A 71,829-nucleotide genomic window follows, 5' to 3' on the forward strand; every position below is an offset into this window, starting at 1 on the left:
TAGATAATCACATTTCATTTCAAACAAACAAGTACTCTTAATACTTGGAATGATAGTCGATGTTAAACTGTCATTGATAACGCACTATTCCCTGTGGAGACGATACAAAAATACTTACCTCGTTTGATGCGAAAATATACTTTCATCAAAATGGCGCCGTTGCCGGGGAATGGTGTTTAGTTATCATAGATAGTACGATTGATTTATCGTTTTAAGTATTTGTATATAATCCGTAAATAGTTTTCTTTATTTGATCGTTGTTTGTGCTAACCCCTTGTTGATAAACAAAGAAAAGTTTCTTGTTAGTTGTTTCCGTTTTAGGATCACCACCTAGCCAAAATCATGGCTGATCATGGTTACTTCAACTTCTATACTCCACCCGAGTATGAATCCTATCCTCAGTATCAGCAACATTCTTATGAAGATGAGAGATACAAGGTGATTGAAAATACTTTGAATGTCTTCATGCAACAATCCATGATAAACATGCAAGATACCAACCAAAGATTGAAGACTTTATCACTTCAAATTGGGTTGATTCAAGCACAAATCATGGATAATCAAGCCAACAATCAATCCACTCTTAGAGAACAAGAAAATAATCCAAACATGTTAGAGAGAGTCGGAGAGATTGTTGAAGAAATTGTTGTTCACAATGAGGTAGTTACAGCTGTTGATATTGAAGAAGCAATGGTGGTTGAGAAAAAGGAACGGTTACTAATCAAGGAAGATTTAATGGTAACAAGAGGGAAGAAGATGAACAAGGTTGAAATCGATCGAATCATTGATGAAATTAACGCCTTGTTCAAACCAAAGCTAGGGAGGTCATGGACTCCAAATCATTTGTTCCTAAAGTTCATGGAATTCCTACCAAAACGTAGGGTGTCGAAAGATGATGTGCTATCCGTTTCATTTTGGCCACCCTAACGAAAAAGGCGTCGAGCTAACGACGTTAAACAAGCGCTTGTTGGGAGGCAACCCAATTTTGTAAGTCCATTTAGTGTTTTAATGCATAATTAGATATTAGAGTCATGTGCATGCATTACACCATCCAAAAACAGAATTCAAACAGAGAGCAAAAGTTTGAACCAAAAGCACTCGCAACTGCGAGTAAATAGCTCGCAACTGCGAGCTAATGGCCTTTGACCATGTTGACTGCCAATTCACTCGCATCTGCGAGTAAGGCTGCTCGCATCTGCGAGTAGCAGCAGTTTTTGGGCAGTTACGAAAATCAATGCCACTAACTCTCCTCACCCACTCATTATCTCCTTCATTTTTCGGTTTTGTTTCTCTCACCACAAAAAAAAAAAAAAAAATTCCAAAACTTTCTTCTCTCATCATACACCTTTGGCAACACAAACCCTAAATCATTCAAAGTTTCATTCAAGTCAAAGCAAGTCACATTGTTCTTTTTATTCTTTCTGCACTTGCATCTCAGGTTTGTGATCCATGTTATTCATTGTTCTTAAAGCTTTATGATATGATTTTTGAATGCATGTGAAACCCTAGGGTAGTTGATTGTTCTATTGATTTTTAATCTGTAAAATTGATACCCACATGAAGGAGAGGAACAAAAATCATGCACAGAATCATTATACTTTCAGTTGCATCCACAATTTTTGATTACCCATTTTGTAAAAATTTTCAAATAAAATTAGGGTTTGTGGACCAATTCGAATTACAAGCTTAATGCATGATTTTTCGCATCTCTCTATCAATTCAAGGGTTGAAAATGCTTTGTTAATGATTAGAACACATTGGTACTGAGAAGAGTTGAAAAAGATGCGTTTTTGCCAAATTCTGGGCAACTCGCATCTGCGAGTAAACCAACTCGCATCTGCGAGTATCTTCATATAGCTCGCAACTGCGAGTGCTTCTGCTCGCATCTGCGAGTTGCAGCAGAACTTGCTGCATGTTTATGTGATTCAACCTGTAATTTGTGTAATTTTATTCCATACTGGTATTAATTGTATATTCCATTGTGGTGTGGTATTTTTCTGGTTGTTTTGCAGGCATGGCATCTAAGAGAGTTAACTCCGGTAAACGAAAGCAAGGTGAAACATCCGTACCCCAACCCCCACTTAGAAACCAGTCTTATGATCAAGAGAGATTTAGGACTAGGTACCACCAAAATAGGTACAACACCTTGCTTAAACAGTCCTTATGGACTGAAAGAGTTGTTCAAATAAAACCCGAGGGACCTTATGGCCACTTTCACAAACTTTTCCTTGACCAAGGGTGGACTAGACTCCTAAACCCCATAACCAAAATCAACGAAGAGTTGGTTCGTGAGTTCTATGCCAATGCTCTTCCTCAAAACCCCCAAACCGATCCATTCACTTTTCAAACTTTTGTGAGGGGTAGGACAATCAAGTTTGACCGTGATGCCATTAACACATTCCTAGGAAATCCTTTTGACCTAGATGTGGAAACTGAGAATGGGATTGATGACTTTCACAACAAGCAAAACCTAGGTCATTTTCTCCTTGACGAGCAACACGAAGAAATTAAAAAGTTCATTATGCTAGAGGGGGAAAACTATGACAAGAGTGGTGCGGGTAGAGAACACATTGCCCAATATAAAAAGATGACACCGCCAGCCAAACTGATGTTTAGATTTATCCTCCATAATGTCAAGCCTAATAGTCATATGCTTGATTGCACCATTGATGTCTGCCCTTTAATCTTTTACATTCTTAAAGGCATCAAGGTGGATATAGCACGCACTATTGCTTGGCAGCTGAGAAAGGTGGTACTCCAAGGCCATGGGGAACCAAAAACCCGTCTATCATTTCCGGGGTTAATCATGGGGTTGATCAAAGACACCCACATGCGGATGCCCACTGATTATCATGAAATCATAAAAAACCCCATTGATGATGCCTTTATTACCCGTTACATCATGGGTGAATCGAAAAAGGGTAAGGGTAAGAAAGGTACGGGAGCTTCCTCATCATCACACCAACCTCAAGCTCCAACATCAGCTGATGATTTCTCACGCATGGACCCAGCCCAGAGGCAGTGCTTTACTTACACATGGGACTACCTCGATGCTAACAAGAGGGCGATGACTTCATTGCATGATTCTTTGTACCGGATGCAGCTACATGCCGGTTACCCGCAGTTAGCAGACCATCAGGTTCCTTTGCCAGAGACTTTTCAGGCTTATTGTGCTTGGCCTGGGGACAGGCCATTTGTCTATGGAGGGGGTGGTTCTTCAGATATGCATGTTGATGATCTAGGTGGTGATAATGAGCAGGATGATCCAGAGATGGTCCACAGTGCTACTTCAACCCCCCATGGGTCTGATGATGATGGCATGCAGTCTTGAGGAGGAAGAAAAGACTTGAAAGCTAGTTCTTTTTGAATGTTTTTTTTTATATATCAAGCTTTCAGTCAATTCTTGCTGTCTTCCTTAGTTGTTATTTCTTTTCTCTTTTGCTACTTTGTGAACAATATTCTGTTGGTTTTTATTTTAGCACATGTACTCGTATTTTGCTACTTTGTTAAGTATTTCGGTTATTGATGTTTGGTAACTTTTATTTCGTTTTAATTAGTATTATTAAGTTCGTATTTATATTAGTATGGTTTAATTTTATTTTGTAGAATAATAATGTGTTAGCATGTTTCGAGTACTTCATTTGGTTTTAATTTAAAAATTGTGGAAGTTTCTTGCGTATCACTCTTGCTTAATTTCAAATCTCAGATGATTGATAACAATTCATAGTTGTGATTAAAGCGCAAAGCCAAGGTACAAGTTTCCAGTTTTTCTAGGTTTTTACTCGAATATGGAACGAGTACTTTGCACAAATTTCATTTCATTTAGTTCTTTACAATAATTTTTTTTGTTTGTGAACCACGTAGTACTAGCCTAAAGTGAGGAAACCTCAAATATTTGTACATATGCAAGGAGACCGGCTTTCATTGTTTAACTCGGTTGTTTTATGTTAAATCCAATAATTGTTTTAAATTGTGTGAAGGCATGGAAGTGATCAAGGCACATTTTTTGTTATTGAGTGAAACTTACTTGACCACAAATAGCCTACCTTGTGAGAAGAGCGAGTATTTGCTAACCCACTTGAGCCAAATGAATCGGAGTCATCAATTATGAACTGTCAATTCATAAGCACAATGCTTGATGAAGTTGCCTTTAAATTTTTCAAAATTCAGTTCATTCTTGACGCACTTTAGGACTCTGATATGTTTTTAATTGTTGAGCCCTTAAATTTCAATGTTATTTGTCCCTTTTGCCTTAGAGTAGAGGAACATTCAATTAGGGTATTTGTTGATTCAAGTTGGGGAGAGAAGGTAGATGTAAATCTTATGTCAAGTACTATGGTGTAAATTTATCTTTGATCAAGACAACATGTTGTTGTAAATACAAAAGAAAAGAAAAACAATGTGTACATGAAAAGAAAAAGAAAAATCCAAAAAGAAAATAAGTTGTCAAGATCAAAGTGCTTCATGTTAAAGCACCAAGGGTTTGTAATGATTGGTAGGAAAGATTGTGAATTTTAATGGTTGATACAAGGAATGCTCCTCTTTGATAGGCTTTTTGATTTCAATTGCCCCACATATGACATTTCTTTTGTAGCCAAGCCAAGTTATAACCATCAAAGACCTTTTGATCCATGTTTTTATGCCTTTTGAAACGATTTTTGGATGGACACATAACTTGATTGGAATGTTAACTTGATTGCCGGATGTGTGTTCATAACCCTCATTCATTTGATTTCAATTGTTTATCTACTTTCATAGAAGTGTGTTAGGTGTGGTTCGTAAATAAATATATTATTGTTTTGAAATGTTTGACATGAACTTTGTACTTAGGACTCATCTCATGTTAGTAGTAGAATTTTAGATTAGTTGGAAACTTAGACTTGCCCGCGCATTCACTTTTAAATCATTCATCTGAAGATGTTTTCAAAGCCTTTTGTACTTGTGTCTTGTTATTAACTTGTTTGATTTTCAATCTTTTGTTTGAGGACAAACAAAGAGTTAAGTTGGGGAGAGTTTGATAAGTGCTAAAAAGTGTTAATTTCATGTTATATTTTAAGCACTTTTTGTTGCTTGCTTTGCAAGTAATTGAAGGAAAAGCCGAGAAATAAGCGTTAAATGCCTTATTACGCTTTACTTATCATTATTCTATCCTTTTGTGCAGGAATTAGCCCAAGACATTGATCAAAGAAGCAAAATCATGAAAAAGTACTATTTGGGCAGAAGCTGTCCCTGGAAGCAAGCAGCTCGCACCCAAACTCGCATCTGCGAGTTCCAAATGCGAGTAACTCGCAACTGCGAGTTCCCTAACTCGCAACTGCGAGTTAGGGCGGTTTGATCCCTTCATTTATGACGTGGCAGCTTATTATTGGGCCAGAGAAGCAACTCGCATCTGCGAGTGGTGTAGCTCGCATCTGCGAGTTGAGGCAGGGCAGAAGTCTTTATATAGCCTCTTGCTACTCTTTGGAGAGGATCTTATCATATCTTAGCTTGATATTTTCTTAGCTTCTCTTAGGTTTTAGTTTAGATATTTTCATAGAGAGAAGTAAGGTAGTTCTTCATAGAGTGAGATTGGTTTTGGAAGTTGGATCTTAATACTTTGTTGAGACATCACAAGTGTAATGAATCCTTCCTTTTCAATCCATCCTTGCATGGCTTCCATGATGATGTGTAGCTAAATACCCTTTGTTGGGATGAGAGGTACTTGATCTTTGCTTAACATGTAATCTTTTGATCTTGCAAAATATGTTTCTAGCAATTTATATTCAATATTGTTGTTATTCTTGTGTTAATGCTTTCAATGAGATTCAAAGATGATTTGGACACAAACTCTTGAATCTTGAGCTAGAATAGCAATATATCTTAGGTTAACTTACTTGACATCTTTGTTAATCTTGTGATAATCACCATAATCAAGAGCTAAATGCTTTCGTATAACTCAACCAGGCTGGACACGGTCGATTAGGTTATTCGATCGACTTTGTTATCGTTTAAGGAATTTGGACACGAATGTTTAAACGATAACTTAGAAATAATTATATCACTTTGGACACGAAGGGTAGTTTAGAATTGATTGTGATAATGTTGCTTATGAAGCTAGAATTCGTATGGATCATTAGGTTACGTGTGACGCTTGGTTAAGGAACGCTACTCCTAACAAGTTTCAATCCTTATTTATCTCATCTTTTACTTTTTGCAAATTAGTTTAGATAATCACATTTCATTTCAAACAAACAAGTACTCTTAATACTTGGAATGATAGTCGATGTTAAACTGTCATTGATAACGCACTATTCCCTGTGGAGACGATACAAAAATACTTACCTCGTTTGATGCGAAAATATACTTTCATCAATATCTAGCATTTTCCTTTTACATATCATATAATATATAGATATTTTTTTGAGGGGATATTGATTATAAACATATTTGATTGATAGTACTACACGTGTAATAAATTAGACATTTTGATGTTACTTGCCTAACAATTTTTAATAATGAAGTCGTTAAATATTTGCATGCTATCCAAGTGCCACAAATTATATGGTTTAATTTGGAGGCACGATTTTATATATTAGCTTATATTTGTGACAACTAATCAAATAAAATCTAAAAATAAACAAGTATAAAGGTCCACTAAACCTAAAGAATTGTGGGTGTTATATACATTGTCTGCGTAATAATAGAGATTAAGAAAGGGACACATACATGCAGTGGTGGATCTTGCCCAAAATATTGGGGGGAGCGGCAAATATTAACTAAATATTATAATTGAAATTCATAAAGGTCATCAAGTGCATATCTGATGTTCATCAATAGAGCACTTGAGACGAAGTCTATTATGGAGAATTTGATCAGAAATCTGCTCATCAAGTGCATATCTGATGTTCAGAGATTGATTGAACAAGTCTTGAGAAGCTTTTACTGCATTATTGTGAAATGAACAAGGACTTTCTCCAATATGTTTAAGAAAAGCACACTTTTTTCCAGCATTCACCTTTCTCCATACTTTAAATCCTTTTCTAGTAAAGACATCAGCTGCAGGATTGTCACTTGGTTTATTAGTGAACAGGTAACAAAGCAAACAATAAGCAGCATCATTAGTTGGAGAATACTCTAGCCATGAAGGGAACATTTTGAACCAAGCTGCTTGAAACCGTCTTGGATGCTTATCTTCATTGAGAGGGTACTTTTCAACTAGCCATTGATAGGGACCCAATTAAGATAAGCTCGTCGAACTTCATCTCTTTGATTCACTGGATATTCCCAAATCTGGAGGCGCTTTCCGGGATCACGTTCTAAACAATTGACATCAAATTTATCCATAGAAACTTTTTGAATCTTGCAAGGCTGCTCATCCGGTTGAACCGTTTGATCACTCGAAGGGTTTCTTTCAACTGTTGATGATGAAGCTATACAATTTTCATCTATGTCAGAAACTTTCCTCTTAAAAAAGGCATTAAGTGTCTTAAGTTTGACCATTGTATCACTCCTGCAAAATGCACAATTCACACATCAATAAAAATGTTTAGTTGAATGATAAAAATTTTGAGCATTTATTTGCCTTTATTTTCATGAGTAAGCCTAAGAACTATCCAAAAGAGTTTGTCCAAAATCAGTTTACACAATTAACAAGATCAGTTTGCATATAACAATTAACAAGATCAGTTTGCAATTCCCCCAATTTTTTATTTTTAGGGTTCAATTTTCCCCAATTTTAAGCAAGCAATGCAAATAATAACTTATACCAACATTGAATTGAATCAATTGAATATGAGAATAACACATTGTAAAGAGGAAACAAACCTGAAGTGTGAAGAATGAAGGGATTCCTTTCACTGTTCAAGCAGCGAGAGAGACTCTGAGACATGTTGAATCGCGGTTGAACATTGATCGCGTTTGAATCGTTGTTGAATCGCGGTTGAGAGAGAGAGACATGTTGTCATGTTGATTGTTGTGTTGTGAGTGCAGTTTCTTTCAGAAATCGCGGTTGAATCGCAGGAGGGAGATTGATTCACGAAGCTTAGGAGGTGTGAGAGTGGGGGTGCCAGACTGAAAATATCAAACAATATGAGGGGTGCTTTGGTCTTTTCCTATGTAAAATTTTTTTTTTTTTTTAAGTGGGGGGAGCCATGGCTCCCATGGGCTCCTGTGGAGTACCGCCACTGCATACATGGGAGTAAAACTACTAGAGCAGAACTGAACACTTCAATTATTGCCTTCCTTCTATTATAATATATTTATGAATATATGTTGTTAAATACAAAATTACAAACAATCGTGAATCATGTGATCAAAATATGTGATCCATTTTTGCTCATCTTGTAAAGAAAAATGTCAAATCATTTGTGCTTTAACAGTATTTTCTTTTTAAGTGTATGAATATGAATATATGATGAAAGAGATCTCACTATTATTAATGTACTCAAAATGTTTTAGACTTGGTCAATATTGTTTGGGTTCCACCATTTTATTCATGCTTTTGTATGTTGAGGCTTTAACAGTACCTAAATGAATTGAATGGGCACAAACGTTAATTAATGAAAGTATTCTAAGAAGAGTGCATTGTCTCACGTACACGCATGCGCGTGATATGTAGAATGTACTCAAAGAAGAGAAGACTTAACATCAAAGAAAACCCAAATACATGAGTATTTTGTTGTTGGTGACACTAATAAATCTCTAAAGGCACTCGTTAAAAATTAATTGATTCGTCTGAGTGTCATTTTAATTAAAAAAATTGTTTTAAAATGAAAGTTATTTGCACTTTTTAATGTAATATTATTATTTTATTTTTAATTGTATCCTCTAATTAATTGAGTATCCACTACTTTCAAAACATCGCACCACTAATAAATTGATGCTAGTTTTGTAAAATTGTCATGTCTTTTGACACTATTATTAGTATTTCTTAATTTGTGTGTAAAAACATTAAACGACGCTAATTTAAAACGGATGAAGTAAAAACAAACATAATTATTAAATTTTAAGTAGCAAAAGTTACTTTTGAAAATTCAATATATTTAATGCGATATTCTTAAAATAGAACAAGTGTTATATTCAAAGAATATTTGTTAATGTAACAAAAAAAAAATATGTTTCGCTATGTAGTATGTACTCAAAAAAGAAAAAACATAATCCTCTCAATTAGGGGTGGGAATGAGCCAGGCCAAATTAGACTATGCTTAAATAAATCTAGTCTAGCTGAAAAAACTAAGGTCTAAGCTTTAACATTTTATCTGTCAAAGACTTTATTTTAAGTCTGGTCTAACCTTTTTAAAAGTTTGGTCTGACCTATTAGTCTGTCTAAAAGTCTAGTTTGTGTTACAAATTTTAAATAGAGTTCATTCATCCATTTTTTTTTCTTTTCAATTTGTGCAACGTACTTAATGTAGAGATAAACATTAATTAGATACAAATACAAATTAAACCTAAGTCTAGGCTTAGGTTTGAAGGAATTGTTATTTTTCTGTATTACTATATAAATAATAAATGTGGGGAAATATAATATACTCATATACGGGCCAATCTGATAGTCTTGATAGCCTTTTTTTTTATAAGCCAAAGCCTAACCCATTTAAATTAATAGGTTTTTTAAAAAGCACATGTTTGACCTATTTATTAAACGAGTTAGGCCGAATCAGACTTTCAGTAGACCGGACTATAGGTCCCTGACGAACGGCATGACCTATTCCCACCCTTACTCTCGATACATACCTTCCTATTCCACTATAATTCGGAAGCAGTGCTCTTCTTTCTTTCTTTCTTTTTTAAAGAGGAAGCAGTGCTCTTATGCTCACCCATATTGCAATCTCTTATACAATTTTTTTTTGGTGGTGTAATCTCTTATACAATTTAATACATGGGAAATCAAATAAATGAAATTTTAATTTTTTAATGGATTTATTTTACTTTTATAAAAAAAATCTAGTTTTAATTAACATAAATGATAACGTAAATACATTTTACATTCTCAATCAATTATAAATTATTACATCGCAAAAATATTAAATTTTAATTATTTAAAACTTACACATAATTATCAAGGTCATCTCAATAATTTTCAATAGTAAGTGAAGTTTAAAGCAAGTTTTAATATATGAGACATTTTTTGTATGTAGATTTTTGAAGTATAGAGTTCATCATTGCAATGAACAATTCTTATTTCATAATTTGTTAATGCCATGAAAAATCATTGTCTAAGGTAGATTTAACTCTTAAAAATATCATTTGTCCTCTTGCAAGAACAAATATGGTGTGTCATACCAACATAACTCACTATTATCATGGTTTTGATGATGGTAACACTCATTGCACACAATTACCCGTATCAACCAAAAAGCTTTTAGGTTATTCTCATGCTTCAAGACCTTTGTCTAACTTCATATTTTCAGCAACTTTCTTCTCTTTCAACAAGGATGTTGCCTTTGATTTAAAAACAATGAAGCTATATTAGGGTTTTGAGTTTTCACAAAAGAAAAGAAAAGGATCATAGAAAGCTCACCATTAGATTAATTTATATGATCCCAAGACAAGGGACAACTACTCACTCATGTAATAGTGATCAACTTCTTAAATAAAATAAAGACGATAAAATTTAATGAAAAATAAAAGGTCAAATTTAGTGAAAACTATTTTTTATTGATAGGCCTAAAACTATAACTTTATAGCGTTATCTTTGGGCCGACCTTGCACATAATATATATATATATATATATATATATATATATATATATATTATTGTGATTGATTGATAATATAAAAAGTTTATACAACAATAATTAAAGTTAATTTTTTTTTTACATTATGTTCATTTTGTCTATCTCCCATAAAAAAATTGTCATTAGAAATTTAGTTGGGTGTATACCTGCTATCCAAATATTCAATCATATATTGTAATTTTGTATTAATATATTTAAAAATAAAATCATATTTAAATGAATTATACCTATAATGGATTTACAAATGTGTACCCCATAGTGTCAAAAATAAAAAAGCAAACAATGGTGAGAAGTTCCAAAAACTACAGATGTCTCCCAATGAATCGCTCACAAATCCTTAATTTGTACTTTCAAGCTTCAACCAAACACTTCAGCATCTCTAATGGGGGGTCCTTACTTAACAAGGGCCACTTCCCGTTAAGGACCCTCCATTAGAGGAAGAAAAATTGAGTCCCCGTTAAGGAACGGGCAACTATATAAGGACTCTCTCTCTCTCCTGGGTAACTAACGGGTCCCACGTTTAAAAAAATAATAAAATGTGTACTACTTGGTCCCACTTGCATAAAGAAGTAATAAAATATGTACTACTTGGTCCCACTTGACTAAAGAAGTAATAAAATGTATACTACTTGGTCCCACTTGTAAAAATGAGTAATAGATAAATTATTTTTGTTTAATATGTAAAGATAGTGGGACATATTTAAATACTTTTCATTGGAGTCATTTATTAGTGTATTGCCATTGGAGTCATTGAGTCCTTAATATGTACTTTTATTAAAAAATTATAAATAAGTGATGTGTCACGTGGGGTTCATTTAAGGAGTCCTTATTAGGGAACTACCATTGTGGATGCTCTAAGGCTTTTGTCTTTAAGAGTTGCCGCTATCAATTATTGTGATTGAAAAAAGTTAAAACGACTTAGTCGCCTATCCCTTTTGAGAGTTCTATCTTTCCCGCAAGAAACAACAATCCAGGTCTCTGCCTCGACTCTCCCTCCGTGCTATAATAAATGAGTCATTTGTAGAAAAAAAAAATTTTAAAATTGATTCATTTTATTTTTCAATACAACATTAATTATTTTTTTCTAAATATAACTCTAATTAATACAACTTTCATCATTTTCAATTCAATATATTCCAATTTGCATTTATAATAGTGGAGAATGCATCAATACTTAACAAGAGCACTTAAAACCATTTTTCTATCCCCTTCATTTATACATTTTTCTTAATATGTGTGAAATTAGCAAATGACTCAATTAATCTAGGACGGAGGGAATAATTTTCACTATATTGACATTTTAATTTTTCATGAACATTAGGAATTTAGTAGGATAATCATTAAGCTAGAAGACACTAGTTAGTAGGATAAACTATCCTATGATTTTAGCAATTAATGTCGTTTCTTCGTACACGGTTATTTTGATGACTAAATATTACTAGTATTTTGATTTGATTTTTGAACAATAATACTTTCATAATTTTTTTTTGGATTGAATTGAATAATACTATACTTAGATTTGATGAATTGCATGAATTGACTGGATTTACATTACACGAACCAATTTTTGGAATGCTTGTGCGTTTCTCCGTTGAATAATAGTAAGCTTAAGAACCCGAAAAAATGGTATCTTAGAAAGAAAATATTAGCAACACATATTAATCTAGGACGGAGGGAATAATTTTCACTATATTGACATTTTAATTTTTCATGAACATTAGGAATTTAGTAGGATAATCATTAAGCTAGAAGACACTAGTTAGTAGGATAAACTATCCTATGATTTTAGCAATTAATGTCGTTTCTTCGTACACGGTTATTTTGATGACTAAATATTACTAGTATTTTGATTTGATTTGATTTGATTTTTGAACAATAATACTTTCATAATTTTTTTTTGGATTGAATTGAATAATACTATACTTAGATTTGATGAATTGCATGAATTGACTGGATTTACATTACACGAACCAATTTTTGGAATGCTTGTGCGTTTCTCCGTTGAATAATAGTAAGCTTAAGAACCCGAAAAAATGGTATCTTAGAAAGAAAATATTAGCAACACTCTTTGAATTTATTCTTTATTTCATAACTCTCTTTTAACTTAAAATATTCTCATGAAATTAAGCTAAAACTGAAATGAGCACAACTATACTTTATAAATAAATTTCACGAAGTTTAGCGAGGCTTATGCGATTTTTATTATTATTACAAGAGGGTCGAAGGCCAAAAAAGAGAAGACAACTACCACATCACAATCTACAGAGTTGAAATATAAACAAAATCAACTAAAAAAAACTAAGTTGAGCGGGACACTATTCATATAAAATCAAATTGAAACCTCCATCACAACTCATATTTGTCAATGCATTGACACTGTGATTGGCTTCTCTATACGAGTGACAAATTCAAACTTCCCAATTTAACCTGAACAAATTGTGTCTATTTTGTAGTAAGCTTCAGTCCGCTGTGGAACCTCCTTACTTAGACAAGAGTGTTGACGCCACAACCAAGGAATCAATATGAAGCTCGATTTTTTTGAAAAAGTCAAGCACGAGCCAACTTCAATCCTTCCACAACTCTCCAGAGTTCCGCCACATACGGACTGCATACACCCAAACCTTTGGAAAAGCCACAAATCCAAGCACCATCTTCAACTCTAAACACTCCTCTGCACTCTGCAATAGATCCGTCTTTATAAGTACTGTCTGTATTAAGTCAAATCCAATAAGAGACATCTTGAGAAAAGTTTATCATTACTTGTTAGTCTTTCTCATTTTAATTTTGAGAAAAAAGTAGTTTTCATCTTAAAAAACTTAATTGGAAAAACTATTTTAATAAAAAGAGAAAAAGAGAGAGTGTGAGTGCAAGAAGAAAGTAAAAGTTGAGAAAGGCAACAACATTTTGGAGGGGCCAGCTAACTACAGACCTATAGTAACACTTAGACATGGTGGAATCATATTAGGACAACGAAAAGGTTAATGTTGCTGTATAGTTCAATTTAACTTTATACCGTATCCGTGTTGCCAATCACATTAACCAATTTCCACAGCTAAATCTTTCAAAATCTCCGCAAACACATAATAATACCAAATGTTGTGCAAAATAACAATAGTTTTTTATAGGTTAATGTTGGAAGAATTGTAGTTAATTTATCCTACGATTGATGAAAATTAATCATACAAGTAAATTTGTTAATAGAATGAATTTAGTTTGTTGCTACCACTTACAAATGTTTTACGTGGCTTGAGTAAATTACCCACCATTTTTATAGGTTTCACGTGATGGGCAAGAGCAGCTAAAAGTATATAGTCAATTATTTCCATCTCGAATTTGTTCTCTTGTTTTTGAAGGAATTTGTTCTCTTGTTGTTGATAACTTGATAAGCAACAGTTAAATTAAACATGCGACGCATAATTAACTTGAATTGTAAATTACCCACAACTCTTTTTTGGTTACGTAACACTTTTTTTTTTTTTTTGTTACAATAGGCACATCAACTATGGATTATATATTTTGTCGAAAAAAAAAACTATGGATTATATATCATGAAAATAACCAAAAAAGAAAAAGGTTACTTAACATTGACAACAATCGATGAAAATGGTTGAACTAATTAATCAATCAAGCTTGCTTCCTCAACTGGCTGTAAAACCTGTTTATGAATTCTTCAGCAGCCTTATCAACTTGATCGTCCTTCTCATCATCTTCTCTTAGAGGGAATGGTGAGTCAGTCACCCTCAATTGCCTCACCATTGGGCTACGCCCAAACCCCGGCAGTGCTGGAGATGCTTCTACAATCGACTGATCATTGTTAAGCATCTCCAACATTGCCTTCATTGCGCTCATTGTCGCCACCTCATCATCCTGTGTAGGTGGCGCTTGAGCGGAAGTGGAGAAGTTGTTGTGGCTGCGGTGACGTTTCCCTATTGGGAAGAAGTGGTTGGGAGTGTTGCTACAGCTGAATTCATACTCCCTTGATGCGGTGAATTGGTGGTGTGAGCGGCGGCTTGAGGTGGAGCCGCCGTGGTTGTGGTGATGGTGGAACATTAGGTTGGCAATGGCTTTTCCGGCGAGCTTGCTGCGGCGTTTGAGCATCATGTTTAGGCCCATCATTAGTTTGCCCTTTGACATGCCTTTTCTCAACATGAAGAAGGCTACACGTACCATATTCCACACTCTCTTTGATATCACTGGTAGATTGCTTTCCATTTTTTTATAGAAATTGTTTTATTGTTTTCAACAATATGCGAGAAAAGTGATTTTGAGAGAGAGGGAGATTGAGAAAGAGAGAGATATAAAGAGATAGAGTTGATTTGAGGACAAGAGGAACGAGGGTGATGAGGTTATATATAGTGAGGGATCAAAGGGAAAGGATGAGAATGAGAAATGAATATTGAATACACCATATGGAAATAAAAAAACCCGTGTGGGTGCATGCATGTTTTGTGTTACTTTATGTCTTTATATAGTTTTTTTTTTTTTTTAAGCCAAAAGGAAATTAAATTAAAAAGAGAAACCAGGAAGTACAAGATTGGGGGGCAGGTACCTGACCCAATAAACCACAAAACAACCTGAAACAGGTGATACAACAATAAGGTACAAAAGTGGTATAAAAGAAACAACCCTAAACAATCACAACCACGGACAATCCAGCGAACCCACGTGTGAGCACGAAACCGAATTGCAAAAAACACGCAGAGTGAGCATTCAGAGCTTTTGAGAAGGCGTATGAATCGTCTGCCAACACAGAAACGATCCAAGGTCCACAACTCCCTTCTAGATGAAGCAAGTTAAACGCCCTTTCAGGCCAATCCAACCAAACACGAACCAAAGACGGAGTCGCATAGGTCTTGAAACTTTAGTCGAAGTCCAGATCATGGGATGAACAACCGACGAAAAGTCATCACAGTCCACCAATGGCGCGAAAAGCAACCGCGGCAGATAAAGTCTAAAGGTACGATAAACGATAACTACCGTCAACACGGAGTATCTACGCACCTAGCTCTTTCGAGCAGAGTTAGACTATAGAACCAGATCCTAAATTTAGAAACCAAATTTAAGATTATCAAACAGAAACATAGGATCACAACTATACCACCAGCCATCTTCATCTTCCTGTAACAACAACAAAAGTAAAAACAAACGAAAAGAAAAGCAAAAACAGAACCAGATACCCAAGAGGACAAGAAGCCTGCCGGCGGCAAGGATCCGGTGACACAAAAACCGGCAACACAAAATCGACCCTCATCCCTTCAGCGTAGGCGAGAGCCAGATCCGTCACGACCAAGATCACGGCTGCGTAACGAAAACACAACCTGTGAAAACTAGATCAGCAACAGGAGGACCGCCTGATAGAGAAGAGGATCGACGGTGGTGCGGAGGCTGAAGCTCGTCGCACCACCATCACTAGAAGCTACATCGGAGAGGAGAGTTTGGATTTGAAGGGTAGATCTACTGTGGTTGTTGTTTGAGGCTTAGAGAGAGGTTAGAGAAATGTTTGATTTAGATGTACTTTTTTTTCAATAGCTGTTTATATAGTTTTTTTAGGCAGTCTTTATATTATTTTGTTATATACACATAATTATTTAAAATATAATATTATTTAACTATTATTTTTTTCTGTTATTTTTTGTGTTTTTTTTTTAAGATGATGAGTCTCAAATCGAGAATCACAAAGTTGAAGATCAATCTTAAAATTAAACAATCTCTTAAAAAATTGGTTTCTTTTTGCGTTTGTTTGTATGACCAAATGAAGTGCACAAATAATTATGTCCATACAAGAATTGTTCTATTGATTTTTAAAAAAAAAAAAAAAATTGTTCTATTGAAAAAGCCGTCTCTTTTGGAGATGACAAAATGAGTGATATACTATTTCTTTTTTTTTTTTTTTTTACAAGGTCCTGCCTATGGAAAAAACATAGTTTTTTTTTTTTTAACTATAATTGTTAGTCAAGTTAGTCAAGATGATCGAGAGATCGACTTATATACTGATGGTTCAAAACTTGAACTTAGCATGTTTTTATTTTTTTTTATTTTATTCTTATATATCTTGTGTAATTATTTTTATTTTAGAATGACATCTTTACATAATTTGCCTACAAAATGTAACATATTTACATGTTAACTTGTAAATTTAATAAAAGGTCTCACTATAAAATGTGTTTTAAACCTCTAAACATATTGGATAAAAAAATGAATAGATGTAAAATGTACCCACAAAATGTGATACTAGCTAGAAACCATCATAAATCACAAAGTAGGGATTGCAAGTAGGGATGGGAATAAGCCAGGTCGGCCTACAGGGGCCTATGGCCTAGCCTACGATAGGCCAGGCTAGGCTAGGCTTTTTTCTTAAATAGAGAATGTCTAGGCTTTTTTTTAAGCCTATTTAGCTTAAATAAGGCCAGACCGCAAGCCTCTCAAAAAGCCTCTTAAGCCTAATAGGTTGGCCTATTTAAATAATATGAATAATATTATTTATTATTATATTATATTTTGTACTTTGAATTAAAATATAAATTTGTAAACTTTTTTAATAATTTAAGCTTTATTAGTACACATTAATTTTTTGCATATATAAATGTATTATTATAAACTAGAATAAAAATATGATACAATATATAGTCGAATTCCGTAAAACCTCGTGTTGATTATCAAAAGAAAGTTTAATATAATTGAACTATTAGTTTACTAGTCCATTTAAACTTAGATCACATTACTTATTTAAAGATGTTCATAAGATATAGGCTTTTAAACAGGCTAGTATAGGCTGTATCAGGCTTTCAGAAGGTCAGGCTTAGGCTTTAAAAAAATATGGCAGGCCAGGCTTAATCCTTGCAAAACCTAGTTCGGCCTAACCTATTCACATCCTTAATTGCAAGGTTAATAATCCAGAATATGCATCATTATCCAAATTTCAGATAAAAGCCTAGTATTGTCCAAAAATATTTGATAAAAAAGCCAAAAGAAATAGAAGGTAGGTCTGCGTGGCAATGATTATTGAACTGGTAAACTTTTGCTCAATCTAATAACCATACTCATAACTAAAACAATATCCGTTTAAAAAAAACCTAATCATCATAATGAACAATCTCATGTGTTTTCCACTAACTAACAACTAAGACATTCTTTTCTTTTCAAAAAACAAAGACATTCTTAACGAAGGGTTAACCTAGATTCTGAAAACAAATGTAATCATTATTTTAAGGTAAGAAAAGCGATTATGACAAAATATATTGAATATATAATGGATAGGGCTGGCTAATTTAGATCCAATCTTCTAACAGATAAGGCTTAGTTCTATCCATTCCTTTATCTCTATAATTGTCACATTTATCTGTCACTCTTTTAAAGCAATGTACTACATTTTTTTGGGTACACAAAGCAACGTACTATATTTTTTCGAAAAGAATCAAATAAACGATGTTAAGTGGTGATATGCTAACAAGACCTTGTATTGTATTATAACTAATAGATAAGGCTAAGTTTTTTGAATCCTTTATCTCTATAATTGTCACATTATCTGTGAATGCTGTCACGTCTTTAAAAGCAACGTACTATATGCTAATTTCATAACCATTATGGGATCCATGATTTGCTTTAATAAGTTTACGTTTGTATTGATTGAAAAAAAAATGTACATTTGGATAAATTTATTTTTCTTTTATATTGAAAATTTAGTCAATAGTTTTTATTTTTATTTTTAGGAAAGGTCGGAATTACTTGGAAGCTCAATTATTCCATAATGAAAATTGTCCTGTTTCGTGTTCGGGTATTACGGCACCTTGGTTGGAAGTTGCCACCTTCAATCACAACAAGCAAAAGATTTTTTTACTTAATAATTTTCACCATGAAATGAGCACTAGTTTGTGCAACTATATACTTTGGGACAACCTTTATTTAATTTGGTTGAGTAAACAATTAGAAGTGGCCAAAAGTAAGGAGCCAAAACACTTTTGGATTGCATTATATGTAACATTTTGCTGAAGAAAAAAAAAGAGAAAGACAACCCTCACTTTTGTAGCCACTTCAGGTTCCTTTCTGGGAAAAAGAAATCAACTAATTAGTCTTTGCGCATGATTTTATTTATTATAAATATAAATAGAAAATATATATCAACACGATTGATGGTACTACACTTTTTTTTTGGTGAATTGTTGATAATAATAAAATATTTGCGTTTGATGTTGCTTGCCTAATTTTTCTGTAATTAAGGGTCTGTTTGGAATAGATGAAAGCATAAGGAAAGATACCACTAAGGATGGAAAGATTTTGGGGAATTGAGCTTCCTTTGTTTGGAACCACAGATTAGTAGGGAGGAAAGATTGTTTTTTGGTGGGTCCTACCACAGATTTGTTTCCGCGCTGAAACCAGGAGAAAGTAGTGAGAACATGCATCTCTTTATAAAATGCCAATCCTGCCCTTGCTTTGATCCACGTGCATGCACTAATGTACATTTCTCTTATTTGCAACCTGCATGCTTTTAGACTAACTTAAATCATATGTTCTTAAAGAAATACTTGAATACAATGTTACTTAATGAATTAGTTAATATCGTGCTTAAATTTTGTGTATTAAATATGTTAATTATTATTACAAATATATTTACAATGAAAATTAATTAAATAACACAATAACATAGCATAGGGTTATTTATGTCATTTATTAAACTCATCTCTTTCTTTCCTCTTTCACTTTCACTCATACCAAACACTCAAACAATCATCTCACTTTCCACTCACTTTCCTCATACTTTCTTTCCTTCAACAATCTTTCCTCTTACAATCTTTCCTCTCACTTTCTTTGGTGATCCAAACACACCCTAAGTCGTTAAATATTTGCGTGCTATCCAAGTATGTAATAAAATAATATAGTTTTATTTGAAGGCGCAATTTTATACCAGTATTTTAACTTATAATTGTGACATGTCCATTGTGCTCAAATAAATCTAGAAGTTAAATCAGTAAAGCACATTGTGTCATAAGTATAACTCATGGCAGACACTCTGACGCTTAAGTTAGTGTTGAGTTTTAGAAGGGGGTTAGGAGAGTGGAAATAACCCTTTCAAAAAAAAAAAGGAGAGTGGAAATAATCTAACCTTGAAGACTGTTGAGAGTCCCCTTTATATAGTATGGAGGCATAAGAGCCGTTCTAGGACACACGTAAGGGTCGACAGTTACAGATTCGTAGGAATCGTAACTATCGAACGGGATTCGCAGACACGTTACAGTTCAAATTCGAAAGGGCCTCCAGGCACGCAACGAGGCCCCCCCCCCCCCCCCCCCCCCCCACCATTGTTTTGACTGCGCTTGCAGAAATGAGGTCTTATGCTTTTTATCGGTCTAGAACAGTAGCCCCCCAAGTGGTTACTCTTTGGAAGATGAGAATCTTTCAGCATTGTGCTCGTTGGATCCGATGGAATGGGTATGCTCGTAAAGTACAATTTCCGAAGGTACCCATGTTAGTGAGGAATGCTCAAGATGAGTTCTTGGCGTGTGCTCGCCAAAATTTGACCATTAGTGATCATACTGATTGATTCCCTCGTCAGACAGTTGTTCGTTTGTCCTTTCAGCATTTAATGTGTGTGCCTCGGGGATCATACATACTGAGGGGACATAACCTTTAATTCCTTGATGCCACGTGTAAAGGATATTCAAGCACTTAAGTGCCTAGACCTTTGAGTGGTTTGTTCATAACTGTTTTTCGAGGTTCAATCGTGGCCACTGATTCAATTTGATGTTTGGATACTCTGAAGGACCCGTTATGATCCGTTGGATGGATTGGTAAGGCTTATCTAAACCGTATATTTGTTTCACTTAAATGAATCCCATGTGAAGCGCTGTACTAGATTGGCACTTCTGGGTTCAAATCGTTTCGAAGGGAGCTAAAGTAATCTCAAGTGTTTTTTAGAAACCTTTTTACTGTTTCGCTAAGATTTCCCTCATAAGTTCAAAAGTTCTAGTTTCTTCAAGTTTTCGAAGCTTCACAGGAGTTCCAAAGCCTTTCGTTTTATAGCTTCTTTAATTTCCAAGCACATTTGCTTCCAGTTTCCTTGTTTCCACTTAAATCATGTTGGTGTTTACCCACCTGTGTATGACAATTAAATTTTGTTTACCCTCCTCTGTCTTCTTCCTTTTAAATATGTTCTTCGTTTTAAATTTTGTCTTAGGCTTTTAAGTTTATTGAGCCGACCCTACTTCATTATAATATGCTTGAAGTGTCCTTTCTTGGCTAATGGTTTGACGAAAGTTTGGTCTTTTTATTTATTGTCACTTTCATATTTTTTTTTGTTTTCAATTTCATTTTAAACTTTGTTATTGCTAATTCTTCAACTATTTGTTTACCCTCGTATATTTTAGTTTTCTGCTCACCAAGTTCTAATCATTTTGTTAAGAAAGTATAAAAATCATAAATCAGTAAGAGAAATGTGATCTATATTTTGAATTTCTCTGGTGGACCGGAGGTATGGGACCCCCGTTCGGTTTGGTCCTGAAGTTTGGTGGGCCGATCATTTTTGATTCGAGTTCGGGAGTCAGTTCTTTGGTTCAATCTTGTTTTTTGGGCTTTTTAGGTATTCTTTTGGTAGACCAGAGGTTATGAGGTGGTGGAAGCTGTTTGATCTTGAGAGTAGTGGCTCAGCTTAGTTGATGTCGTAGGGGTGGTTCTTTTAGAAGGTGTTATTTTGGGTTGTGTAGTGGCAATGAGTTTATAGATTCTGTTTTTCAGTAGTTATTTCGTAAAGGGGTCTGTTTTAGGTGGTGATGTGTTTTGGTGGGTTTATCTTCAGGGGTGTTTTTAGGTGGTTATGGTGTACCGTCTATATGCGGCACCATTTGTATCTTTTTTCGTCCATACCTTGCGTCTTGCGGGGATGGCGTTTAATAATATTTGTCGATTAAAAAAAATTGATTTCCCTCACCTTGCACGTCTGTTAAAAAAAATGTCAAATATCATTTGTGCGTTACTACTCTTTCCTCTCTATTTATGGAAAAATCAAACTCATAACATTTTAGACTTGGTCAATGTATTTGTTTGGTTCTACTCCATTTTAATCATATATGCTTTGTTGAGTCTTTAACAGTACCTGAATGAATTGAATAGTCACACTTACACGCAGGCTCGTGTTGTAGAGAAAAGCTTAACATCAAAGAAAACTTTTTTTTTCTGCACCGCTCCCATTTCTCTACCCCACTATAAGTCCCTACTCCCCTAGATTTGGGAAACAATCTTCACCTATATATGGCTCCAATAATTCAAACATTTTATCAACAAATTAATCATCTTCATACAATTTTAATATACACGTGAATTCAAATAAATTAAATTTTATTCAAAAAAGAAAATAAATGAAATTTTAATTTTTTTTTAATGGATTTAAATAACATAGAATGATAATATAAATATTTTTAAAATTTACATAAACTATTAACATCGTAAAAATATTTGATTTTATTCTAATTATTTTTAAAAATAAAATTAATGAAAAAGACATTAATAATCATATTACAACTGTCTCAGTCATTTTCTCAAAAAAAAAAAATTTGTCTCAGACATAATTTGAACTACGTGCCTTTATTATAATTATTTAAAAGTTACACATAATATTTTTTTATAGAAACATGGTATTTTTTTTATTGTTTGATAATATAAAAAATTCGTGATTTTTTATATCAACAATAAATTAAAATTAAACTATTAATTATGGTACTGTCCAAGAAAATTGTTGTGTAAAATTTTATGATATTTTATAAAGAGGGAAAATTCATGACGTCTTTGCTATTTTTCTCACCCAAATAAAACTTGATTTCTTTCAATTATCGGCATAGAAGACAAGACAATGTAAAAACAAACATTCTATTCAAAATGAATACATGAAGTCTAATAATTGATTTATGGAGTGACATTAATTTTGAGTTTATATTTTTCCTTCATTCTATTTGAATTTGAGTTGGGGTTACCACAATCTTAGAAAACTAGTTTGTAAAGTTAAGATTGGTTTTATTTATAAATCCATGTTCAGACTTTATCCCAATGTAAAACTCTTAACACACTTATAATTGAGATTGTGATCCTAGTGACCCGATATCAATATCAGTGACTTGATAGTGGTTGGGTTAATGAATCTTTGATAAGCTATGATATCATATTAAAATTTGGGTCGAGTCTAATTCAACCTTACAAAACTAACTTGTAATGTGAAAATTATCTTTATTTATAAACTCATGTTCAAATCTTATCTCATTGTTGGACTCTTAACACATTCTTTACAACCAAACCATTTAATTATTTCAATATATTCTTAAGCGGGAAATTAAAATGTTTTAAGAATTTGCACTATTTGGCTCCAAAGAAATTAGGAACTATACAAACCTATGATTATGAACAATATATTCAGCGAATCCTAACTGCTAGAAACAATGCTTTCTTACAAAAGTATGCCAAGCAACCAAAATTAAAAGTATCACAAGAGAACATAAAAATCAGCTTTCAACAAAGCTGGCATAAAAAAGTGCTTATAGCTATAGCATACAGGTACAGCCATACAATTTTCGGCTTGTGGAATTTTCGTCTAGGTCAACTAGTGAAACTTTATCTTCTTTTTATTTTTTGACAAATGGTGAAACTTTAACTTGGTGCTTTCTTTCTGTCAAAAGAAGAAAAATTAATCTCGTGGTTTAGTAATTTCCATGGTGCAAAGAAAATGCTAATCACGTTTAAACCCAGATAAATACTATACTATAATATGCTCGAAATGTTGTTGTAGACAGCTATGAAAAGTAGAAAACGACGCATGGATTACTGATAATAACTTTTGCATGCAAAGAAATAGAAGCACAAAGTGTATGAAAATTTCAATTTCAATTCCATTTTAATTTATTTGAATTTTTCATAACTACTTTTGGGTAATTTGTTTTTCATGTTCTCATTTTCACTTCAACTATTATTAAACATAATATATGTTTAGATAGAGGATTTTGAAGGAGATAACTTATTTTTCATTTTCAAATTAAAGAAACTATAAAAAAATTAAATGTTGAAAATGCTATTTGATTGACGATCATTGACTGATCGGCAATCATATTATTCTTGAGAAGAAAAAAAATCTCAAATGCATACTAACAATATAGATTTCCAGTTCATCGAAAAAATTATATAAATTTCCAAACACTCAATCCGCACACACCTTAAGTGATTATTAATCGTTTCTCTTAAATTTTTATTGTTTATATCTTTTATATAAATAAATGTAACATTTTTTTAAGAGAAATAAATATAAAATTTTAGAAATTTTGAAAATGTCAAAACATTAATTTTATTGTTTATGAAAACAAACAAAATTTTAAAAAAACAAACAAACCAATTTTAGCTTAAAAATAAAGTAAAAAAATAAAAATTAGCGAGAAAAATTTAGAAGAAATAAATGTGAATTCTCTATCAAACCACATTGGTGAGTGAATTTTTTTTAATCTCTTGATCATGCGAAGAGATTCAAAAAGGGTAGAAACAAAGTTGTTCTTGGAGAACTTGTTGAAGTTAATCTTTTGCATCTCTATATAAAAATATTCATTGATAGTGAATGAAAGAGATTTCTCTGCTTCATATGTATGTCGTTATTTTACTAAAAAAAATGTATGTCATTATTAAACCAAACTAGTTGATCAAATCTTGATGTGTTTGTTTCAATTTATGTGATCGTGGTTTTACTCTATACATGATTGTTACATTAAATTAAATCTAGATCTATTAATGTTGTTGCTTAAGATTACTTTAGATTTAATTACTACTTTTTTTTTGTTGACAAAAAGATGTAATTGCTATTTTACGGTTTTACCCCACACATCTCATTTATAAAAAAAAAAAAAAATTTACTCATTTTCTAAAATTCATTGATGTTATTTTCAAGTTTTTTTTTTTGAGAGGGTTATTTTCAAGTTTTATTGTGGCTTTTCTCTCTAAATATAAGAAATGAAGAATATGTTAAATAGAGAGGATCCAAACTCATCTCATAGGTGTCGAAAATAAAAGCAAACAACGTTTTAGAAGTTACAAAAAATACAGATGTCTCCCAATTAATCTCTCACAAATCCTTAATTCGTACTTTCAAGTTTCAACCAAACACTTCACCTAAGCTTTTGGCTTTAAGGGCTGCCACCTTTCATTATTGTGATTGAAAAAAGTTAATAAAACGATTTAGTCGCTTATCACTTTTGAGTGTTCTACTTCTACTTTTCCCGCAAGAAACGACAGTCCAGGTAATCCACCTCAACTTAATTATTTCACTGAAATTGACATTTTAATTTCTTACAATTATAATTCATCAACATTAGTAATTTATAGTAATCATTAAGCTAGAAGACATGGTTTGTCCAAACCTCCTCGAAATTAGTCATATCCTATGATTTCACCGTCGTTGCTTCTTACACGTTTACTTTGATGAATTAATAATTACTCTACTATTTAGATTTGATTTTGTTTTTGAATAATACTATACTATTATTTTTTACTGGATTTGATGAAATACGTGAACCAAATTTTGGAATGCTTTTGCGTTAATTATTAACCAGCTTAAGTTCCTGAAAATTGGTTATTTTTGACAGAGAAAATTAGCAACACTTTTCTTTCATAAGAAAAATTAGCAAAACAGCCTTTTAACCTAATCTCTTTTTCTTTTATAACACTCTTTTAACATGGTATTCTCATTAAATTAAGTTGAGATTAAAATGAGTTCTACTATGAATAAATTTCCCTAAGTTTTGTGAAACTTGTGTAAATTTAACCAATAAAGAGAAATTCTAATATAAATGATTTTCAAAATTAGTCTATTATATGTCGCCTCTCGGTAATAGATGTTAATGATCCTCTTCATCTTTACGATTGAAATAATGACTTAGTTGATACGAGTTTGATTAAAACAACATAAAATATTTATACGTTTGTATTGAATCAACATCAATCAAGTTAAATATGAAAAATATCATGCGCAATTTTTAATAGAATCGTCAATCACCCCGAAAAAAGATAATAATTTAAGTATTGATCAACGATGTGGTCCACCGAAAAACTGATCAATATGTTGGAATGAGTTTGTTAATACTAGTATGAGTAAATTACACTTCCCTCCCCTCAAAGATGCTTGAATTACAGTCTCCTCCCCTCTTATGTTAAAATATACACTCTCCTCCCCTCTTATTCAAAACATATTAGAAAAATTTTAACTCCCCTCCTCTAAGAGAAGCTTGAATTACATTCCCCTCCCCTCTTATGTTAAAATCTACACTTTACTCCCTCAATATTTTTTTTGATTTCTAATAATCTTGCAAAAAAAAAAAATCTAACACACTTCCAAAAAAATAGTACTGCGGATCTATTTTAATATAATAAAAAATTGAATACATATTTTTCGCTATTTATTATTCACAATTTTATTAACATGTAGTTTTAAACTCTATTATAAAATATGAAACAACCCAAAATAAAATTAAAATATGTGAAAAATTACTAAAGACAATAAAGCATGGTTATTTAAAAGTTAATTTTATACTCTAAATTATAAAATCAATAGCAAAATATTTAAATTTAATTATCATTGACATGTAAATTATAAAGAAATGAATTAATTTTCTTAAATGGTAGTTCAAAATTAATATATATCATAAAAATATTTATTTATGTTAAAATAGATTAAAGTGTAGTGCATATTTAATTATTAAGGGATGAGGGTGTAATTCAAGCATCTTATAAGGGAAGGGAGTATAAATTTTATTTTTCAAGGGAGGGAAGTGTATATTTTAACATAAGAGTTGAAGGGAATGTAATTCAAGCATATTTGAGGGGAAGGGAGTGTAATTTACTCTACTAGTATTTATCTTTTTATTTGTGAGAAAGTATTTTTCATCTTAAAAATTTGGGAAAACTTTTCTTTAATTAGTTTAAATAAAGTAAAAGAGCAAAGAAGGGAGTAAAAGTTGAGAAAGGCAACAAAATTTTGGAGGGGCCAGCTAGCTATAAATAGACCTATAGTATCAGTTAAACATGGTGGAATCATACTACGACAACGAAGTGGGGGTGATGTTGTTGCTGTACAATCCAATTTAACTTTAAACCGTATCAAGCTCACCAATCACATTACTAATTCACATAGCTAAATCTTTCAAAATCTCCAAACAAACACATAATAATACAATAACTTGTTACCAAATGCTGTCTTTATGTTGTTTATAAAAAAGACACTTGGAAACTTGTACAAAATAATGAAATATATGTAGTAGACAATATCTATTTAAAATATATAATAACATTACTGATTGATTAAGGCAAAGGTAAGAAGTTAAAAGCAAGAATTAAAATTGAAGAAGAAACTAGTTAGAAAGACAAGAAAAAATGTTTAATATTGTTGTTACAACCCAAAATTCTGCAAGGGGCTCATCTTATAGCCAAGAGTATATCCTAAATCCAAAAGATTCATTGAAATTGTTAGTACAAAGATATGTAGGAAGGGTACCTCAGAAAGATTCTATCATGTTTGTTAGAGTACATAATATACCGGCTAATTAATTCGTAAAACTTGTTTACTTTCTAATAATTTCAATTATTGCTTAAAAAACAAATATTTTCTATTATTAATAATGAAAGATAAACACAAAAACAAGCCTATGCTTGAACCCTTTACACATATTTCAATTTTATATACGAATTTAAAGTGTATTTTTTTCTTCAATAAAAACAATCCAAATGCAAGAGTACGTAAAGTTAACTAAAATAAAGTCACCAAATACACAACGAAAAGAATTCAGAATTTAAAAGTTGATTATTATTAAGAAAGGTGATTTTTTTTTTTGTGAGCACAGTGATGGTCATTAATTACACCTCAAACATATACATGAGATTATTTTGTTGGAAATTATGAATATTCCCTCGGAAAAAAATTGGTCAAAAAAAAAATAGAGAAAAACGCAAGAATAATCAATTAATTCAATCTGTAATTTATTTTCTTATTATTATTATTATTACTGTTCATAATCAACAGTTAAATCAAACATGAGACGCAAAACATGAATCATTAATCTCCCACATATAGGTATATCAACTCTGGATCATATATCATGAAAATAACCAAAAATGAAAAATGGTTACTTAACATTGACAACAAACGATTACACACATTAATTATTAACTAAACAAGGTAGGTTGAATTATTTAATCAATCAAGCTTGCTTCCTCAATTGGCTGTAAAACCTGTTTATGAAATCTTCAGCAGCCTTATCAACTTGATCATCCTTCTCATCATCTTCTCTTAGAGGGAATGGTGAGTCAGTCACCCTCAATTGCCTTACCATTGGGCTACGCCCGAATCCAGGCAGTGCTGGAGATGCTTCTACGATTGCTTGATCATTGTTAAGCATCTCCAGCACGGCCTTCATTGCACTCATTGTCGCCACATCATCGTCCTGTGTAGGTGGCGTATGAGCGCAAGTGAAGAAATTGTTGTGATTGTGGTTGTTGCTGCGGTGACGTTTCCCTATTGGGAAAAAGTGATGGGGAGTGTTGCTGCAGCTGAATTCATACTCCCTTGATGCGGTAAATTGGTGGCGTGAGTCGTGAGAGCGGCTTGAGGTGGAGCCGCCGTGGCTGTGGTGGCTGTGATGGTGGAACATTAGATTGGCAATGGCTTTTCCGGCGAGCTTGCTTCGGCGTTTGAGCATCATGTTTAGGCCCATCATTAGTTTGCCCTTTGACATGCCTTTTCTCAACATGAAGAAGGCTACACGTACCATACTCCACACTCTCTTTGATATCACTGGTAGATTGTTTTCCATTTTTAATTTCCCTTAATTTTTTATTATAGAGATTTGATTTTTTTTGTTTGGAATAATTTGAGAGAGAGTATGATTTTTAGAGAGAGAGAGAGATGAAGAGATGAATTTGATTTGAGGACAAGAGGGAGGAGGGTGATGAGGTTATATATAGTGAGGGGGGAATGAAAGAAAATGATAAATGAATATTGAATCCACCATATGGAAATAGAATAACCCGTGGGTGCATACATGTTTTGTATTACTTTATGTCTTTATAATATTTTGTTGTATTTTAAATGATCATTATTGGGGGAAGCCTATGCTTTTGAAGAACGACAAAAGGAGTGCTTTACTTGGTTGAAATGTTTGAAATTGAACATCCACCAAGCCATATAATTGCCATATTGTGCAGCCAGTAATGCATTTACTATAGGAAAATGTTTTTTGTACACTCCAATTGTGAGTGTGTACACCTTTAAACGAAGAGAGAAAAAGAGACTCTCGGATAGATATGATAGTTTACGAGTAATTATAGTTGTACAATCATTTTGTGACAAACAGAATTATATTTGAGATAGGGCAAAGAGGACGACCATCTTAAACCCAAACAATAAGTCTAAAATTAGGCGCAAAAAAAAATTAAAATAGAGGTCTATTAAGAATGTTGAAATCATCATATAATGATGAATTAAAAACCTTGTATAAATTTTAAGGATGCATTGATGTCAACATTTGAAATTCATGAGTTTGCCAAAGCCACAAATTGTTATCTAAATGGTTCAATTGCATATCGAACTCTCTTAAATATGTTGATGCCTATTGCGAAAGAAGTTTTTCGAAGTTAAACTTGTTAAAAAAACTACTTGAGAATTCTGATGTTTTTATTATTTATTTTCTATGAAGTCTGATGTTTTAATTAGATTATTATAATATTTTATATCGAACTCTCTTAACTATCCTAGTGACTATTGCATTTGGAATTCAATGTTTTTCCTATGAAGTCTGACGTTTTTAATGGATTTTTATTTAACGTAACAAAAACCATCATCTTCAAGCAAATTGTTTTTAAACTACGGGAATTCAAAATTATTTTTATACTTATTAATTTGGGTCCAAATTATAGTTTTGTCCTAGGACATCAAAATCTCATAAACTGATCTGATGACAAATTTTGAGACAAGCTTCTTATTTTTTTTCTTTTTATTAGTCAAAAACAATAGAGAGATAGTATAAGAACATAATGTGAATATGAGAGAGCTGTCTAAAAGTTTTCATAATTAAATGGTTATGCAAATATCATTTCTAAATGAAAACAATATGTTGAAATATGGAGTGTTTGTTCCAAGTTTTATGGATCTAAACAATAAGAACATAATGTGAATATGAGAGAGAGTTGTCTAAAAGTTCTCATAATTAAAATGGTTGTGCAAATATCATTTTTAAATGAAAACAATACGTTGAAATATGGAGTGTCTGTTCCAAGTTTTATGGATCTAAACACAATTTTTTGTGGTGTGATCTCAAGCAACTATATGTGACAATAACTCACAAGGAAGAGAGATTGTGGATATTTGAGAATACCTAGGGTTATTGCATGTCAATGTTTGATTGAAAAAATTAAAAGAAAGTCGGTTGTTCAATTCAAAGAACTAGATGACTCTTTTGTTGAGAAAATAGAAGTGGAAACCGCTCGAGCACAATGTAGCTTACATGGTTAAGAGGTTGATTTTTATTCTTAATAATGAATTAAAATTAATTTTAATATTCCAAGAGGAAAATAGTAATATGTTGGAATCAAGAGAGTCCGGTCCATGTTTCAAAGATTCCAAATAGAATCTTCCGTTCTATGAATTGAAGCAGTAGTATGTAGCCATAACTAGCACAAGGAAGAGATCATTGGAAAAGGATGTCGCTTGTTCAATTAAAAGAAGTATATTACTCTTTTATTGATATTGAGGAAATGGAAATGAAAAACATTCAAGTATAGTGAAGCTTTGAGGTTAAGAGGTTTTTTTTTAATAGTCAATTAAATTAATTTTTTTATTTATTGTATGATATATAATTTTATTCCACCGTTCCTTTGCAGCTATATCATCAAATTATTTTTTAGATGGCTAGCATTTATTTTGAAGCTATATTCAACAACAACAACAACAAAAAGGAAATTTGTGTGGCCAGCATTCGTAGTCTCGAGGAAGATCCACCACAGTTGCAATTTGCAAACTTTATTCGTGTATATTATACTTCTATTTTATTTTGATTGTTTAAAAATAACTAAAACCATGTGATTTTTTTTTTTTACAAATCCATATAATTTTTTTTAAACAAAATCCATATAATATTTGTTGCTATGCCTATATAAATTCTTTTGGGTTAATTAAGTTTTTAGTCCTTATAAATATTCACATTTTTGTTTTTAGTCCCTACAAAATAAAATCACACTTTTTAGTTAAGCATTTTAGGGACTAAAAATGTTGATGGAAAAATTTTATAGGGACTAAAAATGCTGATGAAAAATGTTATAGGGACTAAAAATGTTGATGGAAAATTTTATAGGGACTAAAAAGTGTTATTTTATTTTGTAGGGACTAAAAACAAAATTTTGAATATTTATAGGGACTATTTACTTAATTAACCCAATTCTTTTTAATAAAAAGGTCACAACTAACTTCTAAGCCACGGAATTTCTCTCTTGGATTTGGTACGTAACCTTGAATTGAAACAAAGGCAGCCAACAAAAGCAGTAGATCAATGCATGAAACAAATTTTATTTCTGTTCTAAGATTGGAAATATCTAAAATACATTGAAAAAGCCACTGACTAAATACAAAGTATTAAAAACCCTCTCCATCAAAAGAAAGACAGAACTCACACACGGTTCAACTTCCTTCAATAAAAACTATGATAGTGATAGGGAGAGAGACCTAAAAAACCTTATACTCGGATCAAAAGGTATGACTTTAGGGTTATGTTATCTTGATCAAACCCTAAAGACTCTTGAGTAGTAGTCACTAGTCAGTAGAAAAAAGAAAAGAAAAGAAAAAAGGAACAAGTATACAAACTATGTTCCCTAGACAACATAGAATTAATCAATACAGAATTAAAACACTTAATGCATGTCTGAAATCACGTTGAGTTTGATGAAATCATGGTGATCACCGTAATATTATTGAAATAAAACAACGGTAACTCACCGAGATTTTATCAAACTTAACGTCTATTCAAACATACGGTTAAACTGGGTTATGACCTGTAAAATTAGAAGTTATAGCTTCTATATAAGATTAATTGGTGATTGTGAAATCATTGATATCTCTTGTAATAGCAGGAATGCAACTTGAACTTCTAGCAAGCCCACCACCTTTCTTTTCACCACCTTTGTCTCTAGGGTTGAATGACTTAGCCCTTCTCCCTTCCATTTTACTCTTTTTCAGCATCTCTTTCATAGCTTCAGCTTGAAACAAAACAGGGAAACTCCTTCCAAATTTATTAAATCTAACACATGCACTCATGTGTGCACTCAAAGCCTCTTCAATATTTTCCCCACCATTTTTCTCCAACTCTTCTTTCACTGCCTCAGAACACAAACCACAAACCCATTTCCCTAAGTATTTATCACGTACACGTTTTATGTACTCAGGTGTAAACTCTTCAGACATGCCACAACATTCACACTTTGCATCTTCAACTTCAGTTATCGGTGGAAGCTGTGTTAAATCAAGGTCTTGTTTTGATAGTTCAAATGATATGTCTGAGATTGTTCTTTGAATATTATTGTTGTTGAGTTGAGATGAATTAGGTTTTGGTGGTTTGGAGCATACAATGTTGTTGGTCCTAGAGATTGAGCTAGGTAATGAATCTCCATGAGGTGCCATAATAGTTGAATTTGTTTATAAGAATATGATAAATGTGTTATGAATATTGAAGAAACTAGCTAGGGGGAACAATCTTATTTATAATAGCTGTGTTTTGCTACTAAGAATGTGAGAATGTGTGGATGTTAGAAATGCAAATGTCAGTTTTCAAAGATCGTGAACTTAATTGCTAGATTTTTCAAGAAGATTTAATGAGGTGAATGTGATGTATCGTATAGCTTTTAGTGATATAGTGTGATATGTAGTTGTGTACATACTTTTTTAATTTCCCATATGTCAATGCTTTACTACCAAGTGAGCTTCCACGTTGGTAGTTGTGGCCGCAAGAATAAGGTGATCAATGCATATGATTTCATTCTATGGCTGATAATTTAGTTGAAAGGCAACCACATACATGCGTGTGGAGAGTTTCATGTTTGATAGATATATGGTCTAAGCCCTAAGGTCATGTTTGAATAACAAGCTTAATTGAGCGTTTATATGATTGCTAGTGTATAAAAGAAGAGAAAGACTTGTGTGGACCAGGACCACACAATTGGGTTTGGTCACACACATAGTTTTTTCTTTCTTTCTTTACTTTTTCCATTTTCTCTCTCTTCTCTCTTCTCTCTCATTTCTTTGGTTGTGACCACACAATGGGTTTGGTCCCTGGTCCACACAAGTATTTTCCATAAAAGAATTCTATAACAAAATATAAAACAGTCAAACTTTTTATATAAATTATAAGTTGTTTTTACAAGCTATTTTGAAAATAGCTTATGGGATATCATAAGTTGTTTTTATAAAAAATAAAAAAAATCAAACAATGTCATAAATACTTAGGTCATAGAGATAAGTCAATTCAAACAAACTTTCAATCTAATTTGAACTTTTTATAAAAATTAATCTAATATAATATAGAATCTACTAGATTCATTGTAGCATTCTTCTCATCCTTACGATTTTATTTTTTTTAAGAATTCTCATTGCGATTATTAGTATGTTGAGAGTTTCACATTAATTATATTTAATTATCTAAATTTTTTATTTTAGGGGAATTATATGAATGTTTGTTATGATTAATTTTCTCCTCTACGTGTAATTTTTCTTTCATATTCAATAGTTAAGAATACCATATAATAAGGAAGAGACGAAAAATATATTTTAAACCAAAATTAAGAAACTATGGCCTTTGGGGTGGACCTTCAAATTGCATATCCATATTATGAGTAATAAAAATTAAAAAATAAATAAATTTTGCGTCGCCGACACTTTTGATTAAAAAAAATTAGTTATTATTATTGTAAATGATAGAAAATAATTTTGTTCTATAAAAAAAATAATTCATTTACCTATTAATTTAAATATGAAGGTACCATGGAAATTGCCTATTATCACTTTTTGTTTCTACATATTTTTTCACGATCCCTCATTTTACGCCACTATATTAGTCAATGTAATTGGACTTGGTTGCCAAAATTCGTGAAGTGTGACTTGAAATTGACATAATCATATATCCATGTTTTGTCCAGCTTGGCACATTGATTCTTTTTTGGCTAGGCCTATAAATTGAATTGATGAAAATTAATTTGAAAATTGAATTTTTCGTTGCTTATGTTCAAAATCAAGAAGATTACCATGCCTATAAGTTGAATTGATGAAAATCAAATTAAAAATAATAATAACAAAATAAAATGAACAAGGATTTTATCGATCTTTTTATTATTTAATGTGTGTTACAGCTCTTAAAGATGTGCATGTACAAGAGTAGCTCTATCTTGTACTCATGCTTATAAATAGAAGGGATGAAAAAGAAAAATTGTACTCCCTCCGTCCCATATTACTTGACACAGTTGACTATAACACAAATATCAATGCATATTTTTTATCTTTAATATCTTCAATTCTCTATTAGAAAAAATTATGAAAATTTAATATTTTAAAAATACTCATCGAGACGAATCCAACAACATCTTACATGATATTGTTTATCTTTGTATATTAGTAGAAAAATACAGTCAAAGTATGTTGAGTCAATATTGTACATTGTCAACTAGGTCATCTATTTTGGGACGGAGGGAGTACTTACTATGATAATATTTTCCCCTAAAAAAAGGATAATGTTTAAAATAACAATTAATATATTATTAGTCAAAAAAAATTAATATTATAACAACAAAGAAAGTTGGGTCGCATTAATATAAAGTTTTCCCTTTAAGAAAATTGATTGGTTGTCCTCCAATAGAAGCTGATTGTGGGATATTCACGTGGTGGGATGGTAAAACCATATATATTTATTTTCCACAACTTTCTGCTTTTGTGGTAAACTTGATTAAACATGAAGAAGGAAAAAAGAGACTGCACCTCACACGAGCCTTCCTCCACAAACGTTAACTTTTCATTTCACGAGAAGTTCAAAAAGTATAAGGTTATAAAGCCATAGAAGTTAGTACTTTCAATGGAGCTATCAACTAAAAGTTGAAGTCATGCTGTAAAAGATACTATGAATTGAACTAGCTAGGGTAGGGGCCTCAACAGGGCCGTCCCTGAGAATTCGGAGGCTCGGCTCAGGGAATGAAAAGAGGCCAGTGATAAAATCAAAACGTATTTTTTTTTAAAAGAGCAATAGATAATATAAAACGAGTTTAGGCGAATACCTTCAAAAAGAGTCTTCATTCGCACTAAAACGAGACTTCCTACGCATATTTACTGAAGCAAATTCATCAATCAACTCTTCGTATTGTATATTTGGTGAGGTTAGACATGTAAGATTATTAAGAGGTCAATTTGGTGATAATTATCTAGAGTAGATAATGTGGCAACACTAATGCTTCTTGTTCACCACCTCTGTTCTTGTTGCCTTGGATTATGAACAAGAGCTTGAGACTGCAAAGAGAAGTTCTTCAATTGAGAAAAACTATGAACGGACAAGTTATCATAATTGGGGCTGAGAGGTTCTGTTGCCTAGAAGTCCTTTTCCAGCCATCTATGATTTGAATGGAAGTTGCTGGAATGGAGGGGGCCTAAAAAGCAATACTCATTTTTTTATTGGAGGATACTATTACTACTGGGTATAAAAAAAATTGAGGCCCATCCTTGAGGGAGGCCCAGCTCGTTTGAGCTGTTTGCACCCCCTCAGGGACGGCCCTGGGCCTCAAAGGCTGAAACATAAAAGTTAGTAGATAGGTCCTGATACATCATGTATCATACATGTAACGTACGTTTTTTTTTTTTTATTGGTTACACATGTAACGTACGTTTGTGCATGAATGTAATGTAACATCGGTTAATTAATTGTACCAAAAATATATTTTGGCAGTGATAAATCAAATACACCCTCCGGTCACTATTATAAGCAAAAGTTTGTATTTTAGGTTCATTTAATTAATGATGTATATGGTCTTTATTGTAGACCACATACACCATTTAATGAATGAATCTAAAATGTAAACTTTTTCTTATAATAGTGACCGGAGGGTGTACTCCCATCATCCCATAATACTTGACACAGTTGACCTTATTACGCATACCAATGCATAATTTTGAACTTAAATATCTTGAATAATATATTAGAAAAAATTATGAAAATTTGATATTTTGAAAATACTCATCGGGACTAATCTAACGACATCTTATATGATATTATTTATCTTTGTATATTAGTAGAAAAATATGGTCAAAGTAAGTTAGGTCAAAATTGCATATTTTCAAATAGGTCATCTATTGTGGGACGGAGGGAGTAATAAATAAATATGTGAATACCCTAATTAATGATCATGATCAAGAAAGAAAATCACGCATGCATCCAGTTTTCATTTTATCTTTTCTTACTCTTTCAAATCAACTAAGTCAATTCTTAGGTTGAGGATGTGTCGTATGTGATTTATGGTAGATCAATGCGCAAAATTTGCTCAAAATATTGATGATCACCACTTATAGGTAGTTTAGAGTTTTCCACACTTACAATTGAGACAAAGACATAATCGATGTTGATTCAACAAAAACAAGGGATAATGAATATAGCTTAAATTTTAATACATTGATATAAGTTTTCTTTGTTTTTTTGTTTGCTTAGACCCAATTGATTGAGTCACCACCTCATTTGTAAGGACAGGAAATATAATGACTTTACTTACGGTAAGTGGCATAAATTTGTTAAAGTTTTAAGTGACTTTCAAGTAATCAGTATTAGTCAACGGTTTCAATTGAAGAGAAACTTATGTTTGTCATCTGACCGGAAATATAATGTGAGTGTATGTTTCCCATTTTCATCAAATTAAAGTTGTTGATGTAAAGAGGACTAATGGTTTGAGTGTTTGCACATTTGATAATCCAATATGCGCATCAACGGTGATACCAATACAAAGTTGACATGATTTTTAGAAGCTATAAAACGAAGCTTCTACGTGAAAATATTGCTTTGGTTTTGAAGTAACAAAAAATTTGCCGAAAAACCAAATAGAGGCTAAGAATTGGAGATAAACCGTTTGAAACAGGGTTTTCTGGAAATGAAATATTAAGATTTTTGTTAATTTCTTTCTTCATAAATATGTGCCAAGATTGTTCCACTCAATATCTATGAAGAGAAAAGGCACACAATTTAACAACCAAATTGTATAATTTGCAGAATCAGAAGTTCCTTATTTACAAGTGTTTAAATCAGCCAATCACCACATAGTTTTACAATTCAATTATCCACCCATGGAGCTTAATTTTGGAAGGCATTTACATAGTTTTGTTTCCCGTAAAACTAAACATAAGGCATTAAATTGTACTTTAAATGTTATATGATCATTTATCATTTTATTTTTCAATTTCAAAAAATCTCAAATATATACCAAAGTATATATCTTGCCTTCCCCAAATTTCAGATCGCGCTTTATTGAAAAATGTATTAAGATAGACTAAAAATAAAAACATTGTTTAGCAAATATACCACATTACATACACAACTAGTTAGTTTACTGCCATGTATGGGATAGGAAGTACTCGATTTGCATTTGACTTGCTTGTCTTATTTATAAAGGACTCATCGCAAGAAAAACAGGGAGATGGGAAATGCCATCCTTTTCCACATAAGATGCTTGCCATAATAGTAAATACAAGTATCATAGTTTGCTCCTTGTCTTGACAAGTAGGACTAAAAGTATAAATTCATGAATAGTAGCAAATGTTGCAACTAAAAGTATATCCTATTGACGAAAGAGACACGGCTGTAAAAGCAAAACTGCCATAGAAGCTCAAAGCCGAGAGGAAATCAATCACACAACTTGGTAGTTTTCTGTTAACAACTGTGTTCTCTGAGCATATTTAGGAGGATTACCACCCTTAAGTGGTATGATATTCGTAACCTGCAAAGAGAAGCAAGGTATATGATTAAGATCCCATGACATCATTATTCAAGCAATAATATGTCATATACTATCGATAACTGCAGATGACAAACGGTAAAAGGGCTGAATGAAAAGAACTTCTATTTAGAGATGACAAAAGACTTCCCAGCCATACAAACATCTCAGGGTCAATAAATGTGTCAGTTTCAAAGTTTTGATCATACCATCTAGACACGTCATTCCAAATGACACTGCATCACAGCCCCTAATAAATTTGAATGCCAAAATAAAAAATAAAAAATAAACATACGAACCTTCAGGTCACTAAATGTATCAGTTGCCGTAAAACGAACTGAAATGGGAAAGAATGCAGATGCATCTACTTGTGGAACAACAAACTCCAACGATCCACTGCCAAATATATTAAGATCAGACAAAACAAATCCAAAAATACGAAGATCATAGTATAGCATAAGTTAGCTCATAAAAAACCATTCCAATTTTAGCATACCTGCGATTTGAATTATCAATCAGAAGGACGGACCACTCCAAAATCGAATTCCTAGAGTCATACCTGCAAAGCCAATTTTATTAAGGAATTATAAAGAGAGTAAGAATGGTATGTATAAATAAAGTATGAATGACTAAACTATTGATCAGGAGAGGAGGAGGGGAGGAATAGGAGAAGGGGAAGGGGAAGCAGTATTAGTTTCAGAGAGCATCATAATTCATGCAAATCTAGTCAGATAATTCAAGATTGCATTTACACATGTAACAGATATTATTTCCAATACAAAACTACCGGTTTATTTACTGCAAACTTCAACCTGAAATGCAAAAATCAAGGTTGTCCCTAACCCTTATTCAAAGAAAGAAAACAAATATAATTTCCACACCTCCATTCCCCATCAATCTGGCTAACAGATGGAGCCTCCCGAAGAGCTGGAAGGGGCACTGAGATCACAACATTCCGCAGATCAAACATTGATGAAGCCTCGTATTCAATGTTGACATAAGTTTCATTTCCAGAAGAAGAGGGCCAACAGTTGACTGCATTAGACATATATAGTACACTGTAAGTTATAAATACATGAACACAAAGCCAAGATCAATGAAAGTTATAAACTCACTTGTCAGTGGCACCATTGACTCATCAGTGCTTTGCATTCTCCACTTTAAAAGACCAACACCTCCGGCATCACTGGCTTGACCAGTGGGGAAGGGCCTATTTGGATCCTTCAGGCCTAATATATATTCATTGGCAAATAATTCTTTATTCATGTTAGGATGTGTCTTGAAAGAGACGGCTTGATTATCACCAGTCTGAACCTGCAAAAACAAGGCACAATATGTAAGTACATATCTTTTTCATTGTTCTCCTGAATAGACGTTGTCATTCAAGACAAATTCAAGGCATGTCGGCATGAGTAAACCTAGGCTGGGAGATCTCAAGAGTCAAGACTGAAGGATGGTAGGAGAAGACAAGTATACGAATAATCCGAAGTGGTATTTTATTACGAAGAAATAGGGAAAATCTCTCCGAATTACAATTCTGCAGATCTTCAACGGTCTGCAACCTCCCTCACTATGGCCTCTCTGCTCTCAAAATAAAATATCAATTAACCCTATCCAAAATAATTCACATTAAAAGCAAACTCATCCGTCATTGTCAAACAATGGAACCAGCATTGTTATCACCCTAAAAGAACTTCAAGTAAACCATCAGAATAATCATCTTCAGTTTCATCCTTTCTGCCTAATTGAAGTGCTACTTTTATCCATCCCCTTCTCTTTATTTTCCCTCTCTTCCTCCCATTTAAACTTTCCATTTGCGTCAATCATGTATGATTCAAAAGTCTAAGCTTCTTTAAGCAAAAACATTAAAACTGATATATTCAACCAACGATATGATCTGATGGATGTCAGAATTGTGATAGGAGAAAACAGAGGAAAGTGAGGGAAAGTGAAGGAAAATTTCAAAGAGAATCTGAAGCTGAAAGTTATGTGTATTTCATTCCGGCAAATAATGAGTCTGTACAACAATTTATAACATTGGGTTGCAGTTAAAACCGCAATGTACAGTTGGGACAGTTAGCAAAAGAAACTAAGAAATTAATTAACTTCGAAAGACTAGAACTCTTAACAAGCTACTACTGCTAGCTGTAACGGGTTCAAGATTCAATAAGAAAGAAAACAAGCGTTTGAAGAAAACAAAGATGTGCTTTCATTTCTCAGAGCTATTATAGCTCTGCTTTGCCAAGGGAGGAATTGTCTTCACCTATGAATTATAAGTGAGTTACAAATGAGTCAACACCCCGTTTCCTTCTCTTTCTTCCCAAATATTTATATCTACAAACTAACTTGCACAATAGCATATTCTCTGAACTATCAATCACTCTATAACTGCTTCTTACTTCTAGTCTACATGCTTACTATTCCCAAATTCTGATCCCTAACAAGATGCTCTAGAGTGGGATTGAGATAAACACAAGGCCTAAACAGAAGTCCAAACTCAAATACAGATAAAACACAGAAATAAAAAATACCTAGAATCCGAAGTATAAGCTAAATATTTGAATCACGTCAAAAACTGCTGACATCTACGCCTTGCTAAAACTTATAATTAACTTATTTGAGCCTTGCCTTGCATTAAACACTAAAACATTGGCTGGTTTTTAAACATTATCCATTTGAAATTTTTTTTTTTGAAGACATAAAAATGGAATATATTAACACCGGCGGTGATCCACTTCAGCACAAGGTGTACCAAAGAGTCACCCCAATAAAAGACCAATTTATCCATTTGAAAATTATCCATTGTTAACCTTCAATATCACTGACAATTGCATTTACAGAGGATGCAAACTTTGAGAAGAGTATATGAGGGAAAAATAAAGAAATTAAGAAAGGAGAAAATATGTTTCGCGCTTCATGTCAATAAATAATTATTTATCAAAAAGACTGCTCAGGTTATGCAAAGCAGCAAACCAATGGACACTATTAGAAATGGTGGTTGGGCCTAACACAACCCCACAAAACCGGCTTGTGAGGTGAGGATTGCCCCCACTTATAAACAAATTGTCAGGCCAACTCCTAACCGATGTGGGACTCTTAACACACCCCCTCACGCTCAGGATTACACATCTGAAGCGTGAACATAAATGACGGGTGGCCCGATAACGGAAACCTGATAACAGGTGGCCCAAAGAATCGTGAAGAGGCTCTGATACCATATTAGAAATGGTGGTTGGGCCTAACACAACCCCACAAAACCGGCTTGTGAGGTGAGGATTGCCCCCACTTATAAACAAATTGTCAGGCCAACTCCTAACCGATGTGGGACTCTTAACAGACACGAATATTTCACATTGTATTTCTCTCTTCATGTGGCATGGAGGTAGAGAGAGATGGTGAAAATGCAATACCTGAACTTGAATATGCCCATCCTCTTGGTTAAGAATTTGGAGAGACAATGTTCCTTGAACATCAAAATTACTAACCCCACCATCTCGTTTTAGTGTCACATTCAGTTTCTCCTCAACAGTTAAAGTGATGGGATCAGTAAGTGGTGGGGGAGCTGACCGAGACGGGCCAAGTTTTGGCTGAACAACTTCAAGAATGACCTCACCTTCTGCTTTCAAGGATTCCAAAAACTGATTTGTCTTTTGAGATTTTCCAAGCTTCATACCAAGACCCTTTGGCGGAGCATTGGCGGATGCAGTTGGACGACCTAAGGAAGAGAATAGGAGTACGTAAATGAAAAGATTACTCTTTATTGAGAAACATGTTAATATGGGCAAAGATTAAAGCATTCCCAATCGTCACATTTAAAAGCATCCTAGAATAATTTGTGAGAATCTATGAAAACCAACCTTTAGGCTTGGAGGAAAACGAATCAACATCAGTAGTCGTCAATCCAAAACCAGATACACTTCCAAAACCAGTTCCAGAGCTAGATATGCTCATATCACTGAAGCTATTTTCAATTCTTCCAGATCCCATTGACGTCAAAGGACCAAAGCCTCCTTTTTCACCTCTATTCTTTTCAATCTGAACAATAATTGAATTTCGTTCAATTAAATTATGAGCTGTCCTAGACATAGTGTATGTTTAGTTCCACTTTTAGAATAGATTTTAAAGCTGTAGAATTGATTCGGACATGTTTGGTTGCTTTTGAGTGGAATTGATTTTGCCTGCTAAATTGATTGTGCTTGAAACTAGGATTTGTAGCTTTTGATTTTAGAATTGATTTTCACACACAAATATACTATAATTCAACTCACTTTTACATGAATGTAGTCAATCACAAATCACTTTTAGTCAGAATCAATTTTATAGAATCAATTCTTACTACCACAGAACCTAGGTAATAAATAGTAGTCTTTGAAATGATACCTTGCTCTTATCAATCTCACTAGCTTTGCGCTTCATAAGATCCTTAGTTTCATTAACCTTACTCTGCTGAACAAGCTTATAAAGCTTCTCTTCATGACTTTCCATCTCACAGTATTGCTTAACTTGAGCAACAGTCACATTTTCCTTGTGACCAAGAGAAATGACTTCATCAAACGCGAAAATCAAATCAAAAACGTGTTTGCAGATACCTTCTTCGTCAAGGGAATAAGAATATTCTGGGACGAGTTTGGAGAGAAGTCGCAAAGTATCTAAATCTTCAAGAATGTTGCTCTGTTTGTTAGTTACGAGAAGCAGATAGAGAGATTCTATCGGGTGGTAAACATAACGGACATTGTCGGTTTCAATATAAGTGTGTTGTTTGCCGGTGCCTATTAATTTGGGAAATGCTGCTAGAAGTCCCTCGATTCGTATCCGAGACATATGGACAAACTGTCTAGAGACTAGCACTGTAATCGAAAACGAAAAATTGGTATAAATTATTGTAAAATTATTAAGGATGGATAAAAAAAAATGGGATGGATGCAAAGGAAGGAAGTGTCACCTTTGCCAGATTTGGCGACAATGGACGCAGCAAGAACGACCTGTACAAAGAAATAAAAATAATGAATGATCCAATTTGGGATTAACATTAAAGAATGAAATACATACATACATGTAGCAGAAAATTCAATTTGAAAACCGTAGTTTTAGATCACACGGGTTAAACTCATAGATCAAACAAGCAATTGTGTGGTATCAAAATGAACGAAGCGAAATAGATTCAAAATTAAGAAGAAATAAGAGAAACGTACCATGTTTGCGTTGGTTTTTCTTGTATGGGAATTGAATCTGCGAAAAAACAAAGTTCAGATCAACGCGTAAGTCATGAATGGCGAAATATAGCGTAGTGGAGAGAAAGAAAGAAAATGTTTGTTTACCGAAACGCACGCGATCTGAGAATTGGGAGATGCAATGCGGAAGTGATGAACAACGCGGGGTTCAATTCATTTCAGGTTCATCTAATGCACGTTAACACTCGTAAAGTAAATATGTGGCAGTGCCACGTCACTTGAAATGAACGCGTAGTGCTGCCACGTCAGCACCGTTAGAGAGAAGTTGAAAAAAATGTGTAACAAATTGCAACATAGTCAGTCATTCAATGTATATTATAGATTCCAAAACAGTCTTTAATGTGTTGCGCAAAATTCCTTCTGTCGATCTACCCCTTAAACCGTATCAAGTTTTTCACTGGCTAAGTTGTGTAAAATGAAATATACTTTCAACCAATTTAGAATCTGACAAACCTCTAAAACTAATTTGCATTCAAAAAATAAGTGAGAAATGTTTTCCTCATTTCCACATGTCAAACCTTTCAATGTGATAAAAGACAGATGAATACATATTTTTCATTGTGTGACCTTCAAGTCAAGGATCTATCCAAAAAAGAGTTTCTTCATCATTACCTATTTTCCTAGATAATTTTTCAGCAAACCAGCCTATTTTGAAGCCCCACACCCCTCTCTAAATACTTTGTAAATCTTTCCATCATGTCGAGCATTGTCTCCCAACCCTATTTACTCTATTGTTTGTTTCCACGTATTTACTGGACAAGTCTTTAAAATAGCATTTTAACGTCATAAACTATTTTGATTAATGTAGTGTACAACCACAGACTATTTTAAAATTTCAATACATTGAAGAAGGATTATTGTGATTACTAAGGGACGAAAATGGCTACTTATCCAAGAGATATTAATGGCCAAGACTATTTGCTTTTAATGGAAAAACAATTGGAAATAGGGATTAAAACCAAAAAAAAAAAGGTATATTTAGGGGACCAATTAATTATTTAAACTTTTTTTACGTAAGTCATGTATCTTCAAACTTATTATGTTTTTTAATAGACAAAATAACAAAACCCGATTATAAATTCCATTCGACAATTTTTTTAGTTGAACTAGTACCTTTTTTTCCGACAAATATAAATTTCCAACTAATCGTTGCAAGTAGATATCTTGAAAAAATATTCAACTAATTCTAACATTTTTTGTCCCTTTCTTTCTTTATAAGTATCTAGGAGTTTCTAGATTTCTTCCCACATTACAAAGTGCATAATATCATAAGAATGACCAAATATAAGCACGGCACAAAATTATAAGGGAAATGTAACATAGGCTAATATATAAGTAGTTTTTACATGCAATCCAAGTTTTTGCAGCGAATATAGCACAATAGCAAGCAACAAAACGTGTCTTAATAAGAGTGCTTCCTCTTTAACAACACTTGGAGTCCTATTGTCTATTAACAATTGACAATGTCAAACAAAAGACCAATTGACAAACATAAAGCAAATACAATGAGCATTCTCTTCTTCATTCAGCACCTTCCAAGCCACAACTCTTTCATATGAAATAGGTCTCCCCATGCTTGAGAGACAAAGACCACCTTGAAGGCACGCAAAACCCTGCCAAATAAGAACGAAAAGAAGTCAACATAAATCACAATAAAGTTTGAAAATGTTTCTAGTTCTTTTTTCAGCGCTCCAATGAGAAGAATGTATGCACATAAATGCCATTCAATGATAAATCTGGTTGAAGTGGAATAAATGATGGGTCGATTCAAATAAAATATGCATATACCTGTTGTATAATTAGAGGAAATTCCGAGCACAGAATCTTTCGGCCATGGTCATCAAATATTTTCTCCAATGCTATATCCTGCAGAGCAACTAAGGTAGTCTCCAGCATGTCAAGCCCTGCCTGGTTGGCAAAAGTGAACACGGGCAACGCCTGCAAAAACCAAGTGCCATGAAGGTGCTTTCAAACAAGTATAGAGCAGTGTAGTAATCATAAGTAATCATTAGCTGACTTGCAATCAAGACAAATATAACTACGGTACCAAGTAGAGATGCACCTAAACTCTAGGCAACAAAACAGAACAAAATCTAGACAAATATAACTACAACGGAGATTATGTTGAACATCTTTTGATTCCTTTCATTTGTAATATAAGGCACCTGTATTTGTAAGTATATACTTCCACTTATTATTTTAGATATCAAAAGGCTGGGTTCACTAGGTACGGAGGAAGCATGTGACAATGAGAATTATATACGCATATACTATCAAATAGAAATCAATTTCAAGCATACCTTTAGAGTGCAGCAGAGTATTGCATCAGTGTGATGCCACAAGGACTTGAGTAATGATTCGCTCCCCTCGTTATTAGATTTAAGTAGCTCAGTACCCAAGAAGCACCTACAAAATACAGTAAACACGCAGCATATATCAACCAGCACCTTAAGATTCATGGCTAAATACATAAAACTAGCGGCAGTTTAAGTAAGATGGTAAGATGAATGTAAACGGAAAGAAAAATAAAAGGAGCTTACACACCTATAACTGTTGCTGATCCAACGAGCAAGTGTTTGAGCTTCAGGAGTACCCAGTGGTGTCCTGAGCCCAGCTTGTGAATTCAAATTAGAAGGTGAAAGTGCCAATGCTACCCTTTGGACAGACGATATAATGCTGCGAACATATTGCCGTGCCATAGATGCTACATGGTCTTGCATATGACTTTCAAAAGCAAATTCAAATGCTATTGTCATCACTGATCTCATACAGCCAGAACTTCCAGAATCATTAGAAGCTTTGTGTCCGGCGGGACCAATATCAAGGGCAGATGTCAGGTCAAGGGTGCGATTTGGGTTGTTGGCCACTTCCTGCGAAATTTTACATAATAATTAAAACAAAATATAGTGAATATACTGCTTCAACAAAATATACTCCTAAAAAGGTCAATACAAAATTCAAACAAAATATACTGCTTCAACAATGACTAAGGCTGACCTTCCCAGAATCAAGAGGAATGATACGAAATCCAGAAGGCAGAAGGGGGGCATCATCAGCAAAGGATGCATCAATTGGAGCAAATATAAGTTCAGCACAGGTACCAACAGCATTCTCATCCATTCCACTGCAGAGCTATCAAAACAAATCAAATGAACTATAAGTGTCGTAAATAATGTAACTAGGATAGTTACTGTTGTACAGCCACATGTAATATAATAATTGGGATAACGTTAATATATATATATATGAAGGGCGGGAATCCGCTTACTCCCAGAGTAACGTTAATGTGTGTGTGTGTGTGTGTGAAGGGTGGGAATCCGATTACTCCCAGAGTAACTTCGGTCATAGTTACTCTATTTAATAAACCTGAGAACAGTAAACTGTATCAATCCATACTGTTGTCATTAAAGGCAATGATCATAATCGCATTGCTCAGATAAACAACATCCTTGCTACAATTTCTAGAAGAAAGGTCTTGAAAAACTTTGGTACTTTTTAGGGATAGAGATGGAAAAACTTGAGGATGGTATTTTAACATTTAATAAGTATACAATGGACATTCTAAAAGATACATATTTGATGAACGTTAAACATGTTGACACTCCTACAGATCCTAATGCCAAGCTTCTACCAAATTAGGAGAAGCCACGTTTAAATCTAGAGAGATACAATAGACTAGTATGCAAATCTCACTATCACCCCGAATTTCTCCTCTATTGTTAGTGTGATAAGCCAAACTCTTAATTCAACTGGTGTTAAGACATTGGGATGCCATAATTCACATCTTAAAGTACATTAAAGCGACTTCAAGAAAAGGTACTACCTATGAAGCAAGGGGTCATGCCCTGGTTGTGGGACATATACAGAAGCAAATTGGATAGGTTCTCCTAATAATAAAATCACTTATGGGTTTGGTACTGTATACTCATCAAGGGAGGCCTTGTCTATTAGAAAAGTAAAAACAGAATCATGTTGCAAGGTCAAGTGCAGAAACTATATGCCGAGCATCATTAACTTGTTAGCTCATCTAGCTCCAACAGTTAATTCAAGAGCTCACCTTTGGGAAGTTGTGCAAGTTTTTATAATCAGGGTGCACTATAAATTACCACAGATCCGATTATTCACAAAAGGACTAAGCACATGGATTCACAAATTTTCTTGCTCTTTTCTTCTTTCTCAATAAAGAGTAAAGCAATGGTGTGATAGAAACCAAAGTGAAGGTAATTGGCAACAATAAAAAGTTGCCTCATTTTGGCAGCCACGGAAGTTCATATTATAGTCCCTGACCTAAACGAGCAAGTTAATTTTTCAATAAAAAAATTCAAGATGGAAAATAATACTTTTCCCGCATCACAGACATAGAAAGAAGTAAGCATACAGGACTATTCATAATTTTATTTGCTTTCTAATCTAGGATATGTGAATGACACTGCATCGACAGGACCAAGTGTGCCAACGCTATCAAGTTTTACATTAACCAAAACCTACATAAATGTTTGCACTAACGTAAAAGTCTACACACTACTATGAGTTATGATATGCATCTAACTTCCTGACGCTGCAAACCTAGAAAATTCAAGGAAACAAAACATAAGCATGCTACATATAAGTGAGATATGTGAACCTTGAATAATTCAAACCGTATGAACAGAAGTTTTTAATTCGGTTAAAAAAATAATAACTAATCAGTGAGATATAATCCGCATCGCATGAGGCAAAACAGGCATATCAAGTTAGTACCTTATTGACAGTGAGAAACATAAAGCGAGCAACATAAGGGGGGAAACTTACTTGCAAAAGAAACACTTCTCTAGGCATTATCGCGTCTTCGGGAGAATGGGCGATTCCTTCCAATTTAATGACTTCCAGAAACTAGAATAGGTAAGCAAAAAGTTAAAACCTACACATCTTTAAATTTATAATTGTTTTTTTAGTACGTTTAGTGCAAATTTTTACCTCCTCGTGCTCAATAGTGTGGGCTAGAGGAAGAATTACTTGGCCCCCATAATTTCCAACCCGAGATCCAGAGAAACTACAAGGACCAACTTTGATGGCAGCAGCTGAGTAAGCATCCATGTTGTTGTCTGCCCACTCTGATCTATGCTCCCGTAGAAACCTTAGTAGAATGGCCGGAGGCACATTCTAGGCAAAGAAATGACACATGACAATAACAACAGTACAATGTTAAAACTTAAAATTGGTACCGTTAAGGAGGACAGCAAGACTGGAACTAGACGGAAATAATAGTAATATTAATACTAAAAATAATTACTCAGAAAATAAATAAAGCACGTTCAGTAATTGCATATAAGAAAGGTCAACGAATGATCAAACAAGTTCTAATATCACCGGACCATAATCCCACTGGATTCAAGCAGTGTTTGTTAACTAGGAGATTTGCTAGTCATAAATATTGGCTTTTCAATTAAACATGAGATTAACAGCCATACAACAAAACAAGAAAATGCCATGAACACTGTAAATTTAATGTCTACAATATAATAGCTGTTTGACCTTTATCTTCGTCTAAAATCATATATAGCAATCAGCACTTGTTTTTTTTTGTTTGATACTATATTCGCTAATTCTACGGAAAAGCATGCTTACTTGTAACAGCATTGAAGCTTTAGCACATAAGACAGCATTACTGACAGATGGAAATCCATTGCCAAATGAAAGATTCAGACCCATTAATTTGTCAGGTGATGAATTCACTAGAATAGTAACATCGTCAACACCATCATTGCCAATCATTGACCATCCCTCATCAGTAAACCCATTGAGTGCCTCATTGAAACCCCTGCCAGCAAATATAAGTGAGATTCCAAAATTAGATGCAATAAATTTCAACAAATGAGTATGCCTCAGTTGAATATACTAACCGGCTCAGTCTTTGGCCAAGTGCTCGAAGTGCTGCTGGTCGTCTACCCCATCCAGTGACATTAGACTGAGAAACTTCATGTGAAATCTGCCTTAGGTGACGTAGGGCCTGGATGAAAAGGAGAAAAAATATAAAGAAAACACAGCCTATGGTGGAGCTCATGTTCTATATTTGTCCCAGTCTTTAAGATGGTAAACATTTCCCAATTATATAGAGTTCAAATTTAAATAACAGAAAGGTCAATCATACCACCATTGTTGTCTTCTGAGCCAGCATTGTTGATGATTCATAGAGTGGACGCAGTACCTCGGGAACACTCCATGGCTAACAATAATACATTACATACATGCTAAAGTTATTTTATGTTAGATGAAAATATCAATAAAACAAAGTTGAACTTTTGTACCTCCAAATCCATATGATCAACAATGTGGATGATGGAGCCACCTCCTTCACAAGGCCTTATCAGGTACCCACTGGGCAGCATCTCAGCTCTGACAAAATGCTGCACAGGAGGCATGCTTGGACCATTTTGTGTGTTTTTAAGAGACCTCTCACATATCTGAAACAGGAATGCATTCAAGGAATGATTTAAATGTGCTCAACTACTTCTGAATTATGAGGACTTCGTTGTAATAAAAAAATATAGAGCTAGGCATTGCACATGAGATTTCTGTTTTTAACTACGCGGTCGAATCAAATAGAAATATTGAAGGTTCTTAACATTCACATACCACTAGGCTTCCATCTTCTAAAACAGATGTGTAGCGCAACAACCATAAGTCTCGAGCAGGAGCCAATGTAGTTGGCGCATATAGCTGATCATCAACAAATATGCAAATAAAAATTTAGTCTGTTAAGTTACAAAGTCACGATTCATACACGCTGAGTTTGAGTTGTTTTACCTGCATGTAAAGCAGCTCTATGGTTCCACCATTGGCTGTGGGAAGCACGTTCAGAATATCCACAGCTCGGCAATCACGATACCACGAGGGCCGATCTTTGAGGATTTCTGCAACCTGTAAATAATACACAGGTCGAGCATGTCATCGATGAACATCGGCAAAACAATTATCATAAAGAAAATAAAGTCAGACCACTGACCCTTGTAGGTTCTAGCCCCACTAGGCCACATGCTCTTGCCGCCACACCAGGGCAACCATGAGAAATCGCAACGATTCCAATAGATTCCGGACCAGGCTGCACAAATCATCAAAAATTAATGGGGAAAAGAACGCAATGTTTCAAAATATTTGTTCAAGCAAGCACACATCAAATAGAAGTGAAACACTTAGTAACAAAGAAATTCATCGGAAATTAGAGGGTGAGGTAGTAAATATGTAAATTTGCCATATCTACCGATGAAAAAAATGAAGTAATAATTAAACAAAAAATATTAGAGGAATTAGATTACCTTCATTCCAGGCATTTGGACCCACTCAACAGCAGTTCCAGTAGCCTTTGAAAGAAACTCTGCTAAAGTTTCCTCTGCAATGGACAAAAGCCTGAAGAAGAAAAAAAATGCAACATTATTTCATAAGTCCAAACAGACGTATCCAAATTTTCACAGACAAGAAAAAAACAAAAAGGGACCCAATTGCAATAATCATATTCCCACTAACCCTGCAGGACTTGCATCCCTTGGCGGATGCTGGGCTGTCAAACTGCGTTGACCACTAGTCACCGCCGAATCACAGCTTGTATCTTTGGTTGCAAGATTAGTCTGCACAAAAACCACCACTCTAACTCAAATTCTAAATTAGGAAAATAAGGAGAAAATAAAGAAAGAATTGATGATTGAAAAACTTTCTAATTCTAACTAAGCAAAAACCATACATTTTGAGTATGTTGGCGAAAGTAGCCATTTTCATACACCAAATGAGATACTTGTTTCTGCAACCTATCATTCTCTTCCATCAGCAGCTTATTCATAGCACTCAACTTCCTATTCACAGCTTGCAACCTTGAAGCCTCTTTTCTCTGCTTCTCCCTACATCTATATTAACAAACAAAACCCACCATTAATATCATTACCCAAAAAATCATCTTTTATTCGAAACACCAAAAATTCATTTTTTTATTCATAACACCAAAAAAAAAAAAAAAATCATAATTGACAGTTTATCCAGGTGAACGTATGAAAATAATCTGAAAACAGCTTATGAACAAAATTCTCCTAAATAATCTCACAAAATTTTATGTCAGCTCAAATAAGTTGTTTTTTTAATGGTATTAAAATAACAGTAAAAAGATCATAAAAATCAATTATTTGAACATTAATTAAATCTAAGAAATTAAATTATACTAGTACCTTCTATTTTGGAACCAAACTTTGATCTGTTTAGGTTCAATATGAGAGAGAATAGGACACTCCCGAATAAGCTGTTGACGACGAATACTACTTGGCTTAGGACAATCATGATAAAGCCTTTCAAGAGCTTCAACTTGTTCAGGTGTATAACGAACGTATTTTCCATTATCCATTACACCTTTACCATCTTTGCAAGACATAATAGCTTTTTTCAAATTTAAGCACTTTCACCAACCACAGAACTTTCTTGTTCTATCTATCCAGATTCCAATTATAAGATGAAAAAACTCATTGGAAGTAAAAAAAAGCACAGAAATAAACGTGTTTCCTAAAGAAGAGACAGTGAAGAACACAAGAAGAAAACACGTTGAAATCTTCGAGATCAGAGCTTTGTGAAAAACTTCATCTTGATAACAACAACGATCTGGTTCCCTGGGTTTTGATTTTCTTAAAACAGAGCATGAACTGAAACGACACCGTTTAACCGATCTTCATGTTTCTGAACTTTTTTTTTTATGATGAGATTGAGGAAAGTGTTTTTTTTTTTTTTGTAAGAAGGAATCTCTAGCACAGTGAAATGAAGTATTAATAATTTTTTTGTGTCATTTTATTTTAATAAATTTAAAGAAAGATGAAATTGAGCATGTTTTTGAGGTTGTGGTGTTGTTGTTAATGTTGTTGGTTTCTCATATTCTTGTTCTTCGTCTTTTGTTTTTGTTTTCTATGGGTTCTTTCGCTTTCGGTTTCAAAATGGAGCATTATTATTCTATTTTTAAATTAATTTTTAAATTGGAGTGGAAAAGGACTAAAATGCCCTTTTTCAGCGGCGGGGATTGGTGTTCTGACATTTGTTGCTTTGGAACGTCCCAATACTCACGGGTCCCGCCGTTCTATGTATCATTACATTCTTAATCTCATTATTACCCCCTTCTTCATGCTTTTTTTTACTTGCTTCATATTTTACTGTATCCGTTCTATTCCAACTATTTCTTTCTCGTTGCCAAAGATCGTAAAACAAAAGTAAATGAGTTAGTAGAGCCAAGATAAGTGAGAAATGTGATTTGTATTAGTAGTAGGGTAGGGTGTAACTTGTCTATGATAAGTACATTTTGTAATCTAGTTAACATATCACAATTATTTCGTGAGGGTGATCACTCGAAGAAATGTTATATGTAAAATCTAATTATACAATTAACATTTTGATATTTTAACGTGAATCGGCGAGTTGAACGTGGAAAGATCGACAAAGTCGGTGTCTTTTATACTTTTTGCATTCTTAATTTTTCTAGTTATAATTTTAACCACTACTTTTAAAAAATTGATTGTTAAGAAAATAGTTAAGAATTATTATTACTCTTTTTATTAATATTTAATATGTAGCATGCTTTATATTTTTGTTTTGACGAAACGATGCCTGATACTAGTTTGTAGTAATCTTTAACCAAAACTTTTACTACTACTAAATTGGTCCTTGCATATAAGCTTGTTTCAAAGTGTGGGATAAGCTATAATTGATTTACAATTGAAATTATTTTTATCGAACATGTTTTATTGTTATTTAAAAAAATTGAGTAGGAAACAGTAGTAATTACTAATTATTCATATGCTTCTATAAGTTTGTGCATTAGGCAATGATATTGTCAATGTCAAAGTATTAGAAATCATTAGAGGAAAAATAGAGGATGGAGACATACATGAATAGAGACAATGGCAAAGAAGTAAAAAGGAAGAAGCAAGAGGGTGTTAGGGGAAAGGAAATTGTAATGAAAGAGTCTTAAAATACACAAAAGCATGGGAGGAGGAAGAGGTTCGTGTTGGAGTGGGTCATACCATCATGACCTTTTTGCATGCGTCTTTCGTTTTAAATATTTACCATATGTTTTTCTTTATTCATAGGAAATACACACTTTATTATAATGTTATGTATTAATTAACAGTAGAAGAAGAGAGAGAGAGAGAGAAGATGGTGATGATGGCAATGTCATAATTCACATACTAGTGTATATATATGGGATAGGAGTATAACCGTATAGTACTGTTGTGTTGTGCTGTTTGACAAGGTTTGACATACATGCTATTATTATACGGACACCCCCCACAATTGATTTGATATGTATGACATGACTTTGACTGACGAGACGTATGACATTTGACTAGTATTTGCCCCGTGCAACGCACGGGCAAAAAGTGGTATATTATTGTGCGTTGAATTGTTGACACTTAACACAGTAACAAAATATATAAGATACATTGACATACATATATATTTGATTATATAGTTATCTTTTAATAACTAACAAATTAAACGAATACCACATCTACCACACCATTTTAGTTCAGTACCACATTAATGTCTTTTAATCATAAAATGAACAAAACAATGGCTCAAAACAATTATATAGATAAATAGAAGAAAAAAGTAATCAAAATAGGCCCTTGTAGACAATGCATTTGCTGCCCCTTCATAGCTCCAAAATTATCTGCAAAATAAATGAAAGATACATCTATTTAATTTGTATAGCTTACCTAATGATGACTTAAACCTATAATATTCACATTTTAATAACTATATATTCATACCTTGTATGCCTGCAATCTACAACTTTTCAAATACTTCTGGATAATATATGCTTTTGATTTAAAATACACTATGAGGAGGAAGATTCCAAAAGCCTCCCGTGTTTGTTGGAGGCAAATTTTGAAATTATCCTAATGGATGGATAAACAAAGAGTGAGCATTAACTTAAATAATAATTTTGTTTATGTTTAAAAAGATAAATTAAAAAAAAAGTAAATGTTAAAAGAAATTGAGGCCTGATTTGTTTACCCATAAGAACAATTTTTTTAGAGAACCCATAAGAATAGTTGTTTCTTTAACATTACTACTGATTCAAACTACACTACGCGGAAGATGATTCCTTAAGCCTCCCGTGTTTCTTGGGGGGATATATTTGAAATTATCCTAATGAATGGGTAAACAAAAATCATGGCATTTAACAAAAATATTGTAGTTAATTGGTCCTTTAAGTTAATTTGGTTTTCTCTAACACATAAGTCCTCTAAGATGTTTGATGAGGATACATGTCACATCATACATTTAACCGCCACATCATCTTTTTTGTAACGTTTGGTTAACATAATGACTGAATTGAAAACGTTTACAAACTTAAAGGACTTGTGTGTGATCAAAATAACTTAAAAACCAATCTGTTACAAACCTCTAATTTAAAGGTCCCATGATGTAATTTAACCTAAAATACATATAAAACTTATAAGTTGTATAAAATTTAAAGTGCAACGCACGAAATGCTTTTGAACTTTGTTATAAAATATTTTTTTAATGACGCTCATTAATTTAAAATATTAAAAACATAGATGCCCTATAAACCCATGTTTTTTGGGAATATGAAAGTTCAGACATTATGAAATAGAAACTTAAATCAAATATTTATAGCCTCCCTGTTTTGGAATTTTGTTCCATTTAAAAAGGAAAATCTAATCCCAATCAACAGAGTTGATTCATTGTTTAATATCTCAAGATATATGACAATCGTCAATCTCAATGTAGCCTTGTCTATTCTAAAGAACATGTAGTATAAGAAGTGCAAGAGGGTTACATCTACATCACCAATGTAGAAACACTACATACATAAATCTAAATTAAGATAGTAGCATAAATTGATTCTCAAACAATAATGCACATTGAATTTGGCCCTTCGTAGATAAGCTTTCTTCATGCACCTAACTTCACTTGTACATTAACTAATATACCAAGTCTTCTTACCCAACATTCAACATAATGCCTTCCTAGTAGATCCTATATCACTTCAAAACAAAAGTTCATTAACCCTCAAGAAAATAACATACGCACGGTAAATTGTAAAAGCAAGCATTTGCAATTCCTTTTAAGCTTTAGTTTAAATTTAAAAGAAATATGTTATTTGGTATGTAGTGAGAGAAGATGCTTTCTGCAAATCATATTAATTAAAGATAGCATACATTTTAATTTTGAAAAATATATGTATATGTATGACATAATATTATAGTAAAGAATTGAGATGGTGACAAATGATAGTCAAAGAACAAAGGAAATGAAAAAGGAAAGGTTCACACTCTCTTTTTTGCTTGAATTGCTCGATATTAAAGTTATTTCACTCACGGGTTAGTTGAGCAATCTTTTTTGTTTGAAATGCTCGATATAAAGTTATTTCACTCGCACGGGTTAGCTGAGCAATTTAAGCAACCAATCTTTTTTGTTTGAAATGCTCGATATAAAGTTATTTCACTCGCACGGGTTAGCTGAGCAATTTAAGCAACGTTGTTGATATTGACTTTAATATTTTATATACGAAGATAAGCACACTATTAAAAAAAAAGATTTTGATGAATAAACACTTATGTGCGAAAATGACTTTAATATATTACATGAGACCATCCCTTCAATGACATTTACAAAATTAATACATTTGTGTAGTTCATGTTTAATACTTTGCAGTCCCCCATGTAATAAGAAATTGAACAAAGATATATTAAACATACTTTTGAAATGTTATGCTTTTTTATTAAAAAAAAACAACAACAGGGGAGTAGAAAAATATATTAAACCTGCTTTTTATGTTGAAACCAATATTGTGGAGAGTTCTTTGAAAGAAATCCAACAGTTACATTAACTCGCAGTGTCAATATGCTTTGTAAGGTATGTACCGCAAAATATAAATGGCTTGCAAGTTACCAAAGCATGCAAAGTATTGGCCTTTTCTGTCAAAATATCCTTCTAAAAGAAAACATTAGTAATTGTAGTGATTCCTTCTACATGACTACATCAGCAATTTGACCACTACCATTTTTTCCTCATTAGTTGTAGTCATTCCTTCTACATGATTACATCAGTCTTTTTAACCAACACATTCATATACATTAGAAAAAGTAGTCACTTTCATAAAAGACCTAAAATTGGATCCCACAAAACACTCGGATTGAGCTAATAATGGTCATTTAAAGAATAGTATTCATTTACAAAGATAAAAGTCCTAAAATATATACCAACCAAAAAATGCAATCAATGTCTTGTGGTCAGTGTAACTAAAACTTAGTAAGATAACAATTAATTGGAAAAACAAAAGTTCCTTCAAGTTGCATATCTTCAGTTGCAGTTAATTGCACAGCTACATTACCACGACTTTTGCACACTACAGGAAAACATTTATAGTTTAGTTTGCAATTTATTTGCATAGGCTTGATAAAAAGTATAATTTTTGCCCCAAATCAGCCATTGAAAAACGCAGGTAATAATGAATTTGGAAACACCAATTCAATGTCATTTATAAGACATGAGACATTAACAATCATATAAGACATTAACAATCATAAGACATTAAAAATCATATAAAGAATAATCAAAGGTACTGCAAGTATCTATCTAAAGCTAATTCAACTCTAACCCAAGTTCATTGTAAAACAAATTTCTAAAAAGATTTAACTAATAGAACATTTTGTAGGTCAAATATGAATAACAATATCTGAATTGATCTCTCCTTTCAAATTTAACAACTAAAAGTAGATCTTAATATGTTAATCTCCATTTGTAGTTAATTGTACCTTTTTCTTGATGTCTTTTGATTTTCTTATATGTTATTTTGGGCATGGTAAAATTCATTGGTGAGTCACATCCTTTCATGGATTTTGACAAAGTCAGTATTGTATCTTTATTCCATAAATCAGTTGAGTAATATCGTGTAATTGAACCAAGAAAAATTAAAAAGGGCCAAAACTATTTCCTGATTATGTACAAAAAAAATAAATCTCAGTTAATCAAAATACCTATAAGTCCAATAAGATAGAGCAAGTGCAAGATTGCTCCGTACGGTCACCCGAATAGACTTGATAGACCCACATAAACAGAAATGTTACTTATAATGCGCATTACTCTTCACACTCCATTGTAGGCTCCTACACTAATGTGGAATAATACACAATCAACACCAAAATAAGCCAGCAAACATGTGTCAATGAGTAAAATAAAATGATCATGAACACATGAATGAGTGAAGCCTCCAGCAAGTACTTTTTTTTTCACATTCTTTGTACAAAAAAATTTCTAAAGTATAAGTTAAATCATCTCAATCATTGCCAAATTCAAAGAGTTGAAAACAGGGCACTCTTGTTAGTTGCTTCCGGTTAATATAATCATAGTATCTACATAACTCAAGCAACATTTTTAAAGAAAACAATATTGCAAGATTGAAAAAAACTGAGCTAAAAAGTGAACCTTGAAGCAAGAGTTGTGATACTTGTTTTATCAATTAGAGGTATAGAAAATTGTAGAGACTCAGATTGCCTAAGCTATGAAGAACCATCGAATTAATGACATCAATAACATAAAAGTATAGTCAAATCTTATAAGTTGAGTATCATTATCAATTTGACAGAAACTACAAATAATGACATAAACAATCAATGGAAGGAACACCAAACGCAAAGACCAATTGAAAGAACCCACAATAAATTTGGAAGAATGGAAATATGTATACCTCCAAGTAGTGATCATACCCCGTTGCCTCTAAACTGCTCCAATCAGCCAGAAAATGAATTTATCGAGCAGACATTTTAGGGATGATCACTACTTACATTAGTAACAACATCACAATATTATTTAAATCCATATATTTTAGGGATGATCACTACTTACATTAGTAGCAACATCACAATATTATTTAAATCCATATATTTACCCGCCAGATGGAAAGATAGAGAAATTTAAATGAGAAGAAAATTTAGAACATTCATAAGCCTTATGCATAAAAGAAAACCACAATGAACTAAAGGTCATTCCATGATGTTGAGGTAAGTGTTAAAATAGATATCAGTTTTAAACAAAAAACCACACTGAATCAATAAAATTGAATCAGTGAAGAACTACAATTCATCTTGTATTATTGGAGAAATTGTTAAATTCAATATAAATTATAAATTATTTTTGCCAGCAAAAAGAGATTCATAAGTATAAGACATGCTCACAGATTATTTACAATCCAATAAAACTTTTGTTTAAGACAAAATTAATATTGAGACAATAGAGATCAATATGAACAACCTGTTGCAAATTGCAATTGCTCCAAATGCTGAAATCTTCGATAGAGATTTGCATTGTGAATGAGTTTATTAGCAGATGAAGAACAAAAATGGTGAATTTTAGAGATTTTGACAGGAAAATGATGTGGGGGATTTTAAGAGAGAGAGCGAAAAAGGGGGAGTGAGATTGATTTTGAAGAGAGAGAATGGAGAGAAATATAGATCAGATTGTGATGAGAGAGAAAGAATAAAATAGAATTTGATAGGAATAGGAATAAGTGAGAAAAAGTAGGAAGGAAAAAAAATGGTTTAAGAGAATTTGAATTTTGAATTTTGAATTGAAGAGGGAAAATGAGAGGAAATGATATTTTAATGTTTGTGATTGATTGAATGCTTAAAATGGTATTTTAATGTTCAAATGGAAAACTAAACCTGGCACTGTTACATGTCATACATATTTCTTCAAATTCATCAGTAGCAATTTCTGACTGCACATGCGAATAAAAACAGTGAGTTGTTATCCAAAACGATAAATAACAATGAAAACAAATTTCATTCCAAATATGGGTATTTTCGAATCTGAAAAAAAAAGGTTTTGAAATTCAAATTTCACCTTGCTTATTCCTCTTCCTCAATTTCTTCTTGAAAGAACCTGTACACAAAAAGAATTAACTTAACATCAGAAACTAAATGAGAAAAAGGAAGAAGAAAACTATCGATTGAAATTCTGATCCAAAGCATGTGTATTTTCGGATTTGAGTAAAAAATGGGATAGGGTTTAAAAATTAAAATTTATCTTGGTTACTCTTCTTCCTCACTTTCATTTTCTCTTTCTCGATAGAGATTTGCATTGTGAATGAGTTTATTAGCAGATGAAGAACAAAAATGGTGAATTTTAGAGATTTTGACAGGAAAATGATGTGGGGGATTTTAAGAGAGAGAGCGAAAAAGGGGGAGTGAGATTGATTTTGAAGAGAGAGAATGGAGAGAAATATAGATCAGATTGTGATGAGAGAGAAAGAATAAAATAGAATTTGATAGGAATAGGAATAAGTGAGAAAAAGTAGGAAGGAAAAAAAATGGTTTAAGAGAATTTGAATTTTGAATTTTGAATTGAAGAGGGAAAATGAGAGGAAATGATATTTTAATGTTTGTGATTGATTGAATGCTTAAAATGGTATTTTAATGTTCAAATGGAAAACTAAACCTGGCACTGTTACATGTCATACATATTTCTTCAAATTCATCAGTAGCAATTTCTGACTGCACATGCGAATAAAAACAGTGAGTTGTTATCCAAAACGATAAATAACAATGAAAACAAATTTCATTCCAAATATGGGTATTTTCGAATCTGAAAAAAAAGGTTTTGAAATTCAAATTTCACCTTGCTTATTCCTCTTCCTCAATTTCTTCTTGAAAGAACCTGTACACAAAAAGAATTAACTTAACATCAGAAACTAAATGAGAAAAAGGAAGAAGAAAACTATCGATTGAAATTCTGATCCAAAGCATGTGTATTTTCGGATTTGAGTAAAAAATGGGATAGGGTTTAAAAATTAAAATTTATCTTGGTTACTCTTCTTCCTCACTTTCATTTTCTCTTTCTCGATAGAGATTTGCATTGTGAATGAGTTTATTAGCAGATGAAGAACAAAAATGGTGAATTTTAGAGATTTTGACAGGAAAATGATGTGGGGGATTTTAAGAGAGAGAGCGAAAAAGGGGGAGTGAGATTGATTTTGAAGAGAGAGAATGGAGAGAAATATAGATCAGATTGTGATGAGAGAGAAAGAATAAAATAGAATTTGATAGGAATAGGAATAAGTGAGAAAAAGTAGGAAGGAAAAAAAATGGTTTAAGAGAATTTGAATTTTGAATTTTGAATTGAAGAGGGAAAATGAGAGGAAATGATATTTTAATGTTTGTGATTGATTGAATGCTTAAAATGGTAAAAATAAAAGTAGTATTTTAATGTGATGTGGCTAGAATGATGTGATTGATTGACACCTAGGATTAGGAGACTAAAAATTGTTTCCCATGTGTATATTATTAAGATGGGATGGGATGGCAGGTATTAACAGTGATAGTATACAATTTCGTTGACGGTGTCGGGGCTCCCTCTTACTTCTGTGTATTTTATGCATTTTGGCATTCTATCATACAAAGTTACGATAGTTATACAAAGGTTTAATCGCATGTTTCATCTGTTATATTTATTTTAGATTTTAAATTAGTAATTTATGTTTTAAAAGTTTTAAGTTGGTTTTTATATTTTAAAAGTTTTAAATTGATGTAAAACGTTATTCATATTTGAACAAGTTAATCTCTTTCGTCATTTAACCGTATAAAGATTTGGATTGACAATATGGATGAAGGAATTTAACTTATTTAGAAAATCAATTTTAAAACAATTTTTTTAATTTTTCTGTTTTATCAAACTCAATATGATATCGTGGAAAGGACTAACTTATTTCAACATGAATAACATTTTAGACCAACTTGAAAATTTTAAAACGTAAGAGACAAACTTGAAACTTTTAAGACATAAGAGACCAACTTGAAACCTAATATAAACATAAAGGATCAAACATGCAATTAAGCAGTGAAATAAAATATGAAGTGTTTTTTGTGGGATGTCTTTCATACTTGAAAGTTACAAATCAATAAATAGTTTTAAGGGAGATATCGAGACTCTTTAACGACCTTTAAATAGTTTTTTTTATATAGAAATTAATGTATTTAATGTATTGGAAGTTGAACTATTTAACTTTTTTATAGATATTTTTTAACTAAGAATCTTTAAAGAGTGTTCTTATGGCACTCGTTAGCGATACATTTTTTAAACAGTTAGTTCAATTAAGAAAGATAAATGATATTTGTATAACCTCTTTTTTTAAACGATTAGTTCAAATATCACTACTCATTAGGGGTGTAAGCGGTTCGGATTAAACCAACGAAACCGATAGTCCAAACCGGACCAAACCGAAAAAATATCCGACCTTGTTTGGTTCGGTTTGAAACCGATCCGAACCAATTGAAACCGATTTAGTTTGGTTTGGTTCATGGTTTTTCATTTTGAGATCCGTGAAACCGATGAACCAATCCGATGATAATCACACTCCTTATTTTACTAATATTATCCTACCTCACACAAACTTAAGGTTAGACCCAAAATTAAAGTCAACATAAAATACTTTTTAATCTATTCATTTTCTCTCATTTTTATCTGACATCTCATCTAATCAGTCAGACTCTTTCATTTCTACTAAAAAAGAAACCATAGCCGTTAACCACACCAAACCCATTGTTCGTCGCCACCGCCGGTCACCGCTAAGATCGTTCATCTCTTGGTTAGTTTTATCATGTTTATGCCATTGATTTATACTCATTATATTTCATTGTTTTCCATGTTCATTTTCTACGCCATTGATTTATTTATACACGTTATAACTTATAAGTCATTGTTTAGTGAAGATTAGAAAAAGCCATTAAAAAAAGAATTGCGATTTGCGCACCGTAAATTTAGAACACTGTAAAAGTCATTCAAAAAGATTAGAACACTATAAAGCCTAGAAAATTTTGTCAACAGTAACAGAAATTGAATGTGTATCCCTATAGTAACAAACTGATCAACCGAACCAATCCAAACCGAACCAAACCGATTAGTTTGGTTCGGTTTCTTTTTTGAAAAACAGTAAAAACCGAACCAAACCGAACCGATGAAGGTTTCATCGGTTCGGACAATTTTTTGACTGAAAACCAATCCAAACCGAACCGTTACACCCCTACTACTCATTAAGAAATTAGGGTCTTTTTAAAGAGTGACATTAGTAGAGTTGTCAAAATAAGTCGAGTTGAACGGGTTATTCAAACGTGCTGAGTTCGGCTTGAAAAATATAATGTTAGGACGTCAATTTTTGAGTTTGAATAAATTAAAACGGTTAGTTTAAATATCACTACTAATTAAGAAATTAGGGTCTTTTTAAATGACATAAGTAGAGTTGTCAAAATGAGTCTAGTTGAATTGATTGTTCAAACGGGCTGAGTTCGGCTTGAAAAATATAATGTTTTGACATCAATTTTTGAGCTTGAATAAAAAAAATGACATTTTAGTTCGATCCCGTTACAGGCTAGCCCGACCAAGCTCTGAGTAGCCCAATTTTTTTAATTAATTGTTAGTCGCTCATTAATCCATCCACTCTATTGGATTTTTTTTTACGAGTCCATGTTTTTTATTTGATTTTGATATGATTCATCCCAATCCAATGATCATTTCGTTATACATAGTCACAAATACGGTTTAAAAAAACAGTGCACTCCCTCCGGTCCTATTTATAAGAAAAATTTGACTTTTTAGATTCATTGAGTAATTGATGTATCTTGTCTAAAATATAGATCAAATACATCATTTATGCAGTGAATCAAAAAAGTCAAATTGTTCTTATGAATAGGACCGGAGGGAGTATTGTTTTCGCCCCAAATTGGTGTATCCAATTCAATTGAATTAGATACATTCATTTTTGCTGTTGTAACTTTCTCTTATATAAAAATGGGGTACATTTTGTGTGTGCATTTTCATCAATTTAGGTGTTCTAACTATTATTTTTCGTACAACAATATTAAAAGTATGAAGTATTTATGGTTCTTGAATTGTAAATTGAGAAAAACTATTTTTATTTATCTGGTCTTTGGGAGTAAATCTTAGGAAGGTTTCGACTTCAAATTTGATGATGAGGTTAATTATAAAAGACTTTCGTTTTAGAGGAATAGATTTGTAAGTCTTTGTGGTATGGAGGTTCTTATCAATGTGGCTTGAGAAGTTTTTTTTATTTTTTCATTTTTTTTAAGTCTTTCCTAATACTACTGAAAAGTATTTGGTTAAAAATTGCGAGGATGGAAAGGAAATTTTGTGGGAAGGGTTGTTGGAGGAAAACTGAATTTGTTGGGTTAAGTGGGACGGTGTTTGTAGGCCGAAAAAAGAGTGTGGCCTAAGTGTAAAGGATCTAAGGTTTTTTTAATAAGGCTTTCATATCTAAATGGAGATGGAGGCTACTATCGGAGGAGATTCTCAAAGGAATAAGGTTTTGATGTCTAAATATGTGTGGTCGGATTGGTTTCTCAATGTGATGAGTAAGAAAAATGGTTGTGGTGGGAGCACTTTATTTTGGCAAGGTGTGTGGTGCGGTTATACTACTTTTAGACAAGCATTCCCTAGATTATTTACACTTTCAAAGCAACAAGGGTGTTTTGTCGTGAAGATGGGGGAGTGGGTTGAGGGCGTTGGTGTTTGAGGGTCAAATGGAGGCGACCACCTTTCTTTGTGTGGGAAAATGAGAGATATAAGCATTATATGAATTTGATTTGATTGATTGTTCTACTGTGAATGTCTCTTGTTATTATATTTTATTTTATTTTTTCTTAAACAACATTTATATTTAACTTTTTAATTATCTTGCTTATTTTGGTACTCATATTTTAAAATTTGAAAAGATATTTGATAACCTAAAATTGAATCGAGAGGTAAGTAAGACATATCAGATACTTTTTAAGTTAGAGATCAAACTTGCATACTCATGATTGAGAATTTAATTTTGAACTTAAATAAAATTGATAAAATTACTCTTAATTTTTTTTTTTAGGGAGTATTACAAATTTCAATTGAATAAATAGTGGATACAAAATGTATCATTAAATTTAGGGAATATTACTCTCGTTGTTCTTTGACTTGATTTCATCATTGTAATTTTTTATGTCATTTTCATCATTTTGATCAATTTGCATATTGATTTTGAAAATTCAAAATTATGGTTGTATTTCGCTATAAACTCTGAGTATTCAAATCTACGATCCTTTACTCGTGTTTTCATATGAAATTTAGACTTCATGCTTGAATATATATATATATATATATATATATATATATATATATATATATAAATGATATTAAAAATATATTATCTTAAAGGGTAATGTTAACCAGTGCCCCCAGGGCACTGGTTAAGGAGTCAAATGTGGTAAGTATTATATTGGAACTTGTGTTGTCAACTCTTCAAGAGCATAAAAAGTGTTACTTTTATTTTAAAACTTCCTTTTTTTAGTTTCCTTAACCAGTGCCCCCGGGGCGCTGGTTAACATGACCCTATCTTAAATTAAGTTAACCGGCAAAAGGTGTAATTTTGCCAAATTTAAATTAAAAAAATCAAAAATTGTTTATTTGATAAATTATACACTGTTGATTTCCCCATTATCATTCTCATGTATTAAATACGTATCTTGGTATCATGCATATCAATCCCAAAAGAACACCAACAACCAACTGCATGCATAATAATCACTAAGAACACCATTCAACTAGCTACATGCATGACTCTTCTATCTATTCTTATTAACTTTTCATGTATTAAATTAAATATGACCTTTAGAGAATACATGTCATGTGATAAATGAATATTTATATGTTAAAAATACAAAATTATCGTAAAAATAGTTAGGATAGATTTTAGTGGTAAAAAACATCTGACCTTGTTGTTAGATGATATCAATTGAGAATTACGGAAAGTTAATTTCTTGTTGGGTTAGTCACTCATTATCATCTCGTTATCATCACAACAAACTTGCACTTGCTTCTTAAGCAAAATCAGTATTTTATAAAAGTCATTCGAAACAACTTGGATAGATTTTAGTGGAAGAAAACAACTTATGTTGTTAGATGATATTAGTCGATAATCACAAAGAGCTAATTTCTTGTTGGATTGATCTTCCAAGATCATCTCATTGTCATCGTCACAAACCTGTTTTTTTTTTTTTTTTTTGCTTAATTGCAGTTTTAGCCCTAAGTATCACAATCTTGCGATTTTGGCCTCTTATAAAAAACAATAACAAATCAGCCCCCTAAGTTTTTTACCCCTTTTTGCATTTTTGGCCCCCCATACCAACTTTGATAGGTTCAATCCATACGCGGCATCCAAATCACTTTATTTATTAGGTTTAATTGCAGTTTTGCCCCCCCAAGTATCACAATTTTGTGATTTTAGCCCCCTAAGAGAATAAAAAGTCACACGTGGCACCTCACTTTAAGTGATGTGGGTGCCACATATGCAATGACTTGGTCGTAATTGGTCTGGGGCCCAAAAGTACAAAAGGGGGTAAACTTAGGAGGCTGATTTGTTATTGTTTGTTATAGAGGGCCAAAATCACAAGATTGCAATACTTAGAGGGGCAAAACTGCAATCAAGCCTTTTTTTTTAAGAAAAAAAATTCAAAAATCTGTCAATTAACAACTACAAAGTACAAACCAGGTTTTGAAGGTTTTGTCAATCCTGTTCCATCATCTACAACATAGAAACATGGTTTTTCATTCCCATTCCATCGACAAATACAAAAACAAAATAATTTTTTAGGGTTAACCATGTCATGAGTAGAAGACTGATGATGAGTTTGGGACAGAAGTTCATGAATGAACGAAGTGACCGAGTGAACAGGTTTGATTTTCTAACGAGTAACTTTGAATCGTGGGTGGGTTCTGATACTCCTCATCCTTCTTTCCATAAGATGAAATGCCTGTAAAACGAAAAAATTTAAATTTATTAAAAGGCTTAATTGAACCGATGGTCCTCTAATTTATTTATTGTTTTCAATTTGGTCTCATAACTCTAAATATTTCCTTTTCGGTCCTCAAATATACCTCCGTTAGTCAATTTAATTCACTTCCGTTAACTTTAACCACAAATGTCTAAGATAATCGTAGACCTTATTAAATTGTTTAGTTTAAACCGTTTGATCTTTTTTTTGAAAATACAACCATTAGATCATACTTGTCTATTATATGTAATCATGCAACACCACCAACTAATTTTTTTCCCTCTTTCTTCATCTTTTTTCCTCCCTTTCTTCATCCTTTTCCTTCCATCCTCTTCATCATTTTAAGATCACTTCATCACAGAAATCCAGAAATCCAAAATTAAAAATTCAGTAAAATCAATGTTCATGATGTTGTTCATATCTTCATCACACAAAGAAAAAAAACCATAAAATTCTAAAAACTAAATATCATCAAATAAAACACAACATTAAAACCAAAACACATGAAATTTAGTTTCGGGTTTCATATCAAGAACCATACCCTTTTCTTCTCTCTTTCCTTCATATACGTTTGGTCTATCCCAAAAATCAAATCGATAAAATCAACCCAGCAACACATGAATTTTTTTCAGATTTAAATTTGCATCATTTTCTCTCCATTAAGATCCATTTTAATCCATAAATTTACAACTAACAAAGCTAAACATATAACCTGCAAACTCAATTCGATTTAACCATTATTTTCCCATTCAAGTTCAAAATCGAATCCAAGTTCAAAATTTCAGCAACACCATACGATCTCAAAATCAAATTCGACGAATAAGAAGCATTCACCGCCATTTTCAATTTAACCCATTACAATTTATAGAATCCTAAAAACAAACCAAATAATCGTGCGGTGGTGGTATGCGTGAATCATATTAGTGTGCTGTTTGTGTGGCTAGGAGACCCATAATTGAAATTGTTGGTGGTTTTACGTGAATTAGTATTTAAACCCAGTAAAAGATTAGTGATGGTTTGTTTGAAACGAAAGTGATGACAGTGTATGAATTTGTTGTTGTTGTTTTGTGAGTAAAAGATTAGTAAAAGAATGGGAGGAGGAAGATGAAAAAAGAAAAATGGGTTTTGATTTTGGGACTTTTTGGTGTGTTGTTGTTGTTGTTATTGTTTTGCAGGAGGAGGGAACATAAGAGATAAGAGCTATGGAAAAAGAGAATCAATGAGTTTTGATTTTGGGTGAAGAGAAGGAATGAGTTTTGATTTTGTTACTGTTTAATTAATGAAAAAAGAGTTTTGTTTTTGTTACTGTTGTTGTTATTTCTGGGTATCTTGAATGTATGTGTTTTTGAGAGAAAAAAATGAAGATTGAGGTGGAGAAGATGAAGATGAAGAAGAACATGATGGAAGAAGATAAAGAAAAAAAATTGGTGATGGTGGTCCACCGTTACATACAATGGACCTGCAATCTAATGGCTGAAATAATATCTAAATTATTAGGCATTAAAAAACTAACAGAGAGATTAATTTGACTGACGGAAATATAGATAAATGACCGAAAAGAAAAAATTTAGAGTTATAAGACCAAATTGAAAACAACAAATAAATTAGAGAACTAAAGGTTCAATGGAACATGCAAATAAGATAGTGATATAAATGACGGAGAGAGTTTCTCATATAAAAATAAGCATGTCAATAAAAGAAGGTAAATGGCGGAGAGAGTTTCTCATATAATAATAAGCATGTAAATAAAAGAAGGCTTGCTTTTAGAGAAGCATATGGAATATTGCAATAGGCAAGAAGGAACAAAACATAAAATATAAGATTGCTCGTTGATGTTGTTGTTGTTGCCTTGTCATTCTTTTCAAACAGAGAGGGAGAGGCATGGAGAGCTTTCTTGAAGAGAGGGAGAGACATGGAGAGCTTTCTTGATGAAGAAGAGACACTATAGCCGTTGGTTGCTTGTTAGTTAGTTGGTGTTTTTTTTTTTCAATGACAATTAATTTTCCGTAGTTGGTTAGTGCAGTTTATTTTTTATAAACAAACATTAATCCAATGAGCTTGTTCGTTACCTTAAAAGAAAAGTTTTTTTTTTGTGGTGACCGGGATTCGAACCCCAAGACCTTGCATATTTTATGCATTGTCCCTACCAACTGAGTTAAGCTCACGGGGACACCTTAAAAGAAAAGATTGAAAAAGAGATTAACTTTTAGAAATAATATTGATGAAGCATTCAACTTAATTTGCATGACAGTGTAAAATTATTTATAAAAAAATATTTCTTTTTTCTTTCATGAATTTAATTTGCACGATATTTTACAAATGCATGTCATTAAATCATGTAATGTAGATGGTATTTACAAAGATTATTTTGTGATGAAAAATTTATAAATTTTAAGAAAAATTATACAATTTGTCCATTAACTTAATTTTAGGTAACATTTTTGTTTTTATCTTTTTTTGTCTCGATTTAGTCTTTTATGTTATAAAATGTCAACAAAATTATAATTTTTTACCAAAAAAATAATTAAAAAAACTCCAAAAAATATCATAAAAAACTCATCAAATTCATAAACAAACACAAATCTTCATCATACAAACTAAGAAACTAAGATTTCGTTAAAAAAAATCTCATTAAAAATGATAAGATATTGTCATTTTATAACATAAATGACTAACTCGGAGCAATAAAAGATAAAAGATGAAAATATTACCTAAAATTAAATTAAGAGATGAATTGTATAATTTTGCCTATATTTTAATAAGCATGTCACGTTCATGCAATTTGATTGTATAAGTGCATAGACATTAATTTATTTTTTCATTGGATTTAGTTGAGTTACTACAATTAAGACAAATGTTAATGCAACAAACCAAACAGTACTAGAAAAACAGTTATTAATGGTAGGAAATGCTGACAATTGACATGTGTAGTTAGGGCACATGTTAAAAATTTCACTAATAAAAATTAGAGAAATGATATTTGTACAACTAATTTATGACAATTTTTGTGACAACTTTATCTCTCATACTCACATTATGATTTTACCTTATCTCTATTTCTTTGGTTTTCGTGTCAATATATAATTTTCTCATAGGTTGTCATGTAAACGATTGTTCAAATAACACACCTCTAAATATTATGTATTGAAAATTGTGTTAATTTATTGTTCAAAATGTTAAATATTAATTTTTTTCAATAAATTCTTAAAATATTAGTGGAAAGCTTAACATATGCCCTTACGACACAAGTTATCATTCTCCATTAATTATTAATTAAGACCAAAGTTAATGCAATAAACTGGTGAAGCCTAGATTACCCTCTCTTGTTTAGGGGGTATTTACCCTTTCAAGATATCAACCAATCAAAATGTAATATACAAATGTAACATTAAATGTCAAATAAATGAGTCAATTTTTTTATTAAAAAAATCAATTTTAATAAGGTAACTTTTAATTTTTATTTAATTATATTTAGGTATACAATCTTAATTAATTTACACTATAGGGCTTGTAACAATTAAAATTTCACATCAAATTCAACCCATAAATATTTATTTTTAAGGATGCATAATTAATAATTTTTTGGAATACTTTTAAAACATTATTATTTTTTAATTAAAAACAAAAAGGTGTAGCCAATTTTTTCTCTACAATAAAAAAATTGTTCCTAATTTGTACTTACACGGATAAGTTGATATAACAAATTTCCACCAATATTTGTATTTTTGTTGCAAAATTAATAAGTCTTTGGAATACTTTAAAATTTTAAATATTATTAGTTTTTTTAATCTACTAACAATATATAAAAAATTATTAAAAAAACAATATATTTATTAAAAAAATATATCAAAATCAAAATCCAACAAAATTTCATAATTGTCCTTCTTAAAAGCCAATATATTATCATGATAATTACGGACAACTATTTTTTCAATTCCACACAACAAATTTAAATGTCTACTTTTAGTACTAATCTACTACCACTAATACTATAATAAGAAAATTAGAAAATCTTACTCGAGTAAAATTTCATAATTATCCTCACAATCTTCTTAATTTTATGGGTTTAATCGTCATTTTACAAAATAAAATACAAATTTATTAATTTTGAAAAAATTATTATATATATTTTTGTTTATCTTTCTAGCCTAACTAATTCTCTATGTATCTTCATTTTTCAGATTTATCACTTCCAAGCCTAACTAATTCTCTATGGCTCTGTTTGGTAAAAATAAGCTATAAGCTAGCTGATAGCTGGTGACTGATAGCTGATAGCTTATATCTGAAAAGCTCGCTTATTAAAAATAATGTGTTTGGTAAAATTAATTGTTGAAGTGGCTGATAAGTATAAAATGACATAAAAGGACATTTTTTTAAGTTATATATATATATATATATATATATATATATATATATATATATTACACACATTTTTTCTAATGTATTTATTTTTTAAATATTTGAATATATGATTAAATATGTCTTAATTCCCTATAAATATTCAAACTTTTGGTTTTAGTCTCCATAAAAAATTTCTTCGACTTTTAATCCTCAAAGAAATTTAACCGACAATTTTGATCTCTGCTTTTATGAATCTCAAAAATAAGAGGAAGGTGGAGACAAAATGTGAGCTAGAATATATAAAATTTTACGGCGTACAATAGGCCAGTTATTTATAGTTTTTTTTTTTTTAGGTAAAACAAGGCAAAAATAAACAAGAAAAAAGATAAAAGCAGAAACCAAATGCTACAGGGAAGCTAAGTAGGCTAGTTATAACAATAAATAAAGCATTTCTTTTAAAAAAAAACATATATATAAACGTTCCTTAAATAAAAGCGTGGCAGTTTTTATTTTTTTTAATTGATAAAACGTGGCAGTTATTAACATGAACATGGGGGAGTTGTTTTATTAAAAATAATTAATTTAAATTAATAGGGTTAAAATTGGAAGAAAATATAAAAAGCTACCAGCTATAAGCTCAAAAGCTACTTGAAATAGCTTTTCAAAAAAAGTTATAAGCTCGTGAGAAAAGCTTGTTACCAAACACATCACGTTTTCATCCAACAAGCTTATAAGCTAATCCAAGAAGCTATAAGCTAGCTTTTTTGTGTTACCAAACACAGCCTATATCGTCATTTTGTTCTCATCTATTTTAATCTCTTAATCTTAAAAATTTGCATATTTAAAAAATTAATAGAAACGATAAAATAATGTTAAATTTTTTAAAATAATCATTAGTTTTCAAAATTTAAGCATATCAACTTTCTCATATCGGTATACATAAAATTTGATTTTGGAGATATAAGCACATAAAGTCTACAATGAGTGTGGTGTAAATATTTAACGGTATTTTGGAGAAACAATACAGTGATGTTGATATTTTAAAAACAATCACGAGTTTTCTAAATTTTATCATATTGACTATTACATATTGTTAAAAAAAAAATTCTTCTGCATATATAAGTATATAAAATCTTCAACGAGTGCGGTGCAAATATTTATCGGTGTTTTAAATATAAAATAAAAAGTTATTTAATAAAAACATTACATCAATGTTGATATTTTGAAAATAGTCACGAGTTTTCAAAATTTAATCATATCGATTTTCTCATATATGAACATAAAAATTTATTTATGCATATATAAACACATAAAATCTGCAATGGGAGGAGCAGTGCAAATATTGAGTGGTGTTTTGCATATAAAATAAAAAGTTATTCAATAGAAACACTATATTAATGTTTATATTTTGACAATATTAATGAGTTTCTTCGATTTTATCATATCAACTTTCTCATATATTAACATAAAAAATTATTTCTGCAGATAAATCACATAAAATCTACAACGGGTACAGTGAAAACATTGAACGGTGTTTTGCATATAAAATAAAAAGTTATTTAATAGAAACACTACATTGATGTTGATATTTTGAAAATAATCATAAGTTTTAAAAAATTTATTTTATTGATTTTCTTATATGTGTATATAAAAATTTGTTTTCGTGTACATAAGAAAATAAAATCCACAACA

At 32.3% G+C, this 71,829-nt stretch overlaps 5 protein-coding genes and 4 long non-coding RNA genes across 9 annotated transcripts; all 9 read right to left on the reverse strand.

Annotated features, from left to right (window-relative positions):
• Positions 1–6,749: 6,749 nt before the first annotated feature.
• On the reverse strand, positions 6,750–8,165 carry LOC146951273 (uncharacterized). Its single transcript, XR_015027858.1, has 2 exons — positions 7,804–8,165; positions 6,750–7,489 (listed from the first exon to the last, which is right to left on the reverse strand). It is a non-coding gene; the product is annotated as an uncharacterized LOC146951273 (long non-coding RNA).
• Positions 8,166–12,985: 4,820 nt separating this feature from the next.
• Positions 12,986–16,252, reverse strand: LOC146951274 (uncharacterized). The gene has a single exon (XM_085747235.1). It carries the CDS (start codon positions 14,928–14,930, stop codon positions 14,343–14,345), a length of 588 nt encoding a protein of 195 aa, XP_085603361.1. The 5' UTR covers positions 14,931–16,252; the 3' UTR covers positions 12,986–14,342.
• An 11,435-nt stretch (positions 16,253–27,687) lies between these two features.
• LOC146951275 (uncharacterized) lies at positions 27,688–28,647 on the reverse strand. Its single transcript, XM_085747236.1, has one exon. The coding sequence runs from the start codon at positions 28,535–28,537 to the stop codon at positions 27,926–27,928; it is 612 nt and encodes a 203-aa protein (XP_085603362.1). The 5' UTR covers positions 28,538–28,647; the 3' UTR covers positions 27,688–27,925.
• Positions 28,648–31,260: 2,613 nt separating this feature from the next.
• LOC146951276 (uncharacterized) lies at positions 31,261–32,470 on the reverse strand. Its single transcript, XM_085747237.1, has one exon. It carries the CDS (start codon positions 32,389–32,391, stop codon positions 31,801–31,803), a length of 591 nt encoding a protein of 196 aa, XP_085603363.1. The 5' UTR covers positions 32,392–32,470; the 3' UTR covers positions 31,261–31,800.
• Positions 32,471–37,363: 4,893 nt separating this feature from the next.
• On the reverse strand, positions 37,364–43,119 carry LOC146951277 (coatomer subunit delta-2-like). Its single transcript, XM_085747238.1, has 11 exons — positions 43,037–43,119; positions 42,911–42,947; positions 42,661–42,700; positions 42,099–42,565; positions 41,576–41,753; positions 41,129–41,433; positions 38,834–39,032; positions 38,600–38,753; positions 38,215–38,277; positions 38,018–38,114; positions 37,364–37,721 (listed from the first exon to the last, which is right to left on the reverse strand). Exons 2-11 carry the CDS (start codon positions 42,911–42,913, stop codon positions 37,632–37,634), a joined length of 1,596 nt encoding a protein of 531 aa, XP_085603364.1. The 5' UTR covers positions 42,914–42,947; positions 43,037–43,119; the 3' UTR covers positions 37,364–37,631.
• A 1,131-nt stretch (positions 43,120–44,250) lies between these two features.
• LOC146951278 (homeobox-leucine zipper protein ATHB-15) lies at positions 44,251–51,821 on the reverse strand. The gene is made up of 18 exons (XM_085747239.1): positions 51,142–51,821; positions 50,667–50,826; positions 50,453–50,553; positions 50,245–50,335; positions 49,935–50,030; positions 49,736–49,849; positions 49,565–49,648; positions 49,237–49,392; positions 49,080–49,154; positions 48,832–48,938; positions 48,557–48,749; positions 47,906–48,091; positions 47,741–47,821; positions 45,947–46,081; positions 45,494–45,819; positions 45,250–45,355; positions 44,738–44,887; positions 44,251–44,562 (listed from the first exon to the last, which is right to left on the reverse strand). Exons 1-18 carry the CDS (start codon positions 51,339–51,341, stop codon positions 44,416–44,418), a joined length of 2,508 nt encoding a protein of 835 aa, XP_085603365.1. The 5' UTR covers positions 51,342–51,821; the 3' UTR covers positions 44,251–44,415.
• Positions 51,822–56,117: 4,296 nt separating this feature from the next.
• LOC146951279 (uncharacterized) lies at positions 56,118–58,227 on the reverse strand. Its single transcript, XR_015027861.1, has 2 exons — positions 56,962–58,227; positions 56,118–56,330 (listed from the first exon to the last, which is right to left on the reverse strand). It is a non-coding gene; the product is annotated as an uncharacterized LOC146951279 (long non-coding RNA).
• Positions 58,228–58,544: 317 nt separating this feature from the next.
• On the reverse strand, positions 58,545–59,221 carry LOC146951280 (uncharacterized). Its single transcript, XR_015027859.1, has 3 exons — positions 59,031–59,221; positions 58,826–58,864; positions 58,545–58,700 (listed from the first exon to the last, which is right to left on the reverse strand). It is a non-coding gene; the product is annotated as an uncharacterized LOC146951280 (long non-coding RNA).
• A 97-nt stretch (positions 59,222–59,318) lies between these two features.
• On the reverse strand, positions 59,319–59,995 carry LOC146951281 (uncharacterized). The gene is made up of 3 exons (XR_015027860.1): positions 59,805–59,995; positions 59,600–59,638; positions 59,319–59,475 (listed from the first exon to the last, which is right to left on the reverse strand). It is a non-coding gene; the product is annotated as an uncharacterized LOC146951281 (long non-coding RNA).
• Positions 59,996–71,829: the final 11,834 nt, after the last annotated feature.

The sequence above is a fragment of the Medicago sativa genome, chromosome 2, assembly GCF_051527215.1.
Source record: "Medicago sativa cultivar Bolivia chromosome 2, Bolivia_mono, whole genome shotgun sequence".
Classification (NCBI taxonomy): domain Eukaryota; kingdom Viridiplantae; phylum Streptophyta; class Magnoliopsida; order Fabales; family Fabaceae; genus Medicago; species Medicago sativa.

Coding starts and splice junctions, on each gene's coding strand:
- LOC146951274 (XM_085747235.1), bottom strand. CDS start 14,930: ATGGAAAGCAATCTACCAGTGATATCAAAGAGAGTGTGGAATATGGTA.
- LOC146951275 (XM_085747236.1), bottom strand. CDS start 28,537: ATGGAAAACAATCTACCAGTGATATCAAAGAGAGTGTGGAGTATGGTA.
- LOC146951276 (XM_085747237.1), bottom strand. CDS start 32,391: ATGGCACCTCATGGAGATTCATTACCTAGCTCAATCTCTAGGACCAAC.
- LOC146951277 (XM_085747238.1), bottom strand. Junction 39,033..41,128: donor ATGGGCATATTCAAGTTCAG/GTATTGCATTTT, acceptor TTGTTTTTGCAG/GTTCAGACTGGTGATAATCA. Junction 37,722..38,017: donor ATACATTTAGTGACCTGAAG/GTTCGTATGTTT, acceptor TTCTCTTTGCAG/GTTACGAATATCATACCACT.
- LOC146951278 (XM_085747239.1), bottom strand. CDS start 51,341: ATGTCTTGCAAAGATGGTAAAGGTGTAATGGATAATGGAAAATACGTT. Junction 50,031..50,244: donor TCCAAATGCCTGGAATGAAG/GTAATCTAATTC, acceptor TGATTTGTGCAG/CCTGGTCCGGAATCTATTGG. Junction 49,850..49,934: donor TGGGGCTAGAACCTACAAGG/GTCAGTGGTCTG, acceptor TATTATTTACAG/GTTGCAGAAATCCTCAAAGA.